The sequence below is a fragment of the Crinia signifera genome, chromosome 1 (genome assembly GCF_055691185.1).
Source record: "Crinia signifera chromosome 1, ASM5569118v1, whole genome shotgun sequence".
Taxonomy (NCBI): Eukaryota; Metazoa; Chordata; class Amphibia; order Anura; family Myobatrachidae; genus Crinia; species Crinia signifera.
The window spans coordinates 312,224,642-312,296,730 of NC_139217.1; positions in this window are offsets into that span (position 1 = coordinate 312,224,642).

Consider the following 72,089-nt stretch of genomic DNA (forward strand, 5'->3'; position numbering starts at 1 on the left):
CCTGCTATTGTAGGACTGTAGACTTCATCTGCTTTCAGGTAACCTCATTTAAAAAAAAATCAGGTAATTCAGACTGTCTCTTCTCTGGGAGCTTAGAGAAGATAAAAGGGTACTTATTTCCTAGCAAGGCCACAATCGCGGGCATCGGGTGTCATTTTTAGTGGTATACGACGCGACCGACGCGATGCCCCTGATTTTCCCATTGAAATGCATTGAAAAAAGTCAATATCGCGTCGGTCGCGTCGTATGCGGCTAAAAAAGGCTTAAATGGTCCAGACGCGATGCCCCCGATTTCCCCATAGGGAACAATGTTAAATGCCTCAATTTACTCGCGATGCCCCCGATTGACCCAAATCATCATAGGGAACAATGGTAAATGGGCCAGAAAACCCAAAAAACACCCCTGAACAGTGAAATGTCCCCCCAAAAGTAATTGACGCCACCCCACGATCAACGCGAACCCGAAGCGTGGCGAGCGCAGCGAGCCCGCGAGGGGTGGCGGTACGCGTCCTCCGACCTTTTCATACCCCCACTATCCACGTCGGCGTGGAGTTGAGAATAGAATAGTGTGGCGAGCGCAGCGAGCCACCGAGCCCGAAGCGTGGCGAGCGCAGCGAGCCCCACGAGGGGACGCGGATACCTTCACAGGTAAACGCGTCCCTTCGCGGGCTTCACAGGTATCCGTGTCCGCTCGCCACGCTTCGGGCTCGGTGGCTCGCTGCGCTCACCACACTATTCTATTCTCAACTCCACGCCGACGTGGATAGTGGGGGTATGAAAAGGTCGGAGGATGCGTACCGCCGCCCCTCGCGGGCTCGCTGTGCTCGCCACGCTTCGGGTTCGCGTAGATCGTGGGGTGGCGTAAACTACTTTTGGGGGGACATTTCACTGTTCTGCGGTGTTTTTTGGGTTTCTGGCCCATTTACCAGTGTTCCCTATGATGAATTGGGGCAATTGAGCCATTTAACAGTGATTCCTATGTAAAATCGGGGGCATCGCGGGTAAATTGATGCATTTAACATTGTTCCCTATGGGGAAATCGCACCCGATTTTTTAGTGCATGTGATGGCCGCGATGCCCCCGATTTTTCCTCACGATGCCCACGATCATGATCGTTGTGGCCGTGCTAGGAAACAAGTACTGATAAAAGCAGTGACCACAGTAGAAGGGGCAGCAGGTAAGTTCTGCCCTACAGTCTTCCAGTGTCAGGAATGCTCTAGGTCAGGGAGGAGCATGTCACACATATGCTACCACTCTGCATGTCAGAGCTTACTGAGTACTGGGACCAAGCAAGGATGGGGAGTCTACAATTACGGGTGCCAGATTACCTCCCGATTGTCTGGATCCTGATTTACAGGGCTATTCTCCCTCGTGGGGGTTCACAACCCCATAGAAGGAGAATAGAACCTGTGGCGAGTGCAGCAAGCCTGCAAGGGTCATATTTGTGCTCATTCTGCTGTTGGTGAACCAGCAGTGGGAAATCCGACTGCCAGACCCCCATACCACACCCTACCATTACCATGAACAGCTTTAAACGAGCACTTTTCTTTTGGTCACATTTTTTATATGTTTTCCTAAATCGCAGCTTAGTTTAGCAAATTGAGGGTGCAGAATACACCTTCCTGAAATGCAGGTACCAGGTTGTCATTTCTTGCAGCTATGAATAACCAGAGAATTCAGATCCTTTTGTTGGGATGAAAGAGTTTAAATGTCCATATACATTATTGGCTATCAGTGCACTGTTGCACCTAATCTCCAATTAGCAAGAAAAAAACCTTTACAACCACACAGATGTCACAATTTGAATAATAATAATAATAATAATAATAAGTATTATTATTTAAAAAATTACAGAACAACTAAGACCTTGTACACTCTATGTTATTATATGCTAAAATTGTTTAATTTACACATGAGGTTCTAACTACTCTCTAACCTTTTATTGCTGCTTTTATCTCAAGAACTCTAGTTCCAATTTTATCTTATTCAAACGTGTCAATCACCCTGACTCCTGTCATGCTCCTGATCTTTGTGTCATTAATACAGGAGAGTTTGATGTCAAAGACTCTTAAAATATCAGAGTAGACAGGTTCAATGCCTTCTAAATAATTCAGGGAATTTCTAGAGCTATAGCTCCCTACATACTCAACAGTATATCTTCAAATGCAATTATACTGGTTCATTTTGCAAGACACTAATATTGTGCCACTCAAACATAACTTAGTTAGTCACAATGCAATCGACAGTCAAAACTTTCCTGATTTGTTATGGGAAGATTCTCAAGGTCAACGTGGTCCAAGATGGGACTACTACAATATGAGAAACCTTGTACTGTATTTTCTATCACTGAGACTGCATGATATTTTTCAAACAATGTGTAGATCCAGCTTGTAGATTGAAACATTTTGACAGATCACTAATAAGGTATGTATATAGCACTTAAATATATTTAGTAATATGACAGCTACAATAGTGACTCCAATATTCAGGATAAATTACAAAGTTGGTGTCCAGGAGTTTTTTGGAACCCACTGTCAGGTTGTGTAAACAGGCTGCATCGGAGCAAAATTACTGTTAAATATAGAACATTGATTACCAAATAGCCTAAAGTTGCAAGACACCTGTGCACCCTTTGGTTATTTGATAACTGTAAACCTGCAACACTGTTACAGCTTCATGGACATGAAAATTTATTTTCATACTCAGGCAAATTGTAGAAGACAATTTACCAATAATCAATACTCACATAACACAATACAATAAGGGAACACAACCAACAAAAATACAAAATTCAATGTACAATCCTTGAGGAAAAATACCATGATTCAATCCTGAACAGTTATTTTGGTACTTGTTTCCTAGCACGGCCACAACGATCATGATCGTGGGCATCGTGAGGAAAAATCGGGGGCATCGCGGCCATCGCATGCACTAAAAAATCGGGTGCGATGGTACCGACGCGATGCCCGCGATTTCCCCATAGGGAACAATGTTAAATGCCTAAATTTAGCCGCGATGCCCCCGATTTCCCATAGGAATCAATGTTAAATGGCTCAATTTACCCAAATCATCATAGGGAACAATGGTAAATGGGCCAGAAAACCCCCAAAACACCCCTGAACAGTGAAATGTCCCCCCAAAAGTAGTTGACGCCACCCCACAATCACGTACGCGTCCTCCGACCTTTTCATACCCCCACTATCCACGTCGGCGTGGAGTTGAGGATAGAATAGTGTGGCGAGCGCAGCGAGCCACCGAGCTCGAAGCGTGGCGAGCGCAGCGGGCCCCGCGAGGGGACGCAGATACCTGTGAAGGCCGCGAAGGGACGCGTTTACCTGTGAAGGTATCCGCGTCCCCTCGCAGGGCTCGCTACGCTCGCCACGCTTTGGGCTCGGTGGCTCGCTGCGCTCGCCACACTATTCTATTCTCAACTCCATGCCGACGTGGATAGTGGGGGTATGAAAAGGTCGGAGGACGCGTACCGCCGCCCCTCGCGGGCTCGCTGCGCTCGCCACACTTCGGGTTCGCGTTGATCGTGGGGTGGCGTCAACTACTTTTGTGGGGACATTTCACTGTTCAGGGGTGTTTTGGGGGGTTTCTGGCCCATTTACCATTGTTCCCTATGATGATTTTGTGAAATTGAGGCATTTACCTTGTTTCCTATGGGAAATCGGGGGCATCGCTGCTAAATTGAGGCATTTAACATTGTTCCCTATGGGGAAATCGGGGGCATCGCGTCTGGACCATTTAAGCCTTTTTTAGCCGCATACGACGCGACCGACGCGATTTTGACTTTTTTAAATGCATTTCAATGGGAAAATCGGGGGCATCGCGTCGGTCGCGTCGCAGACCACTACAAATGACACCCGATGGCCGCGATTGTGGCCGTGCTAGGAAACAAGTACCGTTATTTTATTTGTCAGTTATTGGAGGGTCTCATACACACAAATGCTGGTTATGACGTAAGGTTTCTGGAGATATACTGTAGTAAAGTGTCTTAGCCATTGTTTAAAACAATCTTGAGTTCTCCCAAGCATACTCTGAAGTGTTGCCCTACTTGAATTAATTTTTAATTTGTTTTAGAAGATTCATCCTCTTCTATCATAGGGAGCGGTGCAACCTAACCAGATGAGTGGCCAGGGGAAAGTTAATCACTGAGAAAGTCTGTAGACAGGTTTGGGTAAGGATACATCAAGGAATAAATGTTTAACCCTGTATGGGCAGTTAAGGTGATGATTCGTGATGGGTAACTCATTATCAGATAACAGTAGCTCATTTTAATCCACCCATGCAATCAATAGCACCAGTAAAGTACTGAATATTCTAGCACCATAGTAATCAGATCCCACAGATACTGTAGTCCACTTCTGTCTGTGAATTTGTGGGATATGAGACAATACATAAATCCCAGCATGCTTTAGCGACCAGTATCTAGGTTCTCTCTATAAGGGTGGTCATTTGGAATGGACCACCAGCTCATTTGCTTAGCAGTTAAGTGGAAGTGAAAAAAAATCGTTCTTTCTACTGTAAACGTTTTGATTTGTTTGTGATATATGAATTTAATAGTCATATGAAAGAATTGACAAAACTTTCTCATCTTTGCTTATGCTAGGTATGCTAAGTAATCTACTATTCTAAAGATAATTTAATGTTTATAAAAGTGTAATAAAGCCAGTAAAATGGATGTGTAGCATTAATGAAAATTGTAATAATGTATGAAACCTGTAGTTCAGTGCCTTAGCGTATAGATAGATAGATAGATAGATAGATAGATAACATTGGCACTCAGAGACTTAATATAAACAAATAAATATATTGTGCAGAAATGTCATCATAGACCAACGTTCGAGGCCCAGGTGCCCCCCTTTCAAGGTGTAAGAACAATAAGTGAATCATAGTGCTTACCTTAAAAAGCAGAATCGTGTGAAGAAACCCTCCACCAATTTTCCGGCCATTACAATGAGAGGAAGCCGGAACCAGTCATTCTCACATCTACTGCTGCCCCTCCTGGAGGATGCTGTTGGGTTGCCATGGTGACCCTACGGATGCCCGTGTGGCATTACCAAGACAACTGTTCACCCTGGTGATTAGATAAGGTTTACATATGTACTTTGGAAACAGATAACTGTAATAAAACTATGCCAGCACTAGCAAATAAACCCTGTCCTTGACCTCTAATGTTGCATGTACAATATACAGTGCTGACATTAAAAAATATCATTACAGGTGTCAGGGTAGTGTACACAATTAATGCAGGCTACAATGTATGATCAGTTACTTAAAAAAACGGAAATATGTAGGAAGAAAAGCAGGGGAAAAGAAAGTGCAGGTTGGGTATCCCTTATCCAAAATGCTCGGGACCAGAAGCATTTTGGATAACGGATTATTCCATATTTTGGAATATTTTGATATTTCACTGAGGTATCTTGCATTTATATTGTACAAGCACATCAAACACATGAAATGCACACAAATAATTTTATTTGTGCATGAAACAAGGTTTCAAAACATGAAACAAAGTATGTGTACTATCTCAGGCACTGACTTTGAATGCTAAGCAATCATTTTCTTGCACATATTTAGTGCCAGTTACATATCATGTCCCCAGTAGTGCCAGTTACAGATGTCCCCAGTAGTACTGGAATAATTTGGATAATGGATATCTGGATAAGGATACTCAACCTATAATCTCATAGACAACCAACATTCTAGTTCCCATAGGTAGTTTAACAACGGGCGTTATATAATTGATATGATCAATTGCAGAAGCAATATGAGAAAAAATACAGATAAAATTAAAAATAAGAGTAAGAATTAAATATAAAGTGAATGAATAGAAAATAAATAGATGAAAAAATAGAAGAATATCTGTGTAGATCAGGCATGTCCAACGTTGGCCCTCCAGATGTTTTGAAACTACACATCCCAGCATGCTTTGCCACAGTTTTGCTAATAGAGAATGCTAAAACTATTGCAAAGCATGCTGGGATGTGTAGTTTCAAAACATCTGGAGGGCCAACGTTGGACATGCCTGGTGTAGATAGTGTCATGAAAAAATAATGGTACTTGTTTCCTAGAACGGCGCCCATCGCGGGCATCGCATGTACATTGCATGCCATTATAATGGCATGCGATGCGACCGATGCGATGTCCGCGATTTTACATAGAAATGCATGGTAAAATGTAAATCGCGTCGGTCGCATCGCATGCGGCCAAAAAATCGCATGCGATGCGACCGACGTGATTACCGATTTTACATAGGGAACAATGTTAAATGGCCCAATTAACCCGATTTTACATAGGGAACAATGTTAAATGGCCCACAGACCACAAATAGCCACCCTGAAGTGTGAAATGCCCCCCCCCAATTGTTAACGCCACCCCACGATCAACGTCAACCCGAGGGGCGGCGGTACGCGTCCTCCGACCTTTTCATACCCCCACTATCCACGTCGGCGTGGAGTTGAGAATAGAAAGTGTGGCGAGCCCGAAGCGTGGCGAGCGCAGCGGAATACGAGCCTGAAGCGTGGCGAGCGGATGCGGAATACATGTTAAGTAATCTGTGTCCCCTCGCGGGGCTCGCTGCGCTCGCCACACTTCGGGAGCATGTTCCGCGTCCTCTCGCGGGGCTCGCTACGTTCGCCACGCTTTGGGCTCGGTGGCTCGCTGCGCTCGCCACACTTTCTATTCTCAACTCCACACCGACGTGGATAGTGGGGGTATGAAAAGGTCGGAGGACGCGTACCGCCGCCCCTCGCGTGCTCGCTGCGCTCGCCATGCTTGGGGGACCATTTCACACTTCAGGGTGGGTATTTGGGGTCTGTGGGCCATTTAACATTGTTCCCTATGTGAAATCGGGTCAATTGGGCCATTTAACATTGTTCCCTATGTAAAATCGCGGTAATCGCGACGGCCGCATCACATGCGATTTTTTGGCCGCATGCGATGCGACCGACGCAATTTTTTTCCTTGCGATGCCTAAGATCAAAATCGTGGGCGCCGTTCTAGGAAACAAGTACCAAAATAATCCTAAATCAAATGTGTGTCCCCTATGGGGCTTGTGAGGGCAGGCGTGTATATAAATAAAAATTAGTGAGCCATATACAAATAAGAAAAAAAGGGACCTAATATGTCCTCTGGGACTCGGTAAGCTGAGAGCTTCGCAGCTTACCGAGTCAACAAGAATCACCCCCATAGATCGTAATCTGTGATTCATTTATTGTTCTTACACCTTGACAAAGGGGCATGAGGGCTATGAGGACATTTCTGCACAATATATTTATTTGTTTATACTAAGTCTCCGAGTGTTACTGTTATTACCTACTACATATACATATATATATATATATATATATATATATATATATATATATATATATACTAGTAAGCCCGCTTGAAGCAAATGCTTTGAAAGTTACTAAGTTTGCTAATGTGTGAGAGAGAAAGAGATGTAGTTTCACTTGCTGCCAACAGATGGCAGCATTTCAGTGACACATTAGACATATATAAATAATTACATTATTCCTATAAGACAGCTCAAGTGGAAATTTCCCATATAGTAGTATTGCCTTATCATTGTAAGTATAGTCTTACAAGGTCATTAGGATGTGCTCACAGCACACACAAAATAAACACTGGCTCAAGTCACCATGCTAACTTCCTTCACCTATCCTTGTTTGCTTGCTGAGCTCTTGAGCACAGTGAGTTTCAGAAAGGCATAAAAATATAACAGCTTGAGTCAATATTTGCCAAACAGAGTGATTTATTTAACATGAGATGACTGTCCCTCCTGTGCAAATACATCTATCTAGCATAAAACCATTCTAAGGCAGTCAGCGTTAGACTGGATGGATGAGAATTCTATTCAGTAGCACAGGAATGTTATTCCAGTAGCAACAGGCACAACACTGTTAACTGCTCCTTTGATAAAGCTGATTACACATTAGAAATATTATTTAACAAAATAAAGAAATTAGTATTAAATTAGCACAGATTTTTTTTTGTATAAATCTATTATTGTATTTAAAAAAAAAAGAAAAAAAGAAATAGCAAATTTTTTAACTGGTATACAAAATGTTATTTACATACATACATACATATATAACAGAAGCCCAGCAAAGTAAAAGAAGAGGAAATAAGTACAACCAGTTATCTTCCAGAAAATGTAAACTTCATCACATATTTATTTATACCTTATTACAAATTAACTTGCAAAACAAAGAAAAAAAGGAATTTTTTTTTTTTTTTTACTATAATATCACTGCTGACTCTCCTGTGCATACAGTATCTCTAACTAATCATTAAATTAACCATGGTCAACTGCAGAGAGAAGGTAATTAATAAATATTGGGATACTCGGATCTGGATGATCCTTGAATTTTAGGTAGTCCTCATGTACTGTATTCCCAGGAGAGTAAGTTGTCCAACTGTATTTTACCCCCATCCATGTATATCCGAGGGTATTAATGGAATTAAGGGATGGACTAGCTACCCCCCTACATTATATCTTTAGCAAGTCACTATTGTCAGGTATAGTACCAAAAGATTGGAGAATAGCAGAGGTAGTGCCAATATTCAAAAAAGCAAAAAGGAAGATCCGGCTAATTACAGACCTGTTAGTTTAACATCAATTGTGGGTAAACTATTTGAAGGATTTTTAAGGGATGATATCCAGGAATATTTAGACCATCAACATCTACTCAGTACTAACCAACATGGGTTCGTGAAAAATCGTTCATGCCAAACTAATCTACTAAGGTTCTATGAAGAGGTTAGCAAAAACCTCAATAATGGAAATGCTGTAGATGTGATTTTCCTAGATTTCACTAAAGCATTTGATACTGTCCCACACTAGAGATTGATTAATAAAATTGAGAACCTAGGATTGGGTGAAAATATCTGCAGATGGGTAGGGAATTGGCTATGTAATAGAGAACAAAGAGTGGTTGTGAATGGTGCTGTATCAGATACGATACCGGTACTATATGGAGTGCCCCAGGGTTCACGTTTGGGACCCATTCTGTTTAACATTTTTATTAACGATATTGGGATAGGCTTATTCAGCAATGTATCCATCTTTGCGGACGATACAAAACTTAGCAAAGTCATCAAATCATCAGAAGATGTCACCATGCTTCAAAATGATCTTGCAATTCTAGATGAGTGGGCAAAAAAATGGAAGATGAGGTTCAATGTAGATAAATGTAAGGTTATGCACCTTGGGAGACACAACCAGTGTGCAAGTTACAACCTTAGCAGAGAGGAACTGGGTAATTCCATACTTGAAAAGGATCTAGGAGTCCAAATAGACAGCAAACTGGGATGTAGTGCCCATTGTAATGTAGCTACAAAAAAAGGCCAACAAAATTCTGGCATGTATTAAGAGGGGAATGGAAACTAGGGACTCAAGGGTAATTATGCCACTGTATAAAGCATTGGTGAGACCTCACCTCGAGTACGGAGTGCAGTTCTGGGCCCCACACTATAAAAAGGACATCATAGAATTAGAAAAAATCCAAAGGCGAGCAACAAAGCTTATTAGGGGAATGGAGAATTTAAGCTACGGGGAGAGACTAAGCAATTTGGGACTATTTACATTGGAAAAGAGACGTTTAAGGGGGGACATGCTCAACATGTACAAGTATATCAAGGGCCAATATAAGGAACTGTAACAACACCCTCTTTTCTACTAGAAAGGAATCTAGGACACGAGGGCATGAGTATAGATTAGAAGAAAAAAGATTTCATTCAGCGAGTAGAAAGAATTTCTTTACGGTCAGAACAGTCAGACTCTGGAACTCTCTTCCCAGAGAGGTGGTAACGGCTGGCTCATTAAATGCGTTCAAGGCAAAGTTGGACAAACATTTAATGGATAAAAACATCCATGGGTACACATAAGAAATATAATATGTCTGTAAAATATCAGAACTTACCAAATCAGCAATGGATATCTATACCAGGTTGAACTAGATGGACGCAAGTCTTTTTTCAGCCTTACCTACTATGTAACTATGTAACTATGTATTGGATGGGGTAAGGGGGTGTGGTGACACAGTTTTCAGTGAATTGTGTTTTTGTGGCTTTAAATACTCTGTGCAATGCCACTTTTGGTCACAGTAGGCAGGCCCATAATTATGTATGTATGACTTTATGCAACAGGGTAGACACACCGAGAGCGGTTAAACAAATGACTGATCTAGACTTGAATGATTAAAAACATGACAAATACAGTTTAACACAAACAAATACAAAATCATGCACTTGGGCCTCAAAAACCCAAACTCTAAAAATCAATGGTACTATAATGAAATCTGAGGAGGAGGAGAGGGATGTAGTAGTCACTATTTTAAGTGACTTTTATAGACAGAGAAGCAATGCAACAACACAATGAGGAAGGCAAGACAGATGCTTGGTTGCATAGGGGAAGGAATTAGCAGCAGCAAAAATTCTGTGTGTATGCACATAAGAGGGAAGCCAGGCAGGTAGGAAGTTGGAACTGTGTGGCAGAAAAGAGACATTGGATTATTAAGGCCTATATTGCCATTATATTTCAATTAACACTTGCATGACAGAGAACTCTCTTCCTGTTTGGGTAGAGTTTATAGATGGAAATAAATAAATGAATGAATAAAAACATATTTGAAATGCATGCCAAAGCAGATGGAAGATGAACCCCTTGAGGACCACCAGGAGCTAGGCATTCAATTGATAATCCATTTCTGTTTATCCCTATTTCATATCAGTAAATTGAAATTAGAATTTAAAAAGTTATTTAATATATGCAGTAAGAAGTGTTTTTTGTAGCTGACATCAATACCTGGCTTCAATGAGTATCTGTGTTATTTTAAAGATAAACGTTGCCCTTACACATGATCATAAACTTCCCTAGAGGCAGGGGCGTAGGGAGGGCGGAGCCGGCGGAGCACGTGCTCCAGGCGCAGATAGATCAAATGGCGCCGGAGCCGTGCACTGGAAGCTGTGTTGCCGGCTCGCCCATCCTGCATGCCCGCCCACTCCCTGCTCTGCCCAGCGGCGGCAGATCTCGATAGTTTAACTTGGTGCGCCTCATTACATTTGTTACTTCAGGGAACCAGGTCACTCACTCCATCTACCCGGCGGCACACTTTACCGTGTCTTTTTTGAGACGGAGACAGCTCTGTCTCCGTCTCTACTGTGACAGCCTCACCGACGATCAGGGCTGCCAGCACAGAGAGCACTGTTAGCAGAGCTCTCTCTGCTAAAAACTACACACAGGACTCGGAGTCTGGCTGAGGGGACAGTGCTCACTGTTAGCAGTGGAAGTGTCAGGCACTTCCCTGCACCGCGCTGCAGTCTCTCACCTGCTGGGCTAGCAGCTGGCTAACTTCTCTGCACAGCCACAGAGGCGAGCTCTTGTTCATTTTGCAGTGCCCTGGGCTCCAAGCTCCGCCTCCATGTTCTTTCTGCCAGACGGGACTTCAGGGGGCAGACAGAAGGATTACTGCACAGACCAGGAAACCCTTGCAGCAGCAGCAGCTGACATCAGGTTCCCTGCACTAATGTATATACTGTGATATTAAAGTGTACTCTTTATTGTTCTTGCTTACTGCATTACATTTATAAAAATGCAGGTGTTTTTTTAAAGTATAAACTGGTTCAAGTATTTTTTATATACTATGATTAGTTGATAAAAACTATCCACCTATCTATCTATCTATCTATCTCATATCTATCTATCTCATATCTATCTACCTCATATCTATCTCTAGAAACCCCCCTTTGCAAATCCTGCGTTTGTCCCTGCCATCTACTTAGAGTCACAGCAGAATCACCCACTTGTCCCCTGATCTGCCGTCGTGGCAATCAGCTCTCTAGAAGGGAGAGATAATCCACTCTACCCAGGTGCCTGTCACCAACCCGAGGTCACAGTGGCATTATTGTACAGCCCACTGAGAAGCATCTGCTTATTCAAACATAAATACAATAACCTCAAGTGACAGGACACCATTCATATGTATATGTTTGCAAGTGTTACTTCAAAATTATTATTATTTTATTTTTATTTATTTTATTTATTTACAGTTTCTTATATAGCGCAGCATATTCCGTTGCACTTTACAATTGGAAACAACAGTGCTTAAACAAACTGGGTAGATACAAACTGACATGGAGGTAGGAGGGCCCTGCTCGCAAGCTTACAATCTAATATTGCCAGTCTGATACTTGAATCACCCTGTAAGGGCCCCGCCTACTACAAATCGGGGGGGGGGGGGGGCGGCGAAACATGCCCTTGCTCCGGGCACCGTGGCACATAGCTACATCACTGCCTAGAGGTAGTGGACTCTTTTTCCTCTCTCCCCACCCCCACCTCTCTATCCCTTCCTCCTCCCCATGTTTCTACCTTTACTCTTTTCTTCCCTTTCTGGGATTCTTTAAATTATTTGTTCTTATTCTATTCTTCATTTTCCTGTTTGTTAGTTCAGAAGGTATATTTTATTCTGTTTTTCAGTTTCTGTGTGTTTTCTGATGAAATTAGTATGCAATGTCTGCTCTTCTGCTAAATATTCTTTATATACAAGTATAAGACATATACACCTTACCACACAAGTTATTATTGTCAACATTGTTTGTCTCTATGCACAGACTTTTGGATATACTGTATGTAAAGTACAGATGGTGTAATGGTTACCACCATGGCTCTAACTGTGCGGAGTTTGTATATTCTCCCGGTACTTGCATGGGTTTCCTCCGGGTACTCCGACAAATTAACCCTAGAATGTCTGTGTTTGTGTGTACATGTGGTAGGGAATATAGAAAGTAAGCTCCACTGGGGCAGGGACTGATGTGAATGTTCAACTATTCTCTGTAAAGCGCTGTTAAATATGTGTGCGCTATATAAGAAACTGTTAATAAATAAATATTAATATGGAAAACTTTTAATAAATATTACTTGCAAAAAAATATATATTGCCCTCACATATCGTACAGCTATTATCATTGTGATGCCTGTCTGAAGTAACACTGTGCTAACACATGCATAAAGATTTTTTTAAAGTGGTCCACACTGTTCATTATTGAATTTCCAAAGGGTTCAATACAAGGAAGTTTTGGCCAATACCAACATATGGCCCTAGAACGTGACTCACATGTATCAATCAGATTGAGTAGGGGATTACTATTGAGATGACTGCTGATCCACATGCTTAAAATTTAATGCAATATTCCACTACAGATGCTTTTTTCCCAGTACAGGGATCAGCAGGACCAAACATTTGACAATTTTTGAGGAGAATAAGCTACATAATTTGTAAAAGACCAAGTATGCCAGACCAGGAAGTCCTGAAACATTGTTATAATCAGATAGATCTAGCTGATCATCGGTGTAAGCTTAGGTGGTAACTTGGGGTCTAAATTACAGTACTCTAGTATTTAAAAGAAAGGGTTGTGGAACAGTCAGTGTAACTGTACCTTATCAATAATGGTTGTAAAGGGGATAAAGTTCTAGGCTGCTTTAATAAAAAGGGTTAGGGATATTATTAAGGGTATGGTATAACCCTCCGACAGCTGGGATTCAGACGTTCATTTCTCCAACATCAGAATCCTGGCTATCAAGATCCGGACAGGGGAGTGAACACATCCAAGCCCCTTGCAGGCTCACTGCGCTCACTACGCTAGGGACTAGGTGGCTTAATGCACTCGCTGCGTACTCTATTCACCCTCTAATCAATCAAAGAGCTTCATTGTCATTAAACAAAACATAAATGAATTGTTAAATGAAATTCAATATAAAACACTGAAAATGCTAAAAGAGCTATTTCTGATACAAGACAGGACATTGATTGCAGTTCAGCATACAAACTGATGATGGAAAAAAAAGTAATGCAGTCGATTGGTACGAGACATTAACTCTCTAAACCTCTTGTTTGATGGTAATTGTACATAGAGCCCCCAATGTGAGTGACCCGGGTAACACGTAATACTGCAGGCTTTTTTTTTTAGCATATTAGTTGACTATGTAAAATTGTCAGAAACCATGATGCCTAAAAACTTAAAGAGTCAACAATCTCAATATTGGTCTCCTCTATAATTACTGACACATTAACAGGGCCGGTACATTTCTATAATAAATTACCATTTATTTTGTTTTAGCACCATTCAGGACAAGGTGATTCATTTTGCTCCAATGCCCTAACTTGGCTATCTAATTTCCTTATAGACTCTCATAATCCTTCCTTATTAACCCCACAACTGCTATATTATCAGCAAACTTCACAAACCTTACTGATTCAGTAGAGGATTCACAGTTGAGGTTAAATACAGCATGTAACAAAGAGCTAAGAACTCACCCTTGCGGAACCCCTGTGTTTAGTGTCACTTCATTTGACCTAAAACATCCGAGCTTTACAACCCTCGGCCTGTTTGTCAGTAAGTCTGAGTTCCAATTGCATATGTACCAATTCAAATCCTGTCAAACCTGAAATAAAATATGTTAAGATCCTCTACTAGGGAACTATTCACATCTCCTACCTCTGCCTTTTTGGCCTTGTTATTGGTAATAGTCTGGACACATTGTTACAGACTCTTTGGACCTCAACATTACCTGCACCTATCCTCAATCTTGACTGAATAATCTACCTTTGCCTTTCTAAAGCTTTTGTTTACAGCAATCCTCACTATTTTGTAAGCTTATTTATTGCCTGACTTAAGGGCTTTGTCCCATGCCTTTAATGATGCACAAACATCACTGTTTAACCATGGCTTATCATTAGGAAACACTGTAACAGCCTTCTGTTTAGTTATGTGCTCTACAAAACACCCTATTTAGGCTAAAATCAATTAAGTCAAACATTTAACATCAATGGACCCTCCCATTCATGGTCTCCTCGATAAACATGCTCCAATCAGTAAATTTTAAGGTATCTTGGGGGTCTCTTCATGGCTCCTTTTGGTCACATGGTAATACATTTCTTACCAAGCCCAGCTTCCCTGGCCAGTGTTTTATAAACTGGAATTTAAAAAAAAGATATGTGATCAGCATTACCAATATTAGGACATGACACAGTCTCATATACAGTATGTTTTTGAAGTTTGTATAAATCTGCTCACCTCGAGTGGGGGCCTTCACATTTTGTTGCATTTTGGCAACACTACTTTTAAATCCATATGATTAAAATCCCCCACCACAACTATCAACCCCTCAACATAGGACATTTGCATTTTAGCTACAACATTATATAAAATGCCTAAGGCAAAGGGTCGTTGACCCCCACAAGGTAAAATAGCCCATGTAAGTCAGGATTCCAATGTCAGAGAAATGACCGACAGAATCCCGACTGCCGGTGAGTCATCTGGCACTCATTATGAAAACCAATCTATAGTAGATACACAATTAGTTATTGCATCCCGGTAGATAATCAACAGGCACAGTTGACACACTGACAGTAGCAAGAAAGTAGCAGGCTATAAACTAAATTTCAATAACCCAAAGAGTCAGTATCTGTGGATCTGACATAACTGTTCTGGTATCCCTCAGTTCATTTAACAAATAGAAGAATTGACTGAAGAATTCAAGTCACAAGGATATCCAGATATAACAGGCTCTTGAAGAGGCATTGAAAAGAAATAGAGATTCCCTGTTAAGAACATTTCTGCGATTATTTGAATCTACAATCTAGACATTAGAATCTAAATACAATAGAGATGCAAGATCCTACGTTTGTTTAAAAATGTCATTTGATGTCTACACAGACAAAACCGATAGTAAATAAAAATTATGGCCTTTTGAAACTAGACAATAATCTTGCTTTGTTTATTAAATTTAAACCTAAATTAATTTTTTAAAAAGCAAAAAGTCTCAAGAGTCATCTAGCTCCCAGTCATTTTAGAGCAAAAATGAATAACAAGAGGAATGATGAGAATACAAAATGGCTAATAGAACTTTACCTAAAGGCTGCTATAAATGTAAAAAAGGGGTTCAGTATGATTTCTCGATGGACGTTTTACCGACGGTTATTATACCGGCATCCATTGACTGATCATAATACTAACGTTGTCAATATACCTACATTCATTACACCAACATGTTCAATTTATCACAGTTTATCACATTGTATAAAAGTTTATCAAAGCTCAAATGGGAATCTTTTGGGTATATTATGTAATGTAAAAAGTGTGTGCAATGATGAAAAAAATATTAAAAATAATAAAGTATACACTTAATATGTTTATAGCCCTTTGATAAAACATATGGGAAATGGGCAGCAGGGTTGCTGATGAGGTGCTTCTAGAGAATGGTCCCCCTTGCTCAATGTGAAAGACATGGACAGACTAGCTAGCTTTAGCTATGCCTATTTCTTTCCTTTTCGAAGCAGTGGTTATGATCTTCCCATGTTACTTCTTCAGCAGTCTGATGTGATCTTCTCCACGTTCTTGTTCCTCTTTTCCTGAGGTGGTGTTTATTCAATTTTTTTGTACATTTATGGAGGTTTTCCACATCCCTAAACTAGTTCGAAAAAATCATCATCTTCTTTCTATTATTTTACTGTACATTTTATTTCTATGTAATGAGTTCTTACTTTCCATTTTCATACGATTTCCTTCTGTGTTTTCTTGTAGCAATTGATTTGGTTGTCTCTCTTCGTTTTTTGCTGTTTTTATTAACTGACTATAAATGTGGACTGAAAACAGCAAGAAAGTATCCTTGACAAAGTGTCTCTCTCTGCATGGTGTATACTGGGAATACCCATACTTCATCTCCTGCCAGTGATGCAACAGAATGCTTCTTGAACTTCCGGTGAGATTTAGTAAAAAGGAATTATGGAAAGCCGGCACCTTCTTAACATAGAGCAAAGGGGACTGTTTTCCAGACGCACATCATTTACAACCGATGATGTCTGTAGTTTTCAGCCATATCTGACTACAAACTGCAGATGAGTCTGCCATATCTTTTCAAGTAGAAATCATTTAAAAAAAAGACAAAACCAACCTGGTTTGGTATTTTTAATGATTGCTACTTGAAAACATTGGGCAGACTCAAGGAACCCGCCAATGTCTGCAGTTTGCATTTTTTTGCCTATTGTATATTTTTGCCTATTGCATTTACTCTATAATACTCCAGAACACCTTCCCCATACCATTTGCATGCTACAGAGACATCCCTTATTCAAAGCATGATTTATTTTGAGTGATGGGTAATTTATGGTTTTGATGCCATTAGAATATTTTTTACTTGCAACAAAATTAATGTTAGCAAATGGCATAAAAAATGCTAAGCACCCTTTTGCTTGCAAAGATCTAAAAAAAAAAAAGCCTGCTGTATAATGGATATAGGACAGGAACACGGTCATGAGAACAGAGCATCCTGTATGTTCAGTATGAAGGTTTCACTTTTTCAATAAATAGTTTACTGTTCAAATATTAACAGAATGTGGAACTACTTTAATCAGCTGTGTAAATATTTGCTTTTCAATCTCATTTAAGTTGATCATTAAATCTAAAAAAAAATGCTGGTTAGACTTCAAAAATTGCAAAATAGCGATTTTAAACTGAAATTCGACATCAGAACACGATAGCTACATGTAATGGTTAGTGTTTAACACAATGTGCAGTATTCAATAAATAATGTTTTCACATTGTCAGGGAATTATTAATTGCTGCCAAAGCAGGAGATTGTGTAAGCTTCCAATAAGCTGTCACTGAAATAAAGTTGAGTAATAAAGTAATGTTAATGTTATTTTCACAGTATGGTTTCAAAGTAGTGTAAATGTTTGTTCACTCTCCATGTTTCAAACACTGCAGGTCATTCATATAGTAAGAGAGGTTGAACTTCCCATTACAGCTGGTGCAGGACTTTATTTTAGATTTTTGCAAAAAAATTGGCAGGAGACAAAACTTCTTTGAAAAATAATGTGTCTGACTGCAATCACAGATATTTTAATACTGCAGATTCTTGGCAGGCATCGTATATAGCATGGCTGAAGAAAGTAAACACTGTCTTTACCTTTTCACCTTTTGCAGTGTACATTCTCTCCCGAGCCTAAAGAAATTGATCTTAATTTGCAAGCAAGAAGCTATTTTCTGGAGTATTATAATACTTAAAGCATATGACCTCATAGCTTTAAACTTTTTTTTAAACTAACATATTATTAAAACAGACATTCATCTTATTACAATAGGGATATTGTAAGTACATACATGTATAAGATACACATTAATGCACAGCTGCAGTAAGTACCATTAACGATCTCTTTTCTTATAATGCACAGATGGGGTATTTTTGTTTTAAAAAGTGTCATCTGCGTCATCTGGTGATCACCCAAGGGCAATGGACCTGGATATAATAATCCAGGTCTTCAGATTCTATTCTATAATCTATTATCTTCTAGAAGGTGCTAAATAAATAAGAAGTGAAATCTGATTGGTTGCTATGGCCATCTTCAATTTACCCAATTGATGTATATTACCCCGCAGCCTACTACCCCGCAGCCAGTCGGTGTTCCCCAAGGGTCAGTCTTTGGCCCTCTCCTCTTCTCCCTCTACACCACCTCTCTGGGCACCCTCATCAGCTCCTATGGTTTTCATTACCACCTTTATGCTGATGATACCCTAATCTATCTCTCCTCCCCCAACCTATCCCCATCACTCCTGTCCAAGGTCTCCGAATGCCTCATGGCCATCTCAGCCTGGATGACCCAACGCTTCCTGAAACTAAACATGGCTAAAACTGAACTTCTAATCTTCCCTCCCCCGAACATCCCCTCTTCTCCCACTATCTCCATCAGCATTGGTGAAACCGAGATCACCTCCACCGACCAAACGCGATGCCTTGGTGTCATCATTGACTCCTCCCTCTCTTTCACCCCCCCCCCCACATTCGTGCTCTCACAGTCTTGCCGCTTTCACCTACGTAACATCTCACATATCAGGCCATTCCTCTCCACTGACGCGACCAAAATTCTCATTCACTCTCTTGTCATCTCCCGCCTTGACTACTGCAACATCCTTCTCTCTCCTCCTTATCATTGACTCCTCCCTCTCTTTCACCCCCCACATTCGTGCTCTCTCACAGTCTTGCCGCTTTCACCTACGCAACATCTCACGCATCAGACCATTCCTCTCCACTGACGCGACCAAAATTCTCATTCACTCTCTTGTCATCTCCCGCCTTGACTACTGCAACATCCTTCTCTCCGGGCTACCTCTCACCCGCCTCGCACCTCTCCAATCCATTCTTAACGCTGCTGCTAGGCTCATCTTCCTCTCCCGCCGCTCTACCTCCGCCTCCCCCCTCTGTCTATCTCTTCACTGGCTCCCCATTCCTTTCCGAGTTCTCTTTAAACTCCTCACCACCACCTACAAAGCTCTCTCCTCCTCCACCGCTCCTTACCTCTCTTCACTGATCTCTATCCACACTCCCTCCCGTCCTCTTCGCTCCATCGCTGACCGCCGACTGACCTCTCACCTAATCACCTCCTCCCACTCCCGTGTCCAAGACTTCTCTCGCGCTGCCCCCCTGCACTGGAACAACCTCCCGCCACCCATCAGGCTTTCTGATTCCCTTACCTCCTTCAAGCGCTCCCTCAAAACCCACTTTTTTCGACTAGCCTATCCCTCCTCCTAACCTCTTTTAATCCTCTTATCCTGCCTCCGTTCCCCTCCGTTCCTACTTATCCTATTGTTTTTCGTTCGTCCACCCACCTATTTTTAGTATGTTAACTCTTATGAGTAGGGCCCTCCTTCCTCACGTACTCACCCTACCTCTTTACCTCACCTGTGCTCCTGTCCTGTTCTTCCCTTCCTCTACTTCATCTTTAGTCTCCTTGACAATTTTGACACCTACTTCTGAACTGATGCTGATTTTAGTTCTACCAGCTATACCCCCATTTATACTGTATTTTTCAACACACCCTGTACGTTACCTCGTCATTTATTTTTTGTTTGCTATGTACGGCGCTGCGGACACTTTGCGGCGCCCTATAAATAAACGTACTACTACTACTACTTACCTCTCTTCACTGATCTCTATCCACACTCCCTCCCGTCCTCTTCGCTCCATCGCTGACCGCCGACTGACCTCTCACCTAATCACCTCCTCCCACTCCCATGTCCAAGACTTCTCTTGCGCTGCCCCCTTGCACTGGAACAACCTCCCGCCACCCATTAGGCTTTCTGATTCCCTTACCTCCTTCAAGCGCTCCCTCAAAACCCACTTTTTTCGACTAGCCTATCCCTCCTCCTAACCTCTTTTGATCCTCCTATCCTGCCTCCGTTCCCTTTCGTTCCTACTTATCCTGTTGTTTTTCGTTCGTCCACCCACCTATTTTTAGTATGTTAACTCTTATGAGTAGGGTCCTCCTGCCTCACGTACTCACCCTACCTCTTTACCTCACCTGTCCTCCTGTCCTGTTCTTCCCTTCCTCTACTTCATCTTCAGTCTCCTCGACTATTTTGACACCTACTTCTGAACTGATGCTGATTTTATTTCTACCAGCTATACCCCTATTTATGGGGGGGGTTTCAACACAATTGCGCTACTGGGTATAGTAAATTATGAACTCCAAATCAAAATGTAGGTATGACCAGAAAGGAATGAGACTGGACACGCTTGAAAATATTATTATTTTATAAATGTAAAAAAATATTCAACCACATATACATATACAATGACACTAAAATGTATAAAAAAGCATATAAGAATAAATCTTGAATAATAAGGTGTCTCCAAGGTGGGGTAAATTCCCAATAATTGGGTTTAACTCAGTTCCAAAGAATAGATAAAGCGCAATATTATGCAGTCATGAATCAAAGATGCCAGGTTAGCATGTAGGCAAACATGCACTAGGTGGTAAGGCAGTTCTTATTAGTAAAATAGGATAATTTTTCTCACCCAGGTGATTGTTGGTAACGGGGAGCCAAATAGGTGTTTGTTTAGCTCAACCCAGATATCCCTCCAGGAGGCAGGGACAGGTAGCCGGAGAAAGCTGTATGTGGAGCGGCTATGATGATAGCGCTCAGTAGCGCTCCGTGGCGTTAGTAGCCTCCGTCCCCTTATAAGATGATCCGGGGGACTTTGCACGGTCACGGCTTGTATAGCTGATGCTCGTCGGAGCTGTTTGGAGCGGCAGCTAAGTTGGAAATCTGCCGGTGGCCGCGTGAGACGCCGGCTTTGGATAAGCGGCAAACACTGGAAATCAGCTGTGCGGCTGGAGACTGAGTTAGAGGTGGAGCCTTGGAGACACGTCAGGAGAAGTTTGTATTGCGTCAACGCGTTTCGTACCCTCACAGGACGGGAACTTTTTCAAGACAAGTACTGACCCACTGTGTGGGAGCTTTATTTAAAGGGCTAATTCAATCAAGAGCAATCATTAAATTAAATATATAACTTAAAAACAAGCGCGTCCAGAATGATACAATGTAATATTATATATACATCACAAAATTCTCTGTTAAGGGAGTAGCTAACAAATATCATTTATCGTCAAGAAGATCTCTTTTTAGCGTACAAAAGAGTTAATTGACTAATTTCTTAAAGCGAGAGAGCAATTATAAAACACATTAGTGAAAAATCACCTAATTATTTTAAGTAGCAAGGAGAGAAAGGTATAAGTAAACATTTGTATATCTACATAGTTGGATAAATTGAGAGAGCAATTATACTTTTCTTTATCTTGGAAGATACATTATATAACCTAATCTAAATATAGAAATAAACAATAAACACACATATATAGCAGAAAAATAATAATAAAATGGAAAATAATAATAATAGTAATACTAAGTAAATATCCATCTATATATGTACTGGTGTACACAGAGAGAGATATTTTACCCCCTACTATATGCATAGTGGTGGACTGTACATCGCATAAGTCTTATTTGCAGAATCATTTCACATTTATCCATATCGATCAATAAACCAAAATGATATCATATCAAAATATACCATTTATATAGGAGCAATATTCAAGATTTATTCTTATATGCTTTTTTATACATTTTAGTGTCATTGTATATGTATATGTGGTTGAATATTTTTTTACATTTATAAAATAATAATATTTTCAAGCGTGTCCAGTCTCATTCCTTTCTGGTCATACCTACATTTTGATTTGGAGTTCATAATTTACTATGCCCAGTAGCGCAATTGTGTTGAAACCCCCCCCAAAGTTTTGTCTATCTATGAGCCTAGCGAGCTCATTTAACACGTGCAGCAGCTGGCTTTTTGTGTAATAGGTGTATAAAATATAGCACCATTGTTATATCTATTTTTATTGGAGCGCCAGGTAAAGTGAATTAGTGGATGCCCTTCGGTACCCCTCCTAATTCACAATCCCCATACCCCTATTTATACTGTATTTTTCAACACACCCTGTACGTTACCTTGTCATTTGTTTTTTGTTTGCTATGTACGGCGCTGTGGACACTTTGCGGCACCTTATAAATAAATGTACTACTACTACTACTACTATATTCAATGCCTTTAGGCGAGCTATGACTGCGAGCCATCATAGCTCGCAGGTCAGTGTTCAACTGACCCCGCTCCACTCACCTCTTCCACCTCGCTGGTTCTTTTCACCGCATTTGTGGTGAACCTCACCGTTCCATGGAATCCTTGCCATCCTCTGACAGCGAGGATTTCACCAGAACATTGCATACAGCATACATTGCATACAAACTCCTCGCCGACGCTCGCTGGGACCATTGAATTCTGCCCATTGAGTTTTTCCTGTAACAAAGATTGCTTCTTCTTAAGCCACAGACAGTTACCTGCTAATGTCGTCAGCTGACCTCTACATTTTGAATGTATTGAATGAAGTGCCTTGTCCTTATCCTGCCAACTAACCTTTGATGGATAAATGGAACAGTGATTTTACATATATAAGTACATTGGCGTGTTATAATGTGTTCTGTACCTCACTCTGAGACCTCTGCACATGTTACATCAGCCCCACCTGCAGTGCACATCGTTTTGTCCATAAGAGAGTGATTGTGCCTTTCCGAGTTAACTAGAATAACCCCCAGAGGGTGTTGATCAATTGTTTTTATGGGCATTTATCTGTTTTGTGTTACTAGAAACACCAACTGGGAAAAACTAATAAGAGAATTCTCCATAGATTTTTAAATTTCTGGAAGGTATTTTGAAGATTTTACTTATTTTTAGTACTAAACCTTTAAAAAGATAAAAATTCTTAGTAATCGATACAAATTTCCTTGACTTACTTTACTCACAGATACACTAGAATCACAGATACACTAACAAATCTGAGTTTGACATTAATTAAGGTTCTTGCTACCTATTCATACTGTACTTACCTCTAACCATATTACCTGATTACACAATCTATATACTATTAATAAAATGTTTCACCATAGCTGGAATTTTATATATTCATGAGAATTCAACATGTGCCTTAATTGTTGCTTCAATACTATTTTGTAGGAACAGTAGAGTGCATTGGTTCCTACAGTAGTTACATTTACAGCTTTGAGATCAGGATTCTGCATTCAGGGTTGGACTGGCCACAGGGGAATCGGGGAAACCCCCAGTGGGCCCTTCTGCCTTTGGACCCACCTCCTCCACTAGGGATCAGTTTCCAGACTCTATCCTAGTACACTCGAATTATACATTACACATATGTTAGATTATAATGCACAGGACTATGGTATATTATCTAAGATTCATTACCAGAGCATGGCCACACCCCTTTTCATGGGCCCTTAGTGGAATCCCCTGGTGGGCCCTTCATGCCCCAGTCCAACACTGTCTGCATCCTTGGCAACTCTCATTATATCTAACAAGAATCTTTTTGGACAATTGATTTTGGTTTTTGTTCAGGAAAATAAGCAAAGTTTTGTACCTAAAAACGCAACTCGGATGTGTTTTATATGCTTGATTTATCAGAATGGTTTATCCTATCTCTGGAGAATATTCTGACATTGCTGCTGCACAACAGTATTTTAAGATAATCTGAAATTTGCACAATATATGTCACCAGAGTACTCTATAGTATCCAGGGGCGCTGGAACGTTTTTAGGTTGGGGGGGGCAAGATATAATCTCATTTTGGCGCCCCCTAAATTGCTATATGTTACCCCCGGGCACTATACACACTGGCAGCGGCATATACACGTGGGCATTATACACAGGGCAGCGGCATATATGCATGGGCATTATACACAGGGCAGCGGCATATATGCGTGGGCATTATACACAAGGCAGCTGCATTTACGCATGGGCATTATGCACAGGGCAGCGGCATATACACGTGGGCATTATACACCGGGGGGATTGAGGGGACTGTCACTGCTGGAGCTAGAGCAGGAGTGCTGCAATGCTGAGAGCCTGCTGACACATGCATTCAGTTCTAGCAGGGAAAGTACACTTTGTACTTCTACGGAGCGGCAGACGGGCAAATGATGAATGGGGCAAAGAGGGTCTTTTCCGGGAGTCCCTGAGGCTCCAGCCACACATCAGGGTAGGGACAGGGAATTCAACGTGGGCTCCTAGCCTAGCTTTAGCACAGCGAGACGTTGGTGGCAGGGAGTGGAGCGTGGGACACCAGTCAGGGGCCCTTGTAAGGGAGAGTACCTGTATCCTGGAACAAGGTGCAGGCTCCTGCCCGTCTCGACTGGTCCTCCGGCCATCGGTCAGGCTGGCGCTGGCTTCCTCTCCTGTGCAGGGGCGTTCTAGTGTGGGCGCTGCTATTGCAGCGTTGCCACACTCAGATGCACCGCTTCTGCTCTGGGCTGCTTCAAGTGGGGAGGGTCTCTACGCCCGCGTGTCCCTCCTTCCTCTTCGGCTCCCCGCAGCAGTCATCCATGTGGGCGGACGGCTGCGAATAGGAATCGGATTCTTGCTGAGGCGCTAAAGCAGCTGTGCGGGCGGGCGGCTGCGATTAATCAGTAATATAGGCCAGGGGTAGGCAAGTAATTTTTGATGGAGTCCGGAATTTTGAAATGATTTTGGTCGATGTCCAAAAAATGCTGCCAATACGGGGACAATGCTGCCAATACAGGCACAATGTTGGCAATACGGGGACACTGCTGGCAATACGGGCAATACAGGCACAATGCTGGCAATACGGGCACAATGCTGGCAATACGGGCACAATGCTGGCAATACGGGCACAATACAGGCACAATGATGGCAATACGGGGACACTGCTGGCAATACGGGCACACTGCTGGCAATACGGGGACACTGCTGGCAATACGGGCACACTGCTGGCAATACGGGGACACTGCTGGCAATACGGGGACACTGCTGGCAATACGGGGACACTGCTGGCAATAAGGGCACAATGCTGGCAATAAGGGCACAATGCTGGCAATAAGGGCACAATGCTGGCAATACAGGCACAATGCTGGCAATAAGGGCACACTGCTGGCAATAAGGGCACAATGCTGGCAATAAGGGCACACTGCTGGCAATACGAGGACACTGCTGGCAATACGGGGACACTGCTGGCAATACGGGGACACTGCTGGCAATACGGGGACACTGCTGGCAATAAGGGCACAATGCTGGCAATAAGGGCACAATGCTGGCAATAAGGGCTCAATGCTGGCAATACGGGCACAATACAGGCACAATGCTGGCAATACGGGCACAATACAGGCACAATGCTGGCAATACGGGGACACTGCTGGCAATACAGGCAATACAGGCACAATGCTGGCAATATGGGGACAATGCTGGCAATACGGGCACAATGCTGGCAATACGGGGACACTGCTGGCAATACGGGGACACTGCTGGCAATACAGGGACACTGCTGGCAATAAGGGCACACTGCTGGCAATACGGGGACACTGCTGGCAATAAGGGCACAATGCTGGCAATAAGGGCACAATGCTGGCAATAAGGGCACACTGCTGGCAATATGGGGACACTGCTGGCAATAAGGGCACAATGCTGGCAATAAGGGCACACTGCTGGCAATAAGGGCACACTGCTTGCAATAAGGGCACACTGCTTGCAATATGGGGACACTGCTGGCAATTTTGCTCACCTCTTTGGTCCTTGATTCTGCGGGCGGGTGGGCAGCGCCGGGCGGGAGGGAGGGAGGGCGGGCGGCCGGGCAGCGCCGGGCGGGAGGGAGGGCGGCCGGGCAGCAGGGAGGACGGCCGGGCAGCGCCGGGCGGGCAGCAGGGAGGACGGCCGGGCAGCGCCGGGCGGGAGGGAGGGCGGCTGGGCTTGGCGCGCGCTGGCCGCATCTTCAGCCCCCGCCCACATGAGCCGCTCACTAGTCAGGGGAAGGAGACGTCACGTCTCCTTCCCCTGGCTTCCGCATCTGCCTTAGCGCCGCCGCCACAGAAATTTTGGGGGGGGCAAGCTGCCCCCTCGCCCCCCCCGTTCCGGCGCCACTGATAGTATCTAGAATTGATTTGTTTCCAATTTTCCCCATTTAAAAATCACATCACTACTGTACACTGATTGACCCCTTATACCCATCATCCAAGCAACAATAACTGTGGAATCAGACCGTTCTATAATTAAAACAGTCTGGGTTCTTTATCTATTCTCTAGATAGGCTGATTTGTTCTGGTATTGGGAACTGTGGGTGGTTAATCAGGTTGGATCGCAAAAGCCATCCAACACATAGTTTCTGATTATCAGGAAAGAGAGCATGGGCGGGACCCTTTCTACACATGTGCAGAACAGGTCCTGCGATCACTTTTCAGAAATGATTGACAGGCATAGGCATTCGTAGGGAGGGACGGAGGCCGAGGAAGCCATCCTTCAGGCATGGCAACACCAAGGACTGTGTTGCATATGCAGTTTCTTTGGCCTGCCGCCTTACAATGCCCTTTGTAATTGCAAACCTGCATAAGGTCAAACTTACTCTGGCTTGGTCACAATGTTCATCTTGAACTGCGATCACATTGCAATTTTAGCAATCACAAATGCAGGGCCTAGGTGGTGAGCACCTTCTCCTGCATTTGCATTGCTAACGACCGTATATGCTAAGCTGCTGTGAGCATCTTAGCATATGCGATCCATGCTGAATGAGGACCCGTCTCTTTATTCCAGGGGTAGACAACCTGTCTGCATCTGCTGCAAACTAATATACGTCAGATCATAGCTTTGCTGTTATGACATGCTAAAACTGTGGCAGGACATGCTTGGAGGGCAAGTTCCACAGTAGTGATACAGGGGTGTAACTAGATATTTGTAGGCCTTATAGCAAAAGTTTGTAAGGGCTCCTATATACCAACCTATGTCGATAAATGTATATAACACATCTAACTTATACAGGGAAGATGGGCCCCCACTGCTCTGGGCCCCATAGCAGCTGCACCCCCTGCACCTTGGTGATACACATTGCCTGCCCTTTTTCTGTGCCATGTTGTCTTAAGAAGTATGCTTTTACATTCACCTACATTTCCACTTTTAAATGTCAAAATAGTCATATACTGTTGTTGGTCAAGAACAGAGTACATTGTAAGGCAATCAACAAGAAAAAACAATGTTATACTGTATCTTATATAAAGCTCAATTGGTAAATGTAAACGAACATCCTGAGAAAATTGTATAATTTTTAGGTAAGGGATGCCAACAGATGGACTAAACCGGCTGAATAAGTCTAAACTGCCAGACTTGACTTTCACTTTCAATAGTTATCAAAAAGCATCAGTTGAAAGTGCTGTAGAGGTATTTAAGACACTCCACCTTGACTTTTCTGCTGTGGTGGGTAATTGCCCTATTGAAGGCTTGCCAGAACCACTAATGACTTGGTATTTGCTTATCTCTACTAAGGCTTTGGTTTGAGCTTACCTAAGAACTTTTAAGAATCCATGGTAATTTCTTTATAGAATTGATACATAAAAGAGCTACAGTGCTTATAACTTTAAAAAAAACCTTAAAGTTTTAAGAGTAAAGCAAAAGATATTATTATTTATTATCAGTTTCTTATATAGCACACACACATATTATATGGCACTTTACATTTATTATTATTTATTTGCAGTTTCTTATATAGCGCAGCAGATTCCGTTTCGCTTTACAATAGTAGACAGTGATAAAACAAACTGGGTAACAGACAGACTTGGAGGTTAGAGGGCCCTGCTGCAAGCTTACAATCTATTAGGTATTTAGGAGGGAAACACAAGGACAGGCATCAGTAGTAGCATAGCAGTCCCAACAAGTTACAAGTCCAGAAGGGAAGCTATATAATACATAAGTGCCTCAGAGGGTTATGCGTGTAGAACTTAAATATGATAGGCTTGCCTAAAGAGGTGAGTTTTCATGGAAGGCTTGAAAATTTGGAGGCTAGCGGAGAGTCTAATTGTGCGTGGAAGGGCATTCCATAGGATGGGAGCAGCCTGATGAAAGTCCTGTAATAGTGAATGGGAGCTGGTGATCCGTGCAGAAGAGAGACGCAAATCTTGTGCAGAGCGGAGTGGTCGAGATGGGAGATATTTTGTGATAAGTGCAGAGATATATGCTGGTGCAGTATGGTTATAGCTTTATATGCAAGTAGAAGTGTTTTATATTGAATACGGTAATATACATGCAACCAATGCAGGGACTGGCAGAGCGGATCAGCAGACGATGAGCGTCTTGCAAGGAAGATCAGCCTAGCAGCAGCATTTAAAATGGATTGCAGTTGTGAGAGTCTGTTCTTGGGAAGACCAGTTAGGAGACTATTGCAATAATCAATGCGGGATATAATGAGTGCATGGATAAGAGATTTAGTAGTGTCTTGTGTGAGATACGGTCGTATTTTGGATATGTTTTTTAGATGCATGTAACATGATTTGGAGACAGATTGAATATGGGGAACAAAGGACAGGTCAGAGTCGAGGGTGACCCCTAAGCAACGAGCTTGTGGGGTAGGGTAGATTGTCGAGTTGTCAACAGTGATGGAGATATCAGGATGGTAACTCTTCTTAGTTGGCGGGAATATAAGTAATTCAGTTTTGGAAATATTGAGTTTGAGTTGGCGAGAAGACATGCAAAATGAGATGGCAGAGAGACATTCAGAGACTCGGCCCAAAACCACTGGTGACAACTCTGGGGTTGATAGATAGATTTGAGTATCATCTGCATATAAGTGATACTGAAGTCCGAAAGAGCTGATTAGTTTGCCAAGCGAGGAGGTATAGATTAAGAAAAGCAGAGGACCTAAGACTGAGCCTTGCGGAACTCCGACTGACAGAGGTAGTGAAGTAGAGGAAGTAGAGTCAGAGAAGCGAACAGTGAAAGAGCGATCAGATAGGTAAGATGTGAACCAGGAAAGGGCTGTATCATTAAGACCTAGGGAGTGTAGTGTTTGTAAAAGGAGAGTGTGATCCACAGTGTCAAATGCAGCAGAAAGATCTAGAAAAAAAAGCAGTGAGTAATGGCCTTTAGACTTAGCTGTTACCAGATCATTCACCACTTTAGTCAGTGCTGTCTCAGTGGAGTGTTGAGAGCGAAAGCCTGACTGAAGCGGGTCTAATAGGGTGTTGGAGTTAAGAAAGTTTGTTAGGCGAGAGTAGACAAGTCTCTCGAGTAGCTTGGAGAGGCATGGGAGCTGAGAGATAGGACGATAGTAAGAGAGAGAGTTAGGGTCAGAATTGTGTTTTTTCAGAATGGGAGTAATCACTGCATGTTTGAGCAGAGACGGAAAAGTACCAGTGGCAAGAGAGAGATTGCAGATTTTAGTTAAGTTTAGTTAAGTTTAGTTTACAGAGAATATTTGAACATTCACATCAGTCCCTGCCCTAGTGGAATCTATATTCCCTACTACATTTACATGCACACACACAGGCATTCTAGAGTTAATTTTGTTAGGAGCCAAATAACCTACCAGTACATGGTGGGAATCGAACCATTACACCATCTGTACTGCCACTAATATCACCATATGGAAAATAAAAATACATTAGGCCCTACCCTATACCACAAAGTGCAGAGGACTGCTGGATTGCACCCTACTGCTATCCACTCCAAATGCATTGTATTCTAATAAAAGGATATCTTGGTTAGAAGTCAGTGATTTCATCAGTGACAGAAGTTTGATTGCTCCATTCAGCTCTAAGATCTCTAAGAGATTAGTTCCATCTGTATATCTGTTAATCACGGCTGATATTATTGCACTGCTAACAAATGCTTGTTATCTTGCAGTAATTCTAATTCCAATCAATTAAGATTCATGAATCATTTTGGCTTCCCTGATGTTAAATCATTTTCCTGTTCTTTTTTATGTTTTTTTTTAAAGATTTTATTTACAAGGCCAATTTTTATTTTTATTATTTTTAGTTTTTGTACTATGAAGTCGATTGTTATATTTTTGCCTTTAATCCTCACTGAAAATATGATAGCAGTAATAAACAGCAATAGATGTGCAATATTTGACATTTGAGAAAATCAAGGCCAATCATCTAGAACAGGAAATACTAAACAGCTAAGTTTTTTCCATCTCTGACTTATTTGTGTATGTTAAAAAAAATATATATTTGAAATTGCATTTTCATTCTTTTGTAATACCTTCTGTTGTAATACCTTTTGTAACCCCATATTGTGAGTCCTGTGTAATTCTGCTTTCAATCAGTCTAGCATTAGACTTTTGTTCCATAAATATAATTTTTTTATATATATAACATCACATTAGGGGCCAGATTCTCTAAGCTTCTTGGCTAAAAAGAAGAAAAGTACTAACCTGTGGTTAGTATAGAGCGCTTACCGTGAGTTGCTTGTTGCTTTCTGGACCCATTGGCTTAAAGACTATTCCTCTACACCAAAGGATAATTATCACCTGCTTACACGAACATTGTTCCTTTTGGAAGTCCCTCACCCCATTGGATATGGACACCTGACCACTCGCAGCAGTGAGGACTCCCGAGTTGGCTAATTACACCTTGTGCCTTCGGTTGAGTCCATTTCAACTCTATCAGGATACCATTAAGTGGCCAATAAGGACTCCATCCCACATTTGGATCAGTGCATGTCAAAATATCCATCACCGGTGACTATAACCATTGGGTCCAATCAAATATTAATTTATTGTTTTTAATATTATGTGTTTATAATGTATTTTTAAATTTAGTAATAAATATTTCATTGATTTAATTGATAACACCAGCTCTGCTTTTTTGTTATTTATTTTTACCAGGAGCTGATTGGCTGGCTGCTTATCACTCTCCATTTTATCACTTTTGAAACTTAGAGAATCTGGCCCAGTGTCTGGTTTACAGAGACACAGAATGTATCCTGACAACTCATCATTTGTAGCTGACAGAGAGAACTTTTAAAGATTGTGAAAAATAATATTAATAGCATGAATCCTGCTAGAGCAGTGTTTTCTTTAAAACAGTATTGTACAAAATACAGTAGTCTCCTGTCTTTCGAGAGAACATAAATATGAATGTCAGTTTTTGTTCTATATATATGTTTATACAATGTACCTTGTATGTAATTAAAAATAAAAATACTGAAGACTTCATTGAACTAAATTGTACTGTTGTAGTCTCCCGGTTGACACATTGTTTTTGCTTTCTGATAGTAATACGTAGGTGCTAAACCCATTTACATGCACATTGATAGTAAAGTCGGGGTACATTTACTAAAGCTTCTAAAGTGAAGAATGGGGATGTTGCCCATAGCACCAATCAGATTTCAATTTCTAGGATGCAATAGAGAAATGACAATCTATAATCTGATTGGTTGCTATGGGGAACATAACCTCTTGTCACTTTTAAAAGCTTTAGTAAACTGTTGTGCACTGGGATCAATACTGATTTGCAATATATTAAAAATAAAACACAGCATAACATTTCAGGAACCACACTGCCTTCTTCATCAGTCACTCAGGATTGTTTCTACTAGTACAGGTCAGGTATCCCTTATCTGTATATCCAAAAACTGAAATATTCACAAGCCTGTAGGTTTTGGAATGTCCAGGTTTGATTGTATTTTTGCACACACCCCCCCCCCCCCCCCACACACACACACACACACTAATATGTTTTGTTTTTCACCTGGTCCCCAGCATCCGCAGCATCCATCTTCAGAGGCATTCCCAGTCCCAATGATGCATGGGACATTATGACGTTGGGGTGCACCCACACACCTACGCAATGCATCGTTAGGACCAGAAATGCTCAGGAGATGGATGCCGTGGATGCCTAGGGATGCCCCTGAACCAGGTCAGTATGAAACATTCCGAAATCTAGAAAAACCCTTATCCAAAATGCTCCTGGTCCCGAGCATTTCGTATAAGGGATACTCAACCTGTACTTGTTATGTGAAGTGCTTTGTTGAATGGGTACCTGACAGCAGCATGATGTTGTGTAGCTGTAATAGTGGACTCATCATACTCCTTACTATAATGACAGGACTGGCAAGCATCAGCATTGTATGCACAATGGGGCAGATGTATTAAGCCTTAGCAAGAGATAAATCCAAGGGTGATAGGGAGAGATAAACGTCCAGCCAATCAGCTCCTTACTGACTTTTTTCAAACACAGCCTGTAACATGGCAGTTAGCAGGTGATTGGCTGGACGTTTATCTCTCCTTATCACCCTTGCATTTATCTCATGTTAAGGCTTAATAATACATCTGCCTCTATATTTGCTATTCACTTAATTCTGTGCACTGGCAAATCATTTATTATAAGCAACAGGTTATTCTATCCATACTCTATAGATACTCTATATACATATGTAATGCAAGGAGGCTCACTTGACAACATAAACATTAAAGGGAGCTACCTGAGCAAGTGTTAGGCACAAAGTAAGCGTGAGGATGTATTCCAAGTCTACATATAAATAACTGAATGTGTTGGGGACAGTTGAGAACAAAATGATCATTGATAATAGAATACTGCCATTTGGCAATAAAAGTCCCATTTTGTTTTCGTGCCCATCCACCACTAGTACAGTACATGGCGCATAAAATCTGAAAATGCGTTGTTGAATATATTAGATACATTTTATAATGGATCAAAAACATTATAAGTTCTCAAAGTATGCATTACATATACACGTTTTTTGATTTGTAATGTTGCAATTACTGCTCTCACAAATGAAAACATTATGGTGATTCCTACATAGATATACCAATACATAGCTGCCATGCAGTCTTGATTTTCTCTCATTTATCTTAATTTAAAACATACTTCTAATAATTCTTGTGGCTTTCACGAAGAAAAGATTTAATGTGAAACTCGGTACGCCTAGCAAATTTACAGCTGGAAGTCTAAACTCCTCCGAGTATTATAATCCCTCTCTTCCTGAAATGGTGTAGTAATAACATTTCTAATACATTACATCATTGATGGATCTTATGCACAGACTAACTGACATGTACAGTATAGTTTATTTTAGTTAGATACACTATGTGCCAATACATATAAGAAGTTGGATTTATCAGATCAAATACAGGTATACAGTATCATCAGTTAAAGATGTGAGTATTATGGCAGATTACTTCCTTGTACTAAATCAAGAGATGTTGCACCAGCAGAATATGGAAGTGGTATCAGAGGGGGAACACAAAATGACCTATAGGGAAGATTATTTCTGCCGCAAACTGTGTACACAAATAAGCAAATAGAAACCCAAAAACTTTATTGTTAGGAAGTATTGTGTTGAAGCTATCGTTAGGAAAACCTACTGTAGATGGTTGCAAGTTAGTACTAAAAAACACTGAAGAAGAATGAACTGCCCCACTCACAGTATTGCTATCTGCCAGGTCTCCTCATCAGGCGTAGATGGGAGACCAACTGCCAAACCATCACACAAACTCTCCCAATAACACAAATACAAGGCCCATATGGGGTAGGTTACAAACCAGCCTAGCCCATACATTGGGGAGGAGAGAATCTCAAGAATTATAGCAAAACAGCCAATGTTACTACTAAACGAGGTCCGCTAAATCATTTCTACCCAAATAAATTCCGATAAAATATGGACAACCATGAACTTTAACAAGGTGAAGCAAATAACCCAGCAATGAATGACAAAGCACACCCTGAACACCCAGCCAATGAATAAATGAATGAATGAATGGATACAGAATGCCTTGTGAAAAGCCATATAATAGGTTACACTAAAAAACAGTGATTCAAAATCCATATATTAAACACAAGAAACTGACAGAGAAGTGGGAGACTGAAAGGTCATCAAAAAATGAGCGACAATGGGGCTATACACACCAATCTCTTCAAGGCCTTTGTGACCATGAAAGACTGAGTGAAATCAAGGGAAGCACACATGTACATAAAATATAAAATCCCTGCCTATGTCTTAAAAACAATCCATCCAAGCAGGTTACCAAAATGTCCACTGACATGGGTCACTCCAATAATTCCCAAAAATGTATTTTAAATGTACTGTATTATATAAATATATATTTTGATGTGATCTATCTCTATAATAGGATTAAGGGCCTTATTTTGGTTCATTCTTTCTGACAAAATCCTTTTTAGATGGACAAAACCATGTGCACTGCAGGGGGGGCAGATGTAACATGTGCAGAGAGAATTCGATTTGGGTGAGTAATTTTGTTTCTGTGCAGGGAAAATACTGACTGCTTTATTTTTACACTGCAATATAGATCTCACTTTGAAGTAAAACCCCACCCAAATCTAATTCTCTCTGCACATGTTACATCTGCCCCACCTGCAGTGCACATGGTTTTGCCCATCTAAGAAGGATTTTGTCAGAAAGAATGAACCAAAATAAGGCCCTAAGTGAGTAAATGGATTACTCTGCTAATCCCCTACTCTATATTGTTCAAGTATTGTATTGCAGCTGAGAACAATAGGATAGCCATGGCTAGCCATCCTGAGCCATGGCCTAAGGAAGATAGATGAGATGGGCTCCTACTGTAGGATGGAATTCAATTGCCAGCAAATGCCTTCACCTGGCTGTTTCAGTCCAGGATCCTACAAAAATGTATTTACCACCCCATAGGATAGCGAGCACTTTTCTGCAAAATAAACATTTAGCCAGCTGGGTGAAGTGGAAAAGGAGGTGCCATTGCCAATGTTTATACAACATTGAAACAGCAATTTGCACCGTTTGCCTGTAATTGAACACCCCCCCCCCCCAATAAATATTAGTTATTTCACCAAATTTCTATCTAAGTATATGCTTTTTATATTTGAAAAAAAGGGAAATAGTTAATGACAAATTGAATATGTAAATATTAATATACAGAATATTCCTGCACATATAAGAAAACTGATTTTAAATAAGGCAAGCTGTGTTTTAATAGAAACTTTCTTGTCCACTTCTTTAACACAAATGTGTCTGTGAATTTTTATATATTGCCTTGCGAGTTGTTACATTCATGACAGAACAAGTGATTATTGTATAGGTATGTTCCAGTGTTGCAATACATGTATGTATTGTACTGTATGTATGTACTGTTTGTAGCACAAAGCAGATTAGAATCATGCATAGAAAAATATACACTACTCTATATTATTCCCAATCTGATAGTTTAGTTTTAACATTGCTGAGAAATCTAAATTCATTTCACTTCTAATAATTCAGCAGGGGGTGGTTTCTCTAATAAGTATAGCTGTTAATGGAGGGAAAATCTTTTTCTACTGAATCATGGCCCCATGTGGGTGCTCAGGAAACTCAAATTATGATTCCCCTCATTTATAACATAACATGTGCAGTTACTAATTGATTATTATTTCAAATTAATTTTGCTGTTATATTGTGGCTGCATTCCACGTATCTGTTCATTCTAGTATCTACAAATGCAGACCATTGCTACCCAGCTGTTGAGTACTCATCAGCATGAAATCGTTACATCCAGTATATATACACATCAGCATTTATTCACTTGGGCCGGATGTAATTAAATCTGAGTTCTACGGCCATGCGGGATGCCAGCCGAACTCGGGTGTTTTTTTACAAGACAGGTTTTGCCTTGTAAATGATTGCACCTCATAAAAAATATTAGAGTTTGGCCTGCATCCCACAGGGCCGATGAGTTTGGACTTCATGACATCCGGCCCTTGTATTAGAATATACAGTACCGTGATTTCCAGTTGTTTGGCATGAAAGTATGTTTAGAATTCACTATGTAATTATTAATGTCATTGCCTGTATTCAGTTATTTTCTAATAGTTGATGTTCACTTAATTCTAATAAAATTGCATTTTCATACAGATCAGCTATTCCATTATACTGCTATTAGCAGCCAGTATATACTTGATGTGAAAGCAAGTTGTTAAGGTCCCATACAGTGGCGTAACTATACATTTTGCTCCCCCAAGCCAAAAAAGTTGTGGGGCCCCCAACTAACTAAATATATATATATATATATATATATATATATACACATATACACACACACAGGGATCCAGAAAAAATGACAGTGGGGGCACTACAATAAATAAATGGGGGGGAGGGGCAGTTTCGTGCAGGTTCCTAGAAAAAAGTGTGTGTGGTCTAATAAAACGGGTTGTGGACTCCAAGGAAATACTGTTCCCAGGAGCCACAAATTCATTTTCATCATTCCGGGTGCATGGGATACAGTTCTAGCTGGGGACAGATGCTGTGGAGAGGGGGGGGGGGCAGATGTGGGGAGAGGGGAGATAGATGCTGAGGAGTGTGCATGGGGCAGATGCTGGGTAGAGAGAGGGTGGTACAGATGTTGGGCAGGAAGAGGGGGACAGGTGATGGGCAGGGAGGTGGGTACAGATGCTGGACAGAGAGAGGGGGAGAGATGCTGGGGATGGAGGGGGACAGACATTGGACAGAGAGAGGAAGACAGGTGCTGGGAAGAGGGAGGGGGGATGAATGGTGGGCAGATAGAGGGGTGGTTTGCAGGGAGTGAGGGGACGGATGGTTGACAGGGAGAGGGGGAACGGATGGTGGGCAGAGAGAGGAGATGGATGGTGGGCAGACAGAGGCCGGATGGTGGTCAGGGAGAAGGGATACGGATGGTTGGCAGGGAGAGGAGGAGGGAAGATGCTGGGCAGGCATAGGGGGGAGAGAGAGGATATCCAGTGAGTCGGCGGAAGATACTAGGCAGAAGGAAGTGGGACAGATACTGGGCAGGTAGAGTGGGGACAGATATTGGGCAGGGAGTGGGGATAGGCACTGGGATGGAACGAAGGACTGGGGGGCGGGCATAGACGTACTACCTCATACATACATACATACATACATACATACATACACTGCCTCCCTGATACAAACAGTACATCCATACACTGCCTACCTCATACATACATACATACATACATACATACATACAACCATCCATACATACACTACCTACCTCATGCATGCATACATACATACATACATACATACACTGCCTCCCTGATACAAACAGTACATCCATACACTGCCTACCTCATACATACATACATACATACATACATACAACCATCCATACACTACCTACCTCATGCATGCATACATACATACATACATACATACATACACTGCCTCCCTGATACAAACAGTACATCCATACACTGCCTACCTCATACATACATACATACATACATACATAGTTCCATCCCTACCCAACTTCCTCATGCATGCATACATACATACATACACTGCCTCCCTGATACATACAGTACATCCATACACTGCCTACCTCATACATACATACATACATACATACATACACTGCCTCCCTGATACATACAGTACATCCATACACTGCCTACCTCATACATACATACATACATACATACATACATACAACCATCCATACACTACCTACCTCATGCATGCATACATACATACATACATACACTGAATTCCTTATGCATTCATACATACATACATACATACACTGCCTCCCTCATACATACATACATACATACACTGCACCATCATGCATACATACATCCATATGTCCCCAAAATGACATCCATACATATATCCCAAGATATTATTAATATTGTAACATATCACTGGCGCTGGGTGGAGGGCCCGCCAGCAGCAGCACTAGGGAGACCAGCAGCAGGTGTTTGTCGGGGCCAGCTTAATTGTCCCCTGGCAGAGAAGAGGCAGCAGCTTTGGCTCCAGGAATACACGCTTGTTCTCAGCAGTGACTGGAGGGAGGAGGCGGGGCTCAGAACTGCAGCGTGGAAACTGAAAGTAAAGTGACTTCCCCTGCTGCTGCTGCCCTTCTATGTAAGCCCCAGCTCCTGAGTCCCGTCCAGCAGCAGCTGCTGCTTTCATCCCAGCCGACACTGCTGCCTGTCACACGCTGAGACACATCCCTCCCTGCACACAGTGGCAGCCGCATCTCAGCCTCCACACTAGTTAGTATGCCGGGCGCCCACCGCAGGCGGCTCCTCCAAGCAGCCGCGGGGGCTGCCTCTATTGTAGCTACCCCACTTGTCCCATACACTACAGCAATTTGGCCCAATTTCATCTGTTTTAGACAAATCGGGCTGAGAAATCGGCCAAAATCTGGTGCGTTTGATGTCTCATTGAGTCCGATGCATGGTCTTAGGTACTTCGGACCTGAATCGATTCGGACCCCCCTCCTGGCAGTGGGGAACAGGGGTAGCATGCAATACATCATATGTGAAAGAACCACATGCGATCCTGCTGCTCTGGGAAAGTCCAGGCAGCTTGCAGGTCTCGCATGGCGGCCATACACTACTGTGATACATCGCAGTAGTGTATGGCCAACTTTAGATTCGCTGACTATGAAAAAGTCAATCTATTTTTAGCTGCAAATATGCAGTCAAGTTTAACATCCTCCTATGCTTACTAATTACCAGTGGCCCTTATATATTTACACTGAAAGCACGGATGATGTTATAGTTTACATTACTGTCTCATAGCGCTGAATTGCCAACAAACAAGCAGTGCATTGGTGGTTTATCGCATGGACCAGCCCAAGATTATTGCACCAAATAATTGCCCATATACAGTATGCTGCAGGGTGCTTTGTAGAATATTTTTAGTAATTGTGTAAGAGGAAGAACACCATTCAAGGAATTATGGTGCGCCATATAACAAGTCTAAATCTACTTGCTCTTGTGAGTAATGAGACCATAATGAGCTATCTCAATCAGGAACTTTAACCTCAAACTTGCAGACCTTTTCTATTTTTAGTCATGTGTATAAGTTGTAAACAAGTTAGGGGGTCACAGCTGTGTTCTTTCATTATACTGGACATTGAGATCTGTCCATGCTCACCTGTTGTATTACAAGATAATAATTTTCATAAATAAATATGACACAATGACTTAAGGAGGTGGTAAAGGGATTATGATGAGTTAGCTACAGTTTAATATCAGCAGTATGTTGATTTGGAATCTCATCCAACAGTGCTAGTGTCATTTAGAAGTGTAAACATTTGTTACCTGAACAAACAGGAAAGGAAAAGTTAATTAATATGCATGCATTCAGTTGGACACATCTCAAGTATTCCCAGCTTTACATCATAAGCATATGTACCAGGTTTATGTTAGAAGCAATAAGTGAAAATACTTTTGGTGTGTACACACAGTGCAATATGGTCGCTGAGCGATTTTTGCTTATAATTGCTCATTGATATTTACCTCAGTGATAGATCACGCAGTGTACAGTTGCTCTCAGTGACTTTTCACTTTTGACTGGCAAGTCACCACTGAAAAGTCAAAATCACCAGTGACCATTAACGGCTGGCAGCGGGAGCGCGCTTCTTGCAATTTATCGCCCTGTACACACAAAAACACAGGCAATATGGTCGCTCAGCGACCATTTAGCCAGCGATACTGGCTAATATCGCCCCGTTTGTAAAGGGCTATTCGCCCAATGAAATCATCGAAAAATTGTAGAGATAGCCTAAAAATGAGCTGCACAGTAATAAATGAAATAGTTGCAGTACCCTATTTGTACACAACTTAATAATTTAAAAAACATTTACATCACTGAAGGGAAATAATATCTTGATAGTCTTTAAGATGTACAATAGTGTTACTAGATTTCACTAAATCTCAAATTCAAACTTTCTTTCAGACCACACGGTGGTATGAAATCCTATTTTGTGATCCCCAATTCAGGAGAACGTTGTGGTTCCACTGATCCTAATCTTCTTCCAGGCCATTTCCATGCAACAGTGAGGTACAGTAGCTGTAATTTCTCTCTTTTTCTTAACAGCTTCCCCTTGTGTGGTTTCTTAATTCCCTTCCCTTTTGAAATAAAGTCTCATTTTCAATATTACATGCAATTCACTACAAACATAAAATACTAATTGAATTAATTTATATTCAACATCTGTTGTTTTTCTCCTTTCAAAAGGATTCCAAATACAAATGTCAATTAAATAATCAGAATATAAAATAGCCATACTGTACGTATTGATGTAAGCACAATTCTAAACACATAGGGGGAAATTTACTAATATGAATTCGTGGAAAAACTTTCTCAGCTCCTGATTGGCCGCCTAGCGGCCAATAGAATCATTCTATGGAGAGGCGCAGAAGATGAAACATCTCTGCGCCTCTTACAGTCCGATGCGGGGAGCTGCTGGAGTCGCCGGCATGTCACAGAAGGTGACAGAAGACTCGGACTACGTCGGATCAAGACTACAGATCTTCACAGGAGGACCTGGGTGAGTTGGATTTCCTTCCACAGGTCCCCCATGGATTTCTTCGTTTCCGGATGGACGCCGACAGACGCCGCCGACATGGACATCGACATGGAGCCAAATGCCGACATGGATCAGGACCAGGACAAGGCACCGGACCAAGACCCAGGGACCTACATAGGGGCTCAAGATAGGTAAGTATCAGTATGTATGGGCTTTGGATGTATTAAAGTTTTATTTTTATTGTGTGTCAGTGTGTGTTCATTTCACTATTTTTTTTACTGTGGAACTACAAGTGCCAGCAGGCCCTTTAATGCCCCGCAGGCTGGGACTGCAAGTCCCAGCTTGCGGGGGAGGCTTGCTGGGACTCATAGTTCCACAGTTAAAAACAATAGTTTTTTATTCTATTTTTTTACACTCAATCAGCCCGGTGGCCACCGCTTCAGGGCCACCGGGGACAGCACCAGGCTTCAGCCTGGTCAGGTAAGTCCTGGAGGGGGGGACCCCTTTATTGGGAGGGTCCCCACTCCCCCAGGGCCCCTGGCCAGGCTGACTGGTCAGTAGGGTGATGTTTTGGCCGTGGGAACATATATAAAAAGTGTCCCCCGGCTGTGACATTACCCTGCTGGCTGGTTTGGCCTGGGGCTGGTTCTTAAAATACGGGGGACCCCTACTCATTTTGTCCCCCGTATTTTGGGGACCAGCCCCGCACCTGGAGCCTGGGGCTGGTTGTAAAAAATCGGGGAACCCCTATTTGCCAGGTTTCCTGATTTTTTTTATTACCGGCCCCGGCTCTTTCAGCCTGGTGCTGGTTACAGCTGTGGGGGGGACCCCACGCTGGGGGTTTTTTTTTTCAATTTTTTTTTACACCTTGCAGCCTGCACGGATCTGACTGATCCATGCAGGCTGCCTACACTAATTCGTATTAGCGGCCATATATACGGCTGTTAATATGAATTAATACGACATCGGAGGGTTACAAAGCAGTCGTATTTGACTGCTTTGTAAATTTCCGCCATATAGTAAACAAACTTTATACAATCCTGATCCATAGAGCCTTTAGAAAAAACACTTTAGAGTAAAGAAAATTATAGTCAAGATAAGTCAGGAAGTAACCCATTCTGCTGCAACCGGTTCTTGTTTGTTCCATGAGGATGGATATTCTTTTGCCACATCAGTCATGTTTTAAATGTGCCATTGCCCTTTTGGGTCCTTCTACTACCAAATTTGGCACTCTGCTGTGGATGGATTTTCCCATTCTGTCATCCAGGCTTTGGTTCTTGGAAGTTTATGAGTTTGGAAATGTACACTTCCATGCAGAGCAAATGCTTCTCCTTTTATGGTATGCTAACAAGTAGAAGTTAGACTTCTTATGTGAGGCCTGTGAGGGCTTTGCCCTATATGGATACGATTTCTATGAAAAAGATCCTGAAAGTTTTTACTTTTATCTCTGAACTGTTTACCAGGGGTTGTCCTACTAACAATTTAGTGTTTTTTTCTGTCAATTTTACCTACTTTTTTTTGTTCATTTTTTGAGAGTGTATTTGACTGTCAAGACCGCTATCCGGGGGGTGCTATGGGGACAACTGTCCCAGGCCCCGCCCTCTCTGACAAAGTGTAGGGCCCAGGCGCTCTGTCCCAATAGCACCATCTTCCCTATACAACTGCTGCGTCCGGTCAGGGCCGGCAACAGAAATCTTGGGGCCCAGTCCACTGATATTTCTGCCCCCCCCCACATAATCCCAAACTCAAACATCTATGAGCTCCTTGACCTCCTCACCTCACCTATACTTTCGAGGATCCAAGGCCCTCGTTCAGTTGGAGACTTAAAAAGTTTACAGTCACTTCTCTTCTCCAGACTCCAACTGCGACTGTGTTAGTGTCATCGTCCCCGTCCCCCCCGTGACTCAGTTTCCTGCTGTGCGCCTTTGGTGAGAAGGCAGGGCAGGCAGCCGCATATCGCGGAGAAGATCACAGATGCACAGTAAGGCCGTCCGTGCATAGTGCCAGTGCAGAAGACAGCCGAGTGGTGAGCGGCTGCGGCGGCCTGCACTGCACTGGACACACGCAGGTGAGACCCGGCACGTAGCAGTGTGGCACAGAGGGAGGTCTGACGGGTGGACAGCAGTCACAGGCGGGATGGCAGCATGCACAGTAGACGCCTCAGGGGTCACAGGTGACAGCGCACACAAAGTTAATACAGTTTACAGACGGGCCGCGGACGAGCTCTGGGGTCCTTCAGATTGCCGGGGCCCGTCACACTTGTCCCCCTTGACCCCCCCTGTCGCCGGCCCTGCGTCCGCTTGTCATCTTATCGGCGGGAGCCATCCCCCTTCATAGCAGCGGGCTGCAGGTCTCTGCAGCCCACCTAATATCAGCCCCCTGGCTGGAGCCAGTGCTGACCATCATCACACAGCAGCCTGCAGTGGGATTCATCGCTGCCATCTGCTGCAGCAGGAGGACACACGGTGGAGCCGATAGTGACCGCCAGAACTACTGGACAGCCGGAAGAAAGAGCAGCTAGGTAACTGGCCTGGCAGCATGAGCATCTGGAGCCACGGAGCCTTGCAAGGAGGGGACTTCAGCATGATGGAGCCTGGAAGTGTATTTGCACGGTGAGCCAGGCCAGGGGCTCAGTGTAAGGCCCATGCTGCAAGTGTATGTGTGTATATATATATATATATATATATATATATATACCGTATTTATATATATATATAGATAGACAGATAGATAGATAGATTGTTTGATAGATCGATAGATAGAAAGAAAGAAAGAAAGAAAGAAAGAAAGAAAGAAAGAAAGAAAGAAAGAAAGAAAAAAAGAAAAAATGTGTGTGTGTGTGTCTGTCACTTGTAGTGCCTCACCTTCCCCTATGTGTGGACATATAAAGGCAGCAAAGCACAGAAGAAAGTGGCCATTTTGATGCAATAGTTGGTTGAGTGCAGTTTATGATATAATATGTTTCTCTAGCAAAACTTTCTGCATTGGGATCAGTGATACCAGTCTTATGGGGATACAATATTTCAGTCAAAGTTCTGTTCTGGGGAAGTGGCACAATTTTGCTTCCAAGTTCAGTGTTATAATCTCCCTATTACTCAATGTTGTCAACTGGATCACATCTTGGTGTTTATGTGGATTTGATCAAGCTACTTGCCACCAGTTTAGTGTTTTAAAGCATATTATTTAATTGATTAATATAATTTAGCATTTTCACCATGCTTGAGTCTCTTAGTTGTTATCATCTTTACAGTTGGTTAAGTTTCATGTTGAATGAAGGTTTTACTTATAATAGGAGTTTTTACATAGTGGAGATCGATGTGGACCATGTGCAATGATAATGGTACGAAGTCATGCCAATATATGTAATGTGTTTGCTTAAACACATATTTGGGTTCTGAACTTCATGTAAAGAAATTGTTGCAGAGATAACCATTAAAAGTTAGTCAAGCATGTTATCTCTGATTATGTGCTGTAACTTGGTATGGCTTAATTCAAACTTGATTATTAATAAAAATTCTCAATTTTAAATAGAGAGGAACGGGTTTAGGTTTATCTGGATTTAGCTGGATCTCAAAATGACATCTTAATGGCTATCTGGCTGTCACATTTTTTGGATAGCCAATAAGCAAAATCCAGATGAGCCCGAACTGTAAAGAAAGAAAGAAAGAAAGAAAGAAAGAAAGAAAGAAAGAAAGAAAGAAAGAAAGAAAGAAAGAAAGAAAGAAAGAAAAAAAGAAAAAATGTGTGTGTGTGTGTCTGTCACTTGTAGTGCCTCACCTTCCCCTATGTGTGGACATATAAAGGCAGCAAAGCACAGAAGAAAGTGGCCATTTTGATGCAATAGTTGGTTGAGTGCAGTTTATGATATAATATGTTTCTCTAGCAAAACTTTCTGCATTGGGATCAGTGATACCAGTCTTATGGGGATACAATATTTCAGTCAAAGTTCTGTTCTGGGGAAGTGGCACAATTTTGCTTCCAAGTTCAGTGTTATAATCTCCCTATTACTCAATGTTGTCAACTGGATCACATCTTGGTGTTTATGTGGATTTGATCAAGCTACTTGCCACCAGTTTAGTGTTTTAAAGCATATTATTTAATTGATTAATATAATTTAGCATTTTCACCATGCTTGAGTCTCTTAGTTGTTATCATCTTTACAGTTGGTTAAGTTTCATGTTGAATGAAGGTTTTACTTATAATAGGAGTTTTTACATAGTGGAGATCGATGTGGACCATGTGCAATGATAATGGTACGAAGTCATGCCAATATATGTAATGTGTTTGCTTAAACACATATTTGGGTTCTGAACTTCATGTAAAGAAATTGTTGCAGAGATAACCATTAAAAGTTAGTCAAGCATGTTATCTCTGATTATGTGCTGTAACTTGGTATGGCTTAATTCAAACTTGATTATTAATAAAAATTCTCAATTTTAAATAGAGAGGAACGGGTTTAGGTTTATCTGGATTTAGCTGGATCTCAAAATGACATCTTAATGGCTATCTGGCTGTCACATTTTTTGGATAGCCAATAAGCAAAATCCAGATGAGCCCGAACTTGTGCTAATTTAGCATTAAAAACTAAGTAAATTGTAATCCAAATATCTCTAGTTTTAAATATTATTAACATCTCAACTTCTTAAAGGCTTAATTTACTTACTAATACTTAATTATGCAATCAACAGAAGGGTGCTCCTTTTTCATCTGTTTTATTCTTTGACACTATGGGGGAAATTTACTAAGATGTGTATTCTACTTCACATGTGATGTTGCTATGGGCAACCAATCAGAAGCTACTTCTTATTTATTTAGCACCCTCTAGAAGATAGTAGACAGGATCTGATTGGTTGCCCATAGTAACATCACATGTGAAGTAGAATACACATCCTAGTAAATTTCCCCCTCTGGGTCTCAATGACTGCTTAACAGGTAAAGGACTTCCAGCAATTAATATTTCAGTTAGTATTTGTAAAGCACAGTTACCTTTCCCACAAGTAGCACCAAAATGGTAAAGAAGGAAAAATCCTACAACACAAAGCAGCCAGATAAAACTATGATGTGGATACTTATTATGTTAAACACATTTTAGTTAACTTTTGTTATTAGACTGGGACTGTTATTTTCTCCATCCCCAATATACTTGATTAAGTGGGAACAGTGATGCCTAGCACAAAGCTGATAACTAATGCTCGTTTAAAACACCTGTGAGAGTTGTTAAATTAGGAGTATATCAAATTAGATGGGACTCTTTAGATATAGATTGTAAGCTTGCAGCAGGGCCCTCCTACCTCCAAGTCTGTCTGTTGTTACCCAGGTTGTTTTATCACTGTCTACTATTGTAAAGTGCAACGGAATCTGCTGCGCTATATAAGAAACTGTAAATAAATAAATAAATAACAAGTCTTGAAGTCAGCCAGCCACAGAACCTGTGTAATTAATATGTGTCCAGAATTAAAGGGATGTGGTGGTAACCCTAGGAATGACACAGCTAAGCATATTTGAAACACATTTAATACTCCAAAACATACAATGCAGATAATTACATCATTTATTTTTTGTTAAACTACTTTTTATCTGATGTGGCATTTGCCATCACATGTCATTGCAAGTGAACCAGAATCAGGCCCATAGTGCAGTGATAATTGGGAGGATAGTAATAAAAACATAATAACAATGCAAGAGAAAATAGATCTTACAGGAGAAATGAAACAATAAATAGAATGTAAAATGTTTCCTGTAATTAATAAAAGGAAAGTTATATTTTCAATTATATACATTAGTTTAATTTTACCATTGTTGTTAAATTATATTATATATGATTTACCTTATCCTTTAGTTTATGGAAGTCGTTATGTTTTCTCAGGAAGTATTCTTTTCAGAGCCTGGCATCGCTAATGCATTTTTTTTTTTTTGGGGGGGGGGGGGGGTTGGGGTTCTGTCACTGTAATCTAAACCAATCATTGAAATATTTATTGTGATTTGTCTAAATTCCGGCATTATTTATTTTGGGTAATTAATTGCTTAAAACTACATTGTGTGCTGTAGTCATGTGCAGTTTAATTGTTTCCTTTGTTTTTTATTCTTCAGTTCAAATAAATATCAATAAAAAATGTAAAAAATGCTCTAGGCATCTAAAATCCTATCAATTATTTTATAATTCCAAAATTGCATTTATGTAGCAGAAGCATTATCATTAACATTTTTGTGCTTTTTTTGAAGGCCAGTTTCTTTGTCATCATGTCCATGTCCTTGTTTCATATGTCAACCTATTTCTTTATCATATTATATGCAATATAGTGATGTTGGTGGATGTACAGTAGGATAATAATTTCAGGTTGGCGTTCAGACAGTGACATATGATGATAGCTGTTATTAAGAATATATGGTGATATCCTACGACGCATAGGCATAGGCGACATGTTTTTACAAAAGATCCTTGCACTTTACCGATCCCCTTCTGCCCAGGTGAGAGTCAATGGCTTGCTGTCTAGTCCAATAACCATATCAAATGGCACCAGACAGGGATGTCCGCTGTCTCCATTAATATTCGTACTTTGTATGGAAGCTCTGGCTAGAGCCATTAGGTCGAACGCTGATATCGATGGGCTGACAGTGGGCAATACTAATCATAGACTAGCATTGTTCGCTGACGATCTCCTAGCGGTGATCACAACCCCCACAGTATCCCTACCCAACCTTATGAAAGAATTTTCACGCTTTGGCACACTTTCAAACTTCAAGATAAATTATACCAAGTCCATGGCCTTAAATGTCTCTCTTCCCGTCAACCTAGCCTCCTCACTAAGACCCACGTTCCCCTTCTCATGGCACCCGACACATATTAAGTATTTAGGCATCTCCATCCCATCCTCATTGCAGACAACCGTAACGCTTAACCATATCCCTTTACTGCAGAACTTGCGGAGAGAAATGGTGCAGTGGTCGACGCAGAAGTTCTCCTGGCTAGGCCGAGTAAATATTGTTAAAATGAACATATTACCCAGGCTCTTATATTTATTCCAGACAATCCCTTTAAAACTCCCTCCGCAGTTCCTAGTGGAAGCCCAAAGAGCGATTAGCAGCTTCATATGGGGGGGCAAGAAACCCAGATTCAAACATTGCTACCTGTTTCACAGGAGATCTCAGGGAGGCCAACAACTTCCTATGATATCAGCATACCACCAAGCCACGGCCCTTCACAGAATTCTAGACTGGACACGGGCGGAAATGTCTGGGAAGCAATGGGTTGACCTGGAAGGTCGCTCCTCGGGATTATGCCTACAAACCGCCCCATGGCTTCCGAGCGTTGTGCGTTCCTCACATCTAACAGTTGGACCCACACTGACGATGTGGAGAGCCATGAGATATAAACTAGGTCTCTCCTCGAAAGATTCCCTATTACTCCCCTTTCTTAATAACCCAGAATTCACACCGGAAAGAGCTGGGGTTATGGCCGCTAGATGGCGAACGGCCGGATTGACCAGAATAGCGAATTTAGTATCAATGGGTCATATCACACCCTTCAGCGACCTTAGAACAGCAAACAAATTACCTGCATCAGACCACTGGTTTTCTCTGCAGATACGACACTGTCAACTCGAAAAGGACCCCCGCTCAGCTAGCAAAGGAACTTACGCCATTTGAAGTACTGTGCTCCCACCCCTCGGAACTCGCCCATGTTATCTCAGCAATTCTATAAGATTGTCCTTCACAGTCATACCAGTGAAGCTCCCTTATTTTATGCGGCATGGGACTCGGACCTCTCCCCCCCGGGGGATAATAAAAATAAATTGGTCTAAACACTGCGAGACCATGGCCCGCTGCTCCACGAGTTTAGAGGTGGTGGAAACGCAGAACAAGCTATTCACCAGGTGGTACCGCTGTCCGCCTTTCCTACATAAGATCTTCCCTTCTGTCTCCCCCCTTTGTTGGCGCTGCGAAAGTGACAGGGGTACACTGGTACACATATGGTGGGATTGCCCTCGGATCGCGGTCTTTTGGAATAAGGTCATCCAGCTTTCCTCAGAAATACTAGGGTTCCCGGCTCCCGACAACATTGACTTCTGGTTGCTCTCCCACATCACCATCCCTATAGCAAAATACAAACAATCCCTACTTAAACATCTTAACAATGCAGCAAGAGCAATAGTGCCAGTTCATTGGAGGTCAGTAGACCCTCCGGGGATTTGGGAATGGTTTCAGAGGATAGAATTCTATAGGGCCATGGAAGACATATACTAATCAGCACTGGAAAATCATTCCGACTATCAAGCCACCTGGTTAGCCTGGATTAATTTGAAATCCTCAGACACATATAGAAGCTATGTACCCCGTAACCCAGCAACGCCCTAGCAGCATGCATTACCCGGCTGCACAGTCCTAAGTAGCTGAAAACTCCAGACATAATTAACTAATTTGCTTTCCTGCAAGACTATATCCCTTCCTGCGTCCCCCCTCTCCCTAGTCTTCCCTTTCCTTCCTACCCCTCCCCCCTCTGTCACTTATGTACCAACATTCCTGATGATACAACACAAGGAATTTCCTGATTTCCAGCACACATTTTTTATTAGATAGAAGAATTCAGGGAAGTTGTTTTTCTCTCCCATTGCCAATTTTATTGGTTGTTTGTTAAATAAACATTACATCACTCTTATACTCTGTTACAATGTTTGAATTTCTGATATTACTCCTTGTTACTTGTATGTTTCACTATGTCAAAATGACGTGTACTGACTTTAAATCCCTTGAAAAAATTTAAATAAAGAATATATTAATAAAAAGAATATATGGTGATTAAAAATTATTATGTTGTCCTTTTGCTAACAATCAGTAATATTCACTATATCTACTCAATGCTCACATCTGAAGTAGTTTACTAAATAGAATACTATGAGAATCGATACTGGGGAAAAAAGAAAATATGCAGGTGCATGCTCTAAGAATTGGTAATTTGATGATTTAAGAATTGGTAATTTGAACAATTATAAAAAACTCTGCAATTTAACACTGAGTTGAGCTGTGTTTCTTAATAATAATTTCTGAACTCATCAGGTGGGTCCATACCATTCCTAAGGTTCAAGTCCAGAGCACGCTCACCTAGGCCAACACAAGCCAACTGTACCAAAGTATCACCAAGTGGTTTAAGACCACTTTGGAACTAATTTAATCATTTATATCCTTGGCGGAGGGTTGGTGATACATACCAATGATTGTTTTAAGGCTGGAGCAATTCAGCCAGTTAATCAGTCTTGCACCTTTCCAGTATTTCTAGAACCATGCCTAATATTTATAGCAATTTTTACAATTCAAATTTGTAGTGACTTCTCCAAACACTTGAATGATTTGTTCTATGGAGATATAGTGATTTCCTATTGGGGAGCATTGTTACCAAGGTCTTGTCTAAATTGCTAACCATCAGCATTTTAAAATCCACTCAACCAATCAAGGCACTCACATAATAACCTCTCCATGTTACCGGTAGAAATGAATTATTTCAATTTGTAACATTTACATTCAACACTAAAAAGTTAAAAGCGCAAGTGCAACATCACCCCCAGGGTTATTCAAACTGGAATATTCATTGAGTGCACTGTCGGAAAGATTATGCAGCTATAAGCCTACCGTCTCCTGCTTTACAGTCTGCATTCATAATATTGCACTTCTCACAGTGTGCTTTGCCAATGAACAAACAGTGAATGTAAGGATAACAAACCAGGCAAAGCTTAGAATAATTAGGTTCAAATGGAGTTCAAACTGTTTAAAAGCACAGAACCAGCTGCCTTTTTGTTTGTTTGTTCATCTCCTTGTTTTATGTAAACCAAATCCCTCCTCTATATTGATTTAAGTATCCTCTGTGCAAACTTTCATCCAGCACTTAAAAGGGAATCTGCAGAGTTGAAAGTATAAGCATGTCTTACTTTTGTAGGATTTGCGGACAATTACATTAAGCACCTACTGTACATTTTCAAGCTACCCACTTAGAGCCTTGGAAATATATTTTTCAAATGCTTTTCCTCTATGTATAATTTTAAATTCAATTACAGAAAAGGCTTTATTCAAGAGGAAAAGATTTTAAAACTTGGCAGTGTTACAATCTAATTCACATTATTGCATCATCTTTCACTAAGCCCAGGAGGATATTAGAATACATCTGCTTAACATTTACTGAAAACAAACAGAAGTTCTGTCAAAAAATGTTAATTTGAACATGTTAGGTGCTATGGAAATTTATTGCAGTGAGAAGTTTCAGATTTTTTTCCCCCCATGTACGTTTGAAGCAGTATAGTGTTTTCAGAATATGAAATTAAAATTAATCCAGTCTACTTAGAAAAATGATGTGCGAAAGTAAAAGGAATAACAAATTATGAAATCTAAATTGATGCTACATATTTCGTTTGCTATTTCGTTTTTTTTTTATGGTGTTTCTGGACGCCTTGAGTCCTACAGGAGAAATAGCATATATATATATATATATATATATATATATATATATATATATATATAGAATCGAGTCAGATCGGCACTCACGTATGAATAATGATAAAAGTCTCCGGTGCCATCAATGAGACCTTCAAAGAGGTCACAATATAACAGTCCACTTCAGCGGCACTCACGGATATAATACACTTTGAAGTCAGCTGGTTGTCATCAACGTTTCGAAATCTTTTATTTCGTCATCAGGATGATGTAGTTTGTAGTTGGCTACCTTTATCGATTGATTAGGATATGTAAAAGTATATATTTTTTTCAGCTAATCACATGATTATGACAGAGAACGGACAGTTAGCAGTTAACGGTAAGGAATCGTTCCAAGAGCTCCTTTTAATCTGTTAACTCAGAAAATCAGATGTTATAAAGCACTTTGAACAGTAGACAGTCTATGCTGTGTTGAGTCATGGATTCTTTAAAATCTTATAGAACATTACTTCAAAGACTTTAACAGAATATAAATGAAATCAGCCTTCGACTTTTATAATTCATCATCATACTGTATTTCAAGCCAGAAATTTTTCAAAAAAGGAGCTTGATTTATAATAAAAAAGGGCTCATGAGCCTGATTCAGAATTGTATACAAACCCGTTGGTGAGGGCTGCGATGGGTCCTGAAACATTACACATGGTGCCCCCAAACCACAGCCTTTTTTGCTGAAGCTGTTTGGGAGTGAGGAAGGGGGTGGCACAAAGCAGCATTACTGAAAATTCGGGTGTGTGGAAGTGTTAAGGTCAGTTTCTACATGTGTGGTATGTTAGGTTGACAATGTCTAAGTCTACACCAAAATATCGACATGCACAAGGTCGACAGTGATAACAGGCAGATACAGATGGAGCCCCTCTCATTCAATGCTGGAACTAACCAGAATGTCCCCGCTGGCGAGTGCTAGCTGAGGGGGACTCCATTAGACTAGAACGTGCAAGCATCTCACATGCACATGCGTCCCAGTCACTCAGGGAGACTGGCAGGGTTAGGGAGTGGCATCAGGGACCGAGAGGGAGCTCCTTCGGAATCAGGCGTGCGAGCATCTCGTGCGCATGCGCCCCCTTCCGACAGATGGTTAGGCCTGGTGGCTGGCAGGGGCTGGCGATTCTATCACCAGCCTCTGCAAGCACTAGAGGCGCTCCATCTGTATAAGCAGAAAGGTCACTCAACCCAAGAAAAGGTTTTTTACTTTTTTGTTTCAATGTTGACACCTTGACCACAGGGATCCCCAAATTAGTGTACCATGTCCCTGGCATTTTTTGCTTTACTTATTACCATTCCCAATTGGACTTCATAAGAATGGTAAAATATAAAAAAAAGGATACATCTACAAAAACTCATGTCGATGTTTTGACCATAGCCATGATGATATTTTGCTTGTGTTGACATTTTGAAGAAGTCAACCATAAGCATGTCAACCATATAGTGTCAACCTATTGACTATTGACCTACCATTGTCAACCTTCTATCAAGATCTCAACGTCTGCACCTTTCATTGCAGATATACTATCCTAAGCTACTGATGTATGATGGCCATTCAGAGTGACCTGTGGGTTGATGCCTCATCACACAGGCATGCAGGAGGCATATATTAACACAAGATGCCTCCTGCAGCATTTGCACATTTGCACATAACAGCAGCGAACAAAGACACAGCTGCTGTGTTCACTGCGTCCACCTCTAAATCGCCCCCTACTGTATATCATAGGTGTTTCACTGTAACCACCACTAAATCACTCCCTATATCCTTAGTGTTTTATAAAATCAAAAGCAATTTTTGAGACGTCAATGTGCAACATGTTCAAGAAAACAGATGATGGATTAATAACCTTAAACAAGTCAGTTACGGCAATAATCACCCATCATCTGTTTTCTTACACCTTTTCCATCAATGACTGGTTGTTGCTTCTATTTTCTTGAAATTATAATGGTGGACATCACCTTGGCCCTTATTCTGGTTGGTGCGGTCAGAGCCGCACACGGGGCTCCGACCGCACAAACCAATCCCCGCCCACCCTACGGATCGCCACGGCCGTCCGTACACGGACGGCTGGCGATCCGCATTAAAATGGTGGAGGCTACGCCTCCACCATGGTGGGAGCTGCCCCCTGCATTCGATGGTCGTCGACCATCGAAGGCAGGTCCGCACGCCGCGGCAGCTCCCGCAAGCTAAGACCACACGGACAATCGTCCGTGTGGTAGCTTGTATGGGGGCTGAAAGCTGACATCCGGCGACGTCAGCTTTCCGCCCCCATGAGTGGCGTCATGCCCTCATTACCATGCATACGCCCCGCGTTTGCATGGGAACGCCCATGAAACGCGGGGCGTACACATAGGGAAATGAGGGCATGATGCCTCTCACGCCCCTATCCGCCCCCTTTGCGGCGGACGAAATCCGTCTGCGGCGAAGGGGGCTGCACATGCGCAGATTCACCTCTGCGCATGTGCAGTGTTAAAACATCGGCGGTACGGCCGCACGCGGGCCGTACCGTTCCGATTAGAATAAGGGCCCATGTGTGATTGGCTGACACAGATTTGTGTGTTACTTTGTCAAAGAGGCATAGAGTATGCTTGTGTGAGACACTGCACCTGTCATAGCATTGGGGCAAGGGTCATTGGTGGATATTATGTTGCACTGATGGTGGAATGTATAGAACTGGCAATGCTACTGCATACAGAGGCAAATAAAATGGGCATCTAAGGACTTGCACATACTAGTGAACAAGGGAAGGGCTTAAAGTAGCATCTGTATATTATGGCACCGGAAAATCAAGCAGAGAGCTAGTGCAGATGCAGCAAGGGTATCCATGAATCAGGCACTCTATCTCTAAATTCACAAACATGAGCTGTGTTTCTAAAGCTGGGCACACACTATTGCAACTGTTACTCATTTTAGAATTGTTTCATTTCGGGTTTTTTTTGGACATTATATTCTATTTTATTATATTTTAATACACAACCTCCACTTTCAAGCACTTGTTTAGAATAAAAAGTATTGCACATCATTTTTTCAAGCTGCTAAACCAGAGCGCAGAAATATTCTTTTTTCTATTCCTTGGGTACACACTATACAATAAGCTTCACTGCTGAGTGAATATTGTTTACTGTGTATGTAACAATATTGTTCTCAGGGCCTCCAAAAAGGGGGTACTGTGGGCACAGCTGTCCGGGCCCGGCCATTCTGACAGAAAGAGAAGGCTGCTCATTCCACCCACTGAATCCCCCGCAGTCACGGTCAACTGCCTCCACTGAGCTGCTCCTGCCAAAGCCCACTGCTCCTAGAGCCCTTCCAGAAGAGCACAGGCTTCGTCTACACCTCCAGGCTCTGGCGTCCATTTAAAATGTGGAGACGTCTGGTGAGCCAATCAGAGCTTGCATAATGGCAGATGCCCTAAAGCACTCCGGTAGCAGGGATTTTCTGCGGGGGCATCACAGCAGAAAGGGGGGAAAGCTTGTGCTGGACTCTGCTCCCCCCCCCCCCCCTTCCCCAGTGACCAGCACAGCAGCAGAGCCAGATGGTAGTAAGTGAGCACCAAAAGGGCATTGGGGGAAATTTACTAAAGGAAATTTAAAAAAAAAAGGTGTATTTATATCCAGAAATTCACTTATTTTTGACATTTACTATCCCGAAAATACGGCAATTCGTATTCGTATTGATAGCACATCAATACGAATATGAATTGCTGTATTTTCGGCATAGTAAATGTCCAAAATAAGTGTATTTCTGGATACAAATACACCTATTTTTTTACAAATTTCCTTTAGTAAATTTCCCCCATTATGTGTATAGGTTCACCAGTTTAAAGGTAGCTGGTTTGATCTTTTTTTTTTTTTGGGGGGGGGGGGGCTGTCTATTTTGTCACCCCACAATTTCTAGTGGCAGCCCTGATTGTTATCATTCAGTGATGGCACCCCGTCCCGCGGAATATGCAGTAATTGATGATATAGGCAAAATTTGGCTACATATTCAGACGACATGTATCATTGACAATTTAGTGCATATACACTGGATGATATGCCCAATATGGCGTTAATGATATCGTTATTGTGCATATTGTTAATGATGTATCATCTAGTGTGTACACAACTTAACTGTGCCTAAGAAAGCCTTTAAGACAATTTAATTATCTATTTTATTTGTGGTTTTAGCTCAAAATATCAGCAATGTGCAAAGTGAAAATGTGCAGCCCCCTTAACAGTATTCAGCAGTTAGTTAGACTGATTTACAGTACATTCTGCTTGGTTGCTATGGTAACTGCACATTTGTATTTTGTTCATAAATAACCTCAACTGTGTGTTACGTTTTTGCTTTTCAAATATACAGAAAAAGAGTATTTTGGGGTTTAGCCTTTAATAAATGTGCTCAAAACACAAAAATATTTTAAATGCATTATTATCACTAGAGAAAAGGAAGCAATTACCTCATTTGGTTTATTGTGAGTTCTGCCTGAATTATGGAATACAGACTTGTATTGTGGCTATATTCAACAAGTAGATGCTGCCATCTAGAGTACAGGTGTTGCGACACTGTAAAGTGTGTATTTTATTCATTTGTAATTCAATGACATGCAAATGCCTGTGTAAAATAAAATGCATATGTATTTTACATCACAGTTTTCTCAAAACGAATTCAGACAGATTTGCATGTACAAATTCATTCAGTTTTAAACTTACAGTAATCGTCTTGATTTTTTTTTTCATTTCATTTTTTCATTGAGCCACAGCAATATTTTATCTATCAAGAACTAGATAGATTTTTTTTATGTAGCTCAGTGCACCTAAACATAATGGTAAATATAACCAATTTGCGTGCATACCATAATGCTGGTAGAGTAAGCATAAATGCTCACCTGCTGGAGCAGCGCTTGCGATAGAGAGTTGTCCCGATATATTGTAGATGACTTCAGGGTTTATGATTCAGTAGTCCTAATACACTAGCACAGCACGTGCATAATCTAAGGGGTATGTATCGTACTTGCCTACCCTCCTGGAATGGCCAGGAAGCGCCCGAATATCGGGTCCACCTCCCCAGAAAAGTGGACAAGTCCCATGGAATGGTGGCAGCTTCCCGCAACCCCCCTCGGCAGGGGGTCTGCGGGGACAAGATGAGGAAAACTGTGTCATCATGGCCCATCACATGCTGTGTAATGTCAGTAATACTGGCATTACACAGCGGTGGGCATGGCCACAATGATGCAAAAACACTGGATGGCCCCATCCCTTTTTGAGACACGGTCCACGTCCCCACCCTCTACCTCCTGGAGCTGGCTGCCCTTTCCTTAAAGTTGACAACCCTGGTATGTATAGGGATCAATAGATGGTGTTTCCTATAGGCAGGGGGGGTGTATTAATAGAAGTGGGGGCTTGCGTGTCGCCTCCTTCATCCAGGCCCCCTCCTCCATAGCTGCCAACACAGTAAAGTCTAAGCACTAGGGGCATAGGTTGTTATTCAAACCTGATCGGTTCTCTGCTTATTTGCAGAGACCTGTGATCAGATATACACTGCCCTGCCAGAGTGAAAGCCCGCCCTATGCAGGCCTGCGATAAGTCCTGTGATTAGCTGCACATTTGCTCATCATCTAATGATTTTTCTAGTGTGTGCTGAAGTCTGTGCTTAGCCCAGGATTTACTCTGCAGCTGTGATAGAAACAGGCTGTTCGACATACGACTTCCCTGAAATGCCTGGGCAAACCTACGTTTTCCCGGACACTCCAATAAAATGGCCGTTTACCACAACAACATGCTGACTTCCTGTCAATAAACCTGCGCACGGGCAGCAATCAAAACAGTAGCATAATTTTATTGCAGGGCGACTGTGTTAATGCGTACTACGGGCCGTACGTGCAGCAGTATCAAATATCGTCCAGACTGTGAATTGCAGCCGTGCGATCAGATCTGAATAACCTCCGCAGAATTAACTGCACATGCACAAAACACTGAGAAAATGGTCATTTGTAGGGAGGTTCTTCCAGCAACAGACTTCGGAGAGGGGAGTACAATACACACACTGTACCCATTATACAGTATAATGACTGCCTATACGGTAGGACTATTTGCATTTGGGGTTTGCTCTGCAGCGGGTCTGAACAAAATATCTCAAAAACTGCTGATAACCTAGTCTGAAGATTGGATCCATCAACGTGGGAGGATTCCACTCCCCAGCGAAACGCAGCAAGGTACTGCTTTATCTCCAAAGGCAAAATTTAGATGTAGTCTGCTTACAGGAGACACATCTCCTCCCCCCAGAGATCCTTAAACTGCAGATGTACAAGTGGAAACTGATAGCATCTGCTCCTATTCGAGTAAAGCCATAGGAATTGTTATTCTAGCTTCTAAATCCCTCCCCATAGAAGTTATTTCTGTTCATTCGGACCCAGATGGCCGCTTTCTCCTAGCCTCAATAAAAATCCATAGCTCATTGTATGTGCTATGCTCCATATACGCTCCAAACGTGTACTCAAAATTATATTTTAAATCAATTATCAGACTACTTATGCCACAGATAAACTCCCACATCATATTATGTGGAGACTTTAATCTTACTGCTCATCCCACCCTAGACAGATCATCATCGACCCGTTCACAGAGACATTGCCCCAGAATAGGGATTCTTTTTATCCTCCAGTCCCTGCAAATGGTTGACACATGGAGAGCTCTTCATCCCTCGCAGAGAGAATACACATGTCTATCAGCAGCACATCATACACAGTCTCGCATTGACTATATGTGCGTATCTTCATCCCTTTTCCCTCAAGTCAAAGAATCTGATATTCAGCCTATAGTAGTTTCGGATCACGCTCTAGTACATATCACTATTCAAATATCCAAAGAATTATCGCCATACAGGTCCTGGAGATTCCCAGCACATTTATCACATAACCCCACATTCCAACTTAAACTCCAGCCACCAACCCAGCCCTGTATTGGATGTCAGCTAAATCAGTTTTGAGAGGATTCATCATATCTTTCGAAAAACAACAAAAAAGAGCCCTCTCTTCCCTTTACATTCGACAACAAACATCCCTGACAGACGCCTACTTAGCATATACAAAACAGCCTACTCCAGTACACAAATCCACCTACTTACAGGCCAAGACAGTATTCGATGACACCCTCCAAAAAATGTCAAATAAACTCCACTTCATCTCAAACTATAGATATCATAAGTTCGGAAATAAGACTAGTAAACTGCTAACGAACATTTTAAATTCAACTCGCCCTGCTATGCTTGTTAACCATTTAACACTCCCATCAGGTTCTCTTACGACTACAAACACACAAATCTCTGAGGTCATGTCAGTTTACTATACATCAATATACTCAAACCCTACACCAGTGCCCCCTCCTACTGGTACAAACGAGATCAAACCAGACACAGTATCTCCAGCCATAGACTGGTCCTCCCTTCAATACCCCCAATTACCAACGCACCACTCCCAGGCACTTACTATGCCCATAACTATAGAAGAGGTCTCTAAGGCTATTAAATCCCTTAAACCAGCTAAAGTCCCTGGACCAGATGGCTTCTCTAGTGACTTTTACAAAATGTACCGAGAAAGAATAGCATCCATCTTAGTACCCGTTTTTAATTCCATCCTAATAAATAAAACGCTTCCTCCCCATTTTAACACAGCAATAATAAAAGTTCTACCAAAACCAGGGAGGGATTTGACTAAACCAGGCTCTTACCGCCCTATATCACTTCTTAACTGTGACTATAAAATCCTAACCAAGATTTTGGCAGAGAGACTGAACCCTACAATCCCCTCCATTATACATAAAGACCAGACTGGTTTTATCATAGGTCGACAGTCCATTTGCAATATTCGTAAACTCCTGGCGGCCACACAATTGAACCTCACAAACAAACCCACTGACTCCCCAGATATCTTTTTGGCCATAGACGCAGAAAAGGCCTTCGATCTAGTCCTATGGCAACACCTTTTCCACACTATGGCTAAATTTGGAATCCCCCATACCTTTATCTCATTCTTATAGACAATATATAATCACCCCACCTCCCAGATAGCCTGTAATGGCTTCCTTTCTCCCCCTTACCCGGTATAGAGAGGTACCAGACAGGGGTGCCCTCTATCACCCCTGTTATTTGCTATAGCAATTGAACCACTTGCTATCGCACTTAGAGCTGCCATTGACTTTACAGGGATCCAGATAGGCCGAGCTGAACTCAAATTGGCCCTTTTCGCCTATGACATGATACTTTTTGTCTCTAACCCACTTTCTTCTATCCCAGTCATCCGGTAAGATCTCAGAATACAAAATTAACCTAGATAAGATGGAAATACTACCGCTGTCTCCCCCTACAACCCCATTTTCCACTCACCCGGTAATAGCTCAATTCAAAACCCAACCATCACATATCAAGTACTTAGGTATCCTAATAACCAGAAACCCTCATATGCTATACAAAATTAACATCCCTCCTCTACTCACCAAAATAGAAGCCCAGCTGGAAAACTGGATGAAACTCCCTTTATCACTGCTAGGTAGAGCTGCTGTACTGAAGAGTGTAATATTACCCAAAGTCTACTACATGATACAATTGATCCCTGACATTTTGCCCAAGCGAGATATTATACTTATCAATAAACTCTCCAACCGTTTTTTATGGAAGGGAAAAAGGCCCAGGATGTCTATAGCCAAACTGATGAGATCCAAAGCGGAGGGTGGATTGAACCTACCAGACTATCAATTATACTCTTGGGCATCTCATTTTAGAATCATATCCGACTGGCTAATGGAGGAGTCTACCTACACCAACCCTGACTTAGAAAGGGAAATATTCTATCCCTTCTCACCCAGTGCCCTTCTCCATTCCCAGATAAAATTAATGCCTACCCACATACTTCACCACGTACTGTTTTGAGGCACATATAATACCTGGATCCAACGAAACAAATCTTTAAACAGGAACCCGAACATATCCCAGAATATCCCGATCTGGAGTAACCCGCTTTTCCCTCCCTCACTGACCAACAAAGCATTACAAACATGGAATTGCAAAGGCCTCGACCTGGCAACCAAGCTGTTTGACCCTGGAGGCTCTATGCTAACCTTTGAAAACCTAAAACAGAGATATAATCTCCCGAATTCCAACTTCTTTATGTATCTCCAGACTAGACACTTTATAACCCCTCTCATTCAAAATATAATTTCCACCATGGAATCTGACCCATTGTCATCCATATTTAACTCAATACGAACCCATAAATACAAAACATCATCCCTCATCACCATCATATTAGATTGCAAACCACCACCTTCGACTTCCTCCCTAACCAACCTCTGGATCACTGATTTAGAGTGTGAAATAGATACAAACACTGATCATTTCCCCTCTACTATGAAGATCCTTTAATCGGCATACCTTCAGGAAGTCCACCTTAAGACAATACGTAGATTATGCATTGCCCCGGCCTAGAGTAAACACATGTCTACGGAGGCCACAGGTGAATGTGTCAAGTGTGGGATGACTAACGCTAAATACTTCCATTGGAATGCAGGAAAATATTGAGGTTTTGGAGAAAAGTCAAACACTATGTTAATGAATTTTTTACAAGTACAGTGAGAATAGATCCCCTGGCTTGTCTATGTCTTAACTTTTGCAACTGGCCTGAAATCTTACACCCCAAAACTAATATCTATCTTCTGACGATCATTCTTACCTTGGCAAAAAAACTAATACTGATCCATTGGATCAAACCTTCAGCACCTACCATCGAAGAACTAAAAGACAGGCTATTCCAACTCCTCCTATTTGATATTAGATCCCTCCAATTTCCCATCCCAATGTCTTAAACCAAATTCCACCAAAAATGGGACATATATATAACCCAACTAAACCCAGAATTAGCCAGAATGGCTACTATACCAGACCGTACTAACACCCACATCCCAAGTTAAACATACCTCTGACAGTTCAGAGGGCCAAAACTCTTTTACCTTTGGAGAAAAGCGGTATCTTTTATCAGCCTCACTACCTTTTCAGAATTACTTTGACGTCTGTGAGAGGAATGACCCCGTACCACCCCCGGCTGAGAATTCCCTTCTTATGCTGATTCCGATAGTTAGGAACGCTACTGCTGCATAGTAAACTGACTTGGAATATATCACCATACCCACCTCCCTCACCCACATATCCCTCTTGTACCCCAGTCTTGTCTACCCATTATTAGTTGTATTGCAATGTATTAATATATCACAGTATTCCAATACGACAGAGTTCATACTACCAAATCTCGAATGACTAATCCCATCGTGTTGGAAGGGCTAGGGGAAGTTCCCCCTTCAAAATAGATTACTATCACTGACCAAGGAGGTCTCAACACATGACTCATTCCTGTTACTTATTTGCTGTGATATCTTGTCTATGTTTATTTTTGTGTTTACACACGACTATGTTGTAAAACCCAATAAAAATCTTTAAACTATAATACGACTGATAATTTATATGTAATGTAGTAAAACTAACTCCAAAAACAATAATTGCATTTAGGGCCTGATTCTGGTTCACTTGCAAAAGCAAATTCTCTCTCTATATGACACGGCAGGTGGGGCAGATGTAACATGTACAGAGAGAGTTCGATTTGGGTGGGGTTTGTACTTCAAACTGATATCTATATTGCAGTGGGAAAATAAAGCAGCCAATATTTACTCTGCACAGAAACAAAATAAGACCCAAACAGTTTTGATAAATGGGCCCCTGTATGAATTATTGTGTGGATCAACAATTACAGTAAACTCCTTCCTAGTTCCTGTCCATGGAATCAGCACATTATCTTGTATAATGCAATATGGCTCTGTCTTTGGTTTTGTGGTTAGAAAGAATGAGTATCTGTGCTTGAGATCCTGTCTTATCGAGCGGGCTGCTGGGCTGAGTCGTCCGGACTCCAAATATATAGATACTGTAGATATGGTGGTAGCCTAGAGCTCACCCTCTATTTTGTTTGTGCTCACTGATAAATAACAACCTAGGTACAGTGACGGTGTCCTGGGTGTGTAAATGAATCATATACAGTAGTTATAAGAATTACCTGTAGTAGGGTGTTGGTAAATTATTTCACTGAAATAAGGACTATGAAATATTAGAGAATTTTATTCACTCAACATGAAACTAAATGTCCAGGATGTGTGGGGCTGGGGTCCGTGCGGGGCAAAGGTGAGGGATGGATTGGGCAGTGGGATCGGGGGTACAGTGGCAATATACAGTCCAGAAGTGGATGGCCAAGCCATGCCGGTTTTGTGGTAAAATAGCTACCTTAACTTTGACAAACAAACATATACTAGAGTTTTATTTTTGGATTTGGTCAGAAGTTAATTGAATGGGGTGTGGTTAGAATACTGCCAGTCACAATCCCTAGTCATAAGACTGGCAGTGGTTAGAGTTAGGCTGCGGGAAGGGTAGGTTCAAATTAAGATGCAGTAGTGCTAGGTTAGTTTTAGGTACAGAAAGCTGTTGGGATTCTGGCCTTCAGGGTCCTGGTGTCAGTCTACTGATGTCAGTGTCCCAACTGCACGTATTTTGTACCCAGCCCAATTAATTAAAAAATAATAAATTGAAATGATAAAAGCCATCCTAGATAATGGAATCTGATACTCTTGTTTATAATTTATCTATATAAATCTCTAGAAAGAACTGGATGGATGAAATCTCACAATACACCATACTGTACAGCTCCTTTCTTGAACAATGATGAAGTAGCCATGATTATAGTGTTTCTGAATGGTCAATCATTTTACTTTTTATTAAGACCATTGCCAACACAGTGTTTGCAGTTGACTGATTTTCCTTTTTTCTATTTACTTATCATACTTATGTTGTTACTGCAGGAGTGTTACACACAGGCATGTTGGAGAAAGTGCATGATCACAGTGCATTTAGCTCATCATGAATTTTCCGCAGACCTGCAGCAAGCTTTTTCTAATACAGGTCGAGTACCCCGTATCCGAATATCCGTTATCCGAATTATTCCGAAATACGGACATTCCAGAAAGTGAAAAAAAATATTATTTTTGCTAAAAACTCACTGGGGACATTTGTAACAGCATCACTGGGGACATGATATGTAACTGGCACTATATATGTGCAAGACAATGATTGCTTGGCATTCAAATTCAGTGCTGAGATAGTACACACATTTTGTTTCACGTTTTGAAACCTTGTTTTTTGAACAATTTAAATATATTTGTGTGTATTTTATGTGGTAATAAAATATATTTGTGTGTATATTATGTGTTTATACAGCATAAATGCAAGATACTTCAAAATACATCATTGAAATATTAAAATATTCCGAAATACGGAATAATCCGTTATCCAAAATTCTCCTGGTCCCGAGCATTATGGATATGGGATACTCAACCTGTAGTTACCCAAGACAGAATAATCATCAAGGATGTAAGCATTATTCTAATTATGAATTATAGCTAGGGCAAAACTCATCATTTTCCAGTGCAGGGTGGGGGAGGGGGCTGCCTGGCAGGTGAAAACGGGGATTAAAAATAAGTCCTCATTTCTTAAATTGACTGCCAGGTGGCTGTGCCAATGTAACTATGTAACTTACTGATGGAACCATCCCTTTGTGTACATTGTGCTGCAGTGCCAACTGGGCGGCCTAAAGCCGAAGCCTCCTTTATAAACCACAGGCATTAGATCCTAGATGCCAGTTATATGCCCTTTGTTACATGAGCAGTATGAATGGTGAGTCCCTGAGCGCACATACATGTGTGTTTAGCAGCATTACAATAAGAGATACATGTCTATTAGCCTAGGGCCCCTGGAACCCTTAATCAAGCCTTGGCATTGTCCATTCAGCGTTTCTAATATCTTGTATCTACAATAACTCTTTAAATGTCCAGATTTTGATTTGGATGCTTTGTCTAATAAAAATTAGTTTTACATCCAAGCCACCTCACATTATTGCATCCCACACCAGTACCTTTAGTGCACATTAGGAGAGTATAGATTCAAGAGGTGCACGTACAGATGGAGCGTCTCATCCGAGCGACTCTAATCCGCCACACTGTGATGCCGATAGTTGGCAGACCTCGCACACCTCATTCTCTGTGTACGCCGGCCTGCCCTCCTCCAGCGCCCGCCAGCTAGTAAGATCTGGCGGCATTGGGGAGGCTGGCTTCATCTGTACCTTGTTAAGGATGTACTGTAGATAGCTGCAAATAATCATTCTGCTAGATAGACACAAGCAACAATAACATATTTGTTATTCTACATGACTGTTACTACTTGTACTGTACTGTTTGATAGATCGATAGATAGATAGATAGATAGATAGATAGATAGATAGATAGACAGATAGATAGATGTAGCTATATATATTAAGGAAAAGCAAAGTACTCTCCTGGGGCTCCTTAGCATGGCAATAATGTGATTTGTTCCATAAAACAAATGTTACAGATCCCTTGGGTTTCTTTCTGAAGGTTTTGACCTTTAACCTTGACAAAAGAGCCCTGTTTTAAATATTGGAATTATGCAATAAATTATGCTCCTGCAATTCTAAGACGTGCCTATATTCTCTTGTGTCTACCGCAGCACATACAGTATAACATAATATAGTATTAGTATCACTGGCCCTTTAAGGATATATATATATATATATATATATATATATATATATATATATATATATAATCCTCTCTATGTAACATAGAAAAAAAATTGAACAGTTTTTAGACAGTTTCGGAACTAGACACCTTTTTAAGCTCAAACTGCAAAAACATTTATTTGTGCTTTCAACTGATGCTGTTCTGCTTACTGTCTGCATGTTGATGCTGCCAGAAGTCAGACGTCTAGTTGACAGAATGTTTGCCACCTGCCAGCAGTAAGTAGTTAATTCCAGCAGTGCAATGTAAGACTTTAAAATTGCTGTTGTTTCCATCTACTTTCCAAGTCATTATCATATATTGAACAGCCTGAGCAAATGATTTCTCGCACACTCAATCCTGGTGCATTAGGTATAAAGTTGAACAAAATATGAAGTTTTTTTAAACAATATCCTGATTTCAAATTATAGACATTACTTGTGTTATTAAAATATAGTTACCCAAAGTATCCACAATCTAAATAAAATATTTAAAAGCTAGGCAAACTATACTAATATAATTTATAGAATTTAAAAATCGGATTTGACATTTTCCCTAAAAGTTTAATTTCTGATTGACAGGTCCAGCGTTTCTCTTAATAAAGCTGAAACTGTCAAGCAGTACCATGACGACTGGAAATTGGAGAACATTCAAAATGCAATCACATAATCTATGATTGTCCTGGGCATCCGCACACAACAACAAATACAAAAGCTGTATATGAAGTACAGATGTTGTACAGTTACAGCTGGCTTTTATAGTTTAAAACTGTAAAAATATATATATATTAAGTAGATCATTAATATTCGGTACTTGTACTTGGGCTTGGTAATGGAAATATATGAATGATGTGACATTAATATAGTGTGGCAGAGTCAGCATTGTTCCACATGAAGGTAATGTGGGACAACAAGCTGTAGAGCAGCAGCAGTAGGATTGATTAGATCCAGTGTATTGTGAATTCACAGGATATATTGTGTTCACTGCTAATTTTCCTGTTATATGTTTGTCGGGAGCATAGGGTCAGTGTTCCAATGCATTTTAGTGGCTGGACAATATGCTAGGGGAATGTGGGAATTAAGCTAAGGAAATCTGGAGTGTACCTGCATTGTGAAGCCTATGTGTTGCCTGCTGGAAAACCTGCCATGTTGTAACTTGATTCGTACCAAGCTGTTAACCTGGTATGCTGCCTACCAGCTACAAATAAAGAACCAAATTGCAAATTACAGTAGGTAGGTCTAGCGCTCCAACCCAGATATCCAAATTTTTAGTTAAGATTTAAGTTCCCTAAAAGTCCTTACATCTGTAAAATTGGGGGATGCTCAGTCCCGAATGCAAAAAAAAATCCATGAAAGCAACATGGAATCAATAAAACTGCGCAAGGAATTAGGCACTAGTCAATTGCAATTTAGTATTGATTACACAAGAAATGTCTGCTAGTGCAGGAATTTTTCATATTTATTTATTTATTAGCAGTTTCTTATATAGCGCACACATATTACGCAGCGCTTTACAGAGAATATTTGAACATTCACATCAGTTCCTGCACCAGTGGAGCTTACAATCTATATTCCCTACCACATGTAAACGCACACACAGACATTCTAGGGTTAATTTTGTTGGGAGCCAATTAGCCTCCCAGTATATTTTTGGATTGTGAATAATACACTCATAAAGAACAATATACCACATATAAAATACAGCTTCCTTAAATATAAATAATATAAACTCCTATCCACACTCTAGTAGCACTCTAGTAGCACTGTATCTCATAGCTGTCAGGTTTTTAATCAATTAGCACAGTTCATGTGTGACTTATGCTGTGTACACACGGGGGCGATAGGGGCTATAATCGCTGGGAATATGGTCGCAGGCGACCATATTGCCAGTGATGGAAGTGTGCCCCGGGCTCAGTGGCTCGCTGCGCTCGCCATACTATCTGTAATCAACTCCACGCCGACGTGGATAGTGGGGGTATGAAAAGGTCGGAGGACGCTTACCGCCGCCCCTCGCGGGCTCGCTGCGCTCGCCACTCTTCGGGTTGGCGTTGATAGTGGAGGGGGGGGGGGGGCGTGGGGGGGCTTTTAACATCGTAAGCCCCCATTATGGTGCTTATACAATTAATAATCTTATAGGAGCCCATTTAACATTGAAAGCACCCATTAGGGTGCTAATACAATTTAAAATCGTATACCATCACATTGTATGCCATTGTATGCCATATACAATGGTATATGATTTTAATTTGTATAACATCAGGTGCCATCACATCGCATCGCATACCATTGTAAGGCTTATGGTATACGATGCGATGGGCGCCGTGCTAGGAAACAAGTACCTAATATTCTGTAATATTTGCTTTTCCAACTTGGTTCGTAGTACTGGGAAGTCCTGTGATATCATGTATATAGTAACGCTTTGCAATGCACAGTTAGTGTTGTTATTACTATAATTTAGATCAGGCATGTCCAAACTATGGCCCTCCAGCTGTTTTGAAACTACAAGTCCCATCATGCCTTGCCACAGTTTTGTTTTTAGAGAATACTAAAACTATGGCAAGGCATGCTGGGATGTGTAGTTTCACAACAGCTGGAGGGACACAGTTTGGACATGCCTGATTTAGATCAACTGATAGCTATTCATAAAGCCAAAACGTAAGAGTACAATATTGAGTCTGGCCAGACAGTTGGGTCTGTACCTTAGTGGGTCTCACATACCCAGTGGAACATCAGCAATCCATCATTCCCAGCTGTTGGTGCCAATAACCTGTGATGCAGCTTTTACTAGAGTCCACAAATAAGTATTGTTGTGTCCACTGAAAATCAAGCTAGGTGTTCAAACTCCTAAGTGCATGTTAAATAGTCTTTAAAGCTTTTCCCCATCTGCAGTCAGCATCTGCGGCTTCTTCAGAGAGAACAGATTCTCTCAGATAAAACATATTTTAGGTCTTAACCCTTTGGGTGCCAACATTGCTGTGAGAGATGCGCAAAATATCTCCTAAAAATGCCAGTGTCGCTCACAGCGACTGCTTTTTGGGTACAATATTTAATTAAACTTCAATTAATTGACTTCGTTTATTTGAATTTATTTATACTGTCATCTTTAAGAGACATTTTGAAGATCTCTCACAGCAGTGCTGACAGTCAAAGGGTTAACACAGCAATGAAACACATAGAAAACAGTAACATGGATTCCACAATACAGCAAAAAAAAATGTCTATTTTGTACTGAAATTCTCTAATTCTATGCCATTAAATGGACAAAATTTATTTACAATGTTTTCATGTTGTGGAATCCTAAAGATAACCATCTTCCTCCAACCTAATCAAAATATCTCTTCTTGGATATTCACTTCCTGGAAATGCCTTGTATTTACCATAGATCAATGGACAAACACAATCTGATGACTTTTGCTGTCACCCCACGGAATTTATTTGTTCATTACTTCAATCGGAGATTATGTGGATAAATGTATAGTGACAGACATTGATTTGTATTCCCAATTGCTGGTTGAAATGACTAATAAATTTAAGGCTCTGGGCTACCCTACATAATTAGTAGGGATGTAGGTCAACCATTAAAACCATAGGCAGATCAATCCTTAGGCAAGAAAAGTAAAGTATAATAATTATTAGTATTTTGCCAAGCCTTTTAAAAAGGAAAATTCTTATATACTATAACAGATTTATAACGATTGCTGGGACTCATATAGACAATTTTTGTACCTGGGTTGTGTACAGGGTCATGATGATTAAAATAATCGTTCCTTTACACGTGGGATGAGCAGGTTTGGATCTTTAAGATCCGAAACCGATCCCCCACCCCTGAACTTCTGAGTCCAGCTTATGTTTTCCCACCAGACTTGGATCCCAGATAAAGGTAACACATCATTATCCAAACTACTTCTGTATTGAAATATGGCTCCTCGTTCCTGTCCCATACAAGTCCTCACTCTCAGGTCTCACCCCCTCTCAATTTCCACACAACTCACACGCACCCACAACACAGACAACCTAAGCCCTATCTCACCTGCCCCTTCCCTTCCTTTCTCCTGTGCTCTCTGGAATGGTAGATCAATCTGCAACAAGCTTCCAACTATCCACGACCTCTTAATCTCCCACTTTTTTAACCTTCTCGCCATCACTGAAACCTGACTCTACTCCTCTGACACTACCCCCCCTGCTGCCCTCTCCTATGGAGGCCTCTCCTTCACCCACTCGGTCAGGTACATGTCACATAGGGGTACAGTAGACCTGATGGCTGCCAGGGTGGAGGAGTGGGAACCCTTCTCTCCCCCAGCTGCACCTTCTGTGTCATCCCTCCTGAGCCCTCCCTCACATTCTCCACCTTTGATGTACACACTATACGCCTCTTCTACTCCATTCACCTCCTTGTGGCTGTGATCTACCGGCCCCCCTTCCCCCACCCCGCCGGCCCCTGCTCCGGCCCCTTTCTTGCATCTGACCTCCCCTCTATCATCCTCTGTGACTTTAACATTCCTATTGACATCAATCATGCTGCCTCCGCTAATCCTCTTGCCCTTTCCGCCTCCTTCAGACTTTCTCATTGGACCTCCACCCCCCACTCATAATCTCGGACACACCCTTGACCTTGTCTTCATCCACCATTGTAATCTCTCTGAATTCTCCAATTCTTCCTTCTGATCTACTTGAATGGTTGGTTTACAGGTGTATCACCAGCTACCTGTCTGACCACTCCATCCTCAATCCCCTTCAATCTGGCTTTTGCCCACTCTACTCCACTGAGACCCCCCCTGGTGAAAGTCACCAATGACCTGCTGTCAGTCAAATCTAGGGGCAACTTCTCTCTGCTTATCCTTCTGGACCTCTCTGTTGCCTTTGCAAAGCTTCAAATGGGCACTGAAAACTCACCTATTCATTAAAGCGTACCCTTCCGATGCATAACTTAGTCCTGAGGCTTGTCCTCTGTCCCATAGTCTGACCACCCTTTGCTTTCAAAACAGCATACATTCTTCCAGGCACACTTGTGAATTGTTTTTGAAGGAGCTTGTCATGGAGGTTGTTCCAAACATCATGGATAACTAACCACATAACTTATGTGAATGTAGCCTTGCTGAAATCCTTCTGTTCATGTAATCCCAGACAGACTCGATGATGTTGAGGTCAGGGCTCTGTGAGGGCTATATCATAATTTTCAGGACTTCTTGTTCTTTTTTGAAGATAGTTCCTAATGACATTGGCTGGATGTATCAGCCCTTCACCTGATGTACAATCTTTATTTGAGTAGGGCTTCATGGGGTCCTTGTACGCAACCATTTCAGCACCATACCTGCAACCCAGCCATAACACCCCTATAAAATGGATTTTTTTTTCCATGAATGATGAACCATTTTTGTGGATTAATAGCACCCCCCCAGTCACTGCCCATTACATTTACTGTTCACTTATGATATTGTGCAACTCAATTACACCTATGTCTTTGTACGCACACTTTGAGACACATTCGCCATATACGTTTTTAGGAGTTTTTATACACACAAAGTAGTAGAACTTCACTCAACTCCATGCACATCAGCATTGTGTACGCTCTGAATCCGGCCCTGTTGATTTTAAATATTATTGTCCATTGCTATAAACATCCTTGAAATGCACATTGGGCAGTTTAATTAAATATATTAATGAGATATAGTAAGTTATTTACTAACAATTATATACATTGAAAAACTCCACTAAGTCCATAGCAATCATATGTTTAACTTAATTGTTTGACTTGTAGTTAACAGATAAGGTTAATTGCTGTTTCTATAGTTATAATGTAGATATGCAATTGAGCAACGATCCTAGGGTAACATTAGTGACATTTTAAAGACTAATAACATACATATAATAAAAAGGTTTTCAAAATAATTATCCCATTTTATTAGTAATTGCTTGCTATTTAATTCAGAGGACAAATACACACAAGTGATCCCTGGGTTATATAATATTTAATGTACAGATATTAGCATGCCAAAGCACAGCTCCTATTAACAGTACATATGTCCCTGACCCTGCCACCAACTATCTATTCATAGAGAGAAAAGAGTCAGTCTGAAGCGATAACATATATCTTCTAATTTAAATGCTTTTTTTTTTTAAGTTCTGGGGCAGATTTAATTAGCCACTGTTAATTTCACTGGCTAATTGATCTGGAAGGCTAATCAATTATTGCTGCAGTTAACACCGATTTCTCTTTGAGGATAATGCTGGGTACACACCAGCACGATGCTGCTCGTGAGCGGATCGTCACAGGAACGTATGACCCGAACGTATGACCCGCTCACGAGCTGACGGAGCCGACGACCCACTGCTGACCGGCACAGAAAAAAACCCTGACGCGACCCGCAACCACTACAGTGGTCATTTCTGCAGGTAGGATGTCAGAAAAGACCGCGCATCAGATCGAGATCGCATCAAAAGGGCAGCGAAATGGTCCAAAACATACAATCGGTCAAGATTGTATCTAAATTGGCTCATTTTGGGCCATATCGTACTGGTGTGTACCCCACATAAGGAGGCCCATAATTCCAGAAAGTTGTGCCACATTCTCTGGGATAACATGTGAGGAAAAGTGTCTGGAAATGGTTGTTGAAGCCTGAGGCTACAATCTTTTTCAAAACATTGTAAATTTAATCTACATTATTATGGATTTCCTTTAATATATATTGGGCGAGATTTAATGAGATGCGATTTTTAGTAAGTTTCCGAAATCGCACCTTATTGCATTTTTTAAATCTTATTTTTTTGCCTGAATTTGACTATTTAATGAGATGCAAATAGCGGTATTGGCCGCCTAGCAGCCTTGTGACTCCTGATTGGCCGCTATTCGGGAGGAGTTGCAGGATGTAAATACCCATCTTGCGGCTTCTCCTAACCAAGTCCGTGGGTTTGTGTTCTTGGTTTATTTGTTTTACCAAGACCTCTGGATGCTACTTGGACAGAAGAGGACATACCTAGGAGTGACTTGACATACTGTAACTGTCCAATATGTGAATTTACTGTGGGTTAAGTGTGGCAACTGTTTGAAACTACTCAATTTGCACACTTTGATTGGCGCAGTGGATAATGTCTCTTGGCAAAATTTTATACAGTGGGCCCTGTCTGTGATGGTGGATATTTCACATTTCTCTGTTGTGAGATACTTTCACAGTGGAAACCCAAAACAGTCAGACTGTCTGATGCAAAATGATGTGTGTGTTTGCCTGTCTTCATTTTAAGGATTAAGATAGGTACATACTATACAATTATTGGGCTGATTTGCCAATAATCAGGTGATAGGCCTGTTTTTGTACGGAGTAAGCATCAACGTTTTTGGCCAAATTATCATGTCCCATTATCATGCATTGTTTGTGTGCATTCTCAATAATCTGGCAATATTTCCTGATGTTTATCCTGATTATACACTGATCACTTCATCATATATATATATAACAATATATTTTTGTTTTCGACCAAAAAATTGCATATTGTGTACTTAGCCTTATGCT